A 72,089-nucleotide genomic window follows, 5' to 3' on the forward strand; every position below is an offset into this window, starting at 1 on the left:
CCAGCGCACCAGCACCGCCCTCCCAGCAGCCCCTCAGTCTTCGCTCCATGGCCGCTCAGCCAGGAAGGCGCGCGTCTCCTTCGCCCCAGGCACCTCAGCCCCTGCCTCTGTTACCCCTGCTGCCCTCAGTGCGGAGCTCATTGACCTGGTGAGGACGCTCATTGTTGGGCAGACTACCCTTCTGAATGCCATCCAGGGGGTGGAAAGGGAGGTGCATCGGAGCAATGCCTACCTGGAGGGCATTCATTCGGGTCAGGCTGCCCATCAACGAGCGTTCACTGCTCTGGCCTCAGCACTGACGGCAGCCATTGTCCCTGTCTCCAGTCTCCCTCTTCTATCTGCCTCCACCCTTTCTCTGTCTCCTGTACCTCAACCTATCCCATCCACACCATCAGACCAGCCTGCACACACCTCAACACCCAAGGCCAGCTCATCCAAACATAAGCACCACAGAAAACACAAGCATTCACCCAAGCAACACACAGATGCAGACATATCAACAGTCACTACCACCTCTGTGTCCCCGTCCTCCTCGTCTCCCTCCTCCCTCCCTGTGACGTCTACACTCACACCTGCATGCACCCCAACATCAGCCAGTTCTTCCACCACCAGCAAACCCTCCACTACAGTCCGCACACCTGCAGTCACCACCCCCACTGGCATTTACACGTCCCCTGTGTCCTCTCCCACTGTGTCTGTCACCCCCTCTTCCAAGACACATAAACGCAGGCAGACACCCAAACAACAGCCAACCACCTCACCACAGCCTACGTCCCAGTCACCTGCACCCAAGGACAGCACACCTGGCTCTCATACAACCACATCCTCTTCCTCCACTTCTCTCACCACTACTCCTACCCCTTACCTTGGTCCCAAGAAAAATTACCTCTCCACTTTTGACCTCTTTCCCTCCCCCGACCCACCCCCTCCAACTGGGAAAAGTCCCAAGGGCACCTCAGCCACCACCAGCCCAACTACTACAGTGCAAGTGGTGCATGGCATGTCGAGTCCACCCTTTGGCGGCAGTAACACTTCGGTGAGCAGCAAGGGGACAGCCAGCCCCCCCCCAGGCAAGAGGACCCGGAAATTGAAGGGCCGCCGTGAGCGGACAGAGACGGCTGCCCCCAAGGAGGTGACTCCGGCCACTTCACCGGCCACAGCAGCCAGGGAAGGCAAGGGCCCGAGAGCCCCATCTAAGGAGCGGAAGGACAGCAGGGCGGAGAGGACAACCACCAGGAGCGCGGAGCAGGAGGGCCCCACAAGCCCCATCCCGGCTGCAAGGGACGACACCAAAGGGCCCAGGACTCACTCCCCGAAGGGGCCTGACACAGCACGGTCGGAGGGCGAGTGAGCAGGGTGTCCAGGCCAGGTATGACTCCCTTGACATACTGCAAGAGCACCGCTGAACAGGGCCCCGCCGTGAAGACAGGTACCGCTGAAGAGGGCCCCGCCGTGAAGACAGGTACCGCTGAAGAGGGCCCCGCCGTGAAGACAGGTACCGCTGAACAGGGCCCCGCCATGCAGAAGAGCACCGCTGAAGAGGGCCCCGCCGTGAAGACAGGTACCGCTGAACAGGGCCCCGCCGTGCAGAATAGCACCGCTGAACAGGGCCCCGCCGTGCAGACAGGTACAGCTGAACAGGGCCCCGCCGTGCAGAAGAGCACCGCTGAACAGGGCCCCGCCGTGAAGACAGGTACCGCTGAACAGGGCCCCGCCGTGCAGAAGAGCACCGCTGAACAGGGCCCCGCCGTGAAGACAGGTACCGCTGAACAGGGCCCCGCCGTGAAGACAGGTACCGCTGAAGAGGGCCCCGCCGTGAAGACAGGTACCGCTGAACAGGGCCCCGCCGTGCAGAAGAGCACCGCTGAACAGGGCCCCGCCGTGCAGACAGGTACCGCTGAACAGGGCCCCGCCGTGCAGAAGAGCACCGCTGAAGAGGGCCCCGCCGTGAAGACAGGTACCGCTGAACAGGGCCCCGCCGTGCAGAAGAGCACCGCTGAACAGGGCCCCGCCGTGAAGACAGGTACCGCTGAACAGGGCCCCGCCGTGCAGAAGAGCACCGCTGAACAGGGCCCCGCCGTGCAGACAGGTACCGCTGAACAGGGCCCCGCCGTGCAGAAGAGCACCGCTGAACAGGGCCCCGCCGTGAAGACAGGTACCGCTGAACAGGGCCCCGCCGTGCAGAAGAGCACCGCTGAACAGGGCCCCGCCGTGAAGACAGGTACCGCTGAACAGGGCCCGCCGTGCAGAAGAGCACCGCTGAACAGGGCCCCGCCGTGCAGAAGAGCACCGCTGAACAGGGCCCTGCCGTGAAGACAGGTACCGCTGAACAGGGCCCCGCCGTCTCAAGCACCGCTCCGCTGGGCCCTTCCTGTCAAGCACCGCTCCGCTGGGCCCCGCCGTCTCAAGCACCGCTCCGCTGGGCCCTTCCTGTCAAGCACCGCTCCGCTGGGCCCCGCCGTCTCAAGCACCGCTCCGCTGGGCCCTTCCTGTCAAGCACCGCTCCGCTGGGCCCCCCCGTCTCAAGCACCGCTCCGCTGGGCCCTTCCTGTCAAGCACCGCTCCGCTGGGCCCCGCCGTCTCAAGCACCGCTCCGCTGGGCCCTTCCTGTCAAGCACCGCTCCGCTGGGCCCCGCCGTCTCAAGCACCGCTCCGCTGGGCCCTTCCTGTCAAGCACCGCCCCGCTGGGCCCCGCCGTCTCAAGCAACGCTCCGCTGGGCCCTTCCTGTCAAGCACCGCTCCGCTGGGCCCTTCCTGTCAAGCACCGCTCCGCTGGGCCCCGCCGTCTCAAGCAACGCTCCGCTGGGCTCTTCCTGTCAAGCACCGCTCCGCTGGGCCCCGCCGTCTCAAGCACCGCTCCGCTGGGCCCTTCCTGTCAAGCACCGCTCCGCTGGGCCCTTCCTGTCAAGCACCGCTCCGCTGGGCCCCGCCGTCTCAAGCAACGCTCCGCTGGGCCCTTCCTGTCAAGCACCGCTCCGCTGGGCCCCGCCGTCTCAAGCACCGCTCCGCTGGGCCCCGCCGTCTCAAGCACCGCTCCGCTGGACATCGCCATGTCATGCACCGCTGCGCTGGGTCCCGCCGTCTCAGGCACTGTTTATGGTTCACTGTGCCCACCATGCCTCCTCCTTGACCACTGGACTCTGTAATCCACCTGAGAGACTGTGGCTTTGCACTCCCCAGGATGGTCCAGTGGGCAATCCACCCACTGTAGAGACTTGAGAGACTGTGGCTTTGCACTCCCCAGGATGGTCCAGTGGGCAACCCACCCACTGCAGAGACTTGAGAGACTGTGGCTTTGCACTCCCCAGGATGGCACAGTGGGCTACCCACCCACTGAAGAGACTTGAGAGACTGTGGCTTTGCACTCCCCAGGATGGCACAGTGGGCAACCCACCCACTGCAGAGACTTGAGAGACTGTGGCTTTGCACTCCCCAGGATGGCACAGTGGGCAACCCACCCACTGCAGAGACTTGAGAGACTGTGGCTTTGCACTCCCCAGGATGGTACAGTGGGCATGGTGGCTCCTCGTGGATCTGGCGTCGTGGACTCATGTGGCTGTGGTGGCCCCCCCTTCTCTTCCCCCTGAGGTGCCTGTAGTTTTGACATCGGATGCCCCTGCAGTGTTCTCTCCAAAGGACTCAGGTCTTGTGTGTGGGCTTTGCCCTTGTTTCGCAGAACCTTGGCCCACGGACATGTTAGATTCGTAGGATGTGCAGGACTTGTTACTTCAGTGATACACTGATGTGTATATCTTTTTGGTTTTTGTAAATATTTTTCACGGTTGCTCAATTATTTCCAGGTGCTTTTTTTGTACATGAAAATTTATTCCAAATTTGGTAGTGTCATTGTATTTTTAAAGGGGCTTTGTGTGGTGTCACTGTGACTTCCTGCTCTGCATTGGTGTGTACATATTGGGGGGGTGGGGGGGTCGCATATGTGTATGCCCATAACCTTTCTTCCTCCCCCCTCCCGTGTGTCGTAGGTGCAGTACTCACCGTTGACGTCTGCGCCGGAGTTCGTACTCGTGGTAGATGAGCAGGTAGACGAGAGCAGGTATGATGTTCAATTCGGGTTCCATGCTGTCCGGATTCCGCGTGGAGTGTGTCGAGGTGAGCGTTTTCCATTGAAAATGTCTGTTTCCGCCGTGTTTTTATCGGCGGGGCTCCCGCCCCGGAAAAGGTGGCGGATTGGTGGGTCGTGATAGGGTGGGCGGTACATTGTCTGCCGCCTGGCTGTTGGCGGTGACCGCCGCACTGTTTGTTTGATCCGCCGTGGCGGTCGAAGTGTTAATGCGGCGGGCTGTGTTGGCGGTTCCCGCCAGGGTCAGAATTGCATTTTTTTGACCGCCGGACTGTTGGCGGGTTGGCCGCCGCTTTATCACCGACCGCCAGGGTCAGAATGACCCCCATAATACTTTGTTTTCTGATTCTTTACAGATCATGGCTAACACTAAAGATAATAATAGGGGAAGTAGGCGTTGTAAATGTTTGGGTGTTGGTTTGGGTGTCGTGTGTGTGCTATTCATTATAGTTCTGATTTTGGGAATGCCATTGGTGGATAAGAGTGAAACTAACAATGCTACAATTCCTGAGACCGCTGTTACACTAACAGCTTGGGAGAGTTCGAGCGGGACACAATATATTTGCATGAGGAAACTAAGGTAAAAGGGGAACTATCAACTAATGTTTTCTATCGTTTGCTGAGTGAGTATGTTGACACTATGGATGCGAAAGATTGTTATGTGTGTACACAGATTCCTGTTTCAGTGCAAGAGGGAGTTACCTACCATAGTTTGCCTTTAACATATGGGATAAGCTGTAGGTTGTTACTAAGGCGATTCTATAACCAGGAAGAGATTCAATACTTTTACTCGAATAATGATCTTGTGTTTTCTTATGTGCCTATCATAGAGGATTTAAATAGTGTTAGAGATCCAGAGGCGTGACGGTGAGCCTATCTCAACTGAGGCACCAGGAGGACCGAGTCAGATGAAGGTTCTCCCAGAAGCAGGGGGATACGAACAAGAATTTGAGCCCCTGACAGACCCAGAAGGCGAAGGAGTTGAGGCAGAAGAGAATCAGTGTCCAGACTCCTCCTGAGCAAATTGCAGGTCCATCAAGAGAAAACACCAGAGTCAGAGGAGGGCGACGAGCTGCCACAAGGAAGATCAAAGACCAGAGAGACACTGAAAGGAGATAAGTGGCCAGAACTGCAGGTGACTAAGGAAAAGGTAGTTGTCAAAGATGCAATAGAAGAGTGTTAGACCTGACAGCCTTAGGGTAGTCACCCCTAACTTTTTGCCTGCCTCCCTCCACTTTTTGGACACTGTTTTTGCTGGTTTATAGACTCTGCGCACTTTACCCCTGCTAACCAGGGGTAAAGTGCATATGCTCTCTCCCCTAAAACATGGTAACCTGGAATCATACCTGATTGGACTATTAATTTACTTATAAGTCCCTAGTAAGGTGCACTTTATGTGCATAGGGCTGGTAAATTAAATGCTACTAGTGGGCCAGCAGCACTGGTTGTGCCACCCACTTAAGTAGCCCCTTTTTCTTGTCTGAGGCCTGCCATTGCAAGGCCTGTGTGTGCAGTTTCACTGCCACATCGACTTGGCATTTAAAAGTTCTTGCAAAGCCTAGAACTCCCCTTTTTCTACATTTAAGTCACCCTTAAGGTGTGCCCTAGGTAACCCCTAAGGCAGGGTGCTGTGTAGGTAAAAGGCAGGACATGTACCTGTGTAGTTATATGTCCTGGTAGTGTAAAACTCCTAAATTCGTTTTCACACTACTGTGAGGCCTGCTCCCTTCATAGGCTAACATTGGGGCTGCCCTCATACACTGTTGAAGTGGCAGCTGCTGATCTGAAAGGAGCAGGAAGGTCATATTTAGTATGGCCAGAATGGTAATACAAAGTCCTACTGACTGGTGAAGTCGGATTTAATATTACTATTCTAGAAATGCCACTTTTAGAAACTGAGCATTTCTTTGCACTTAAATCCTTCTGTGCCTTACAATCCACGTCTGGCTGGGCTTGGTTGACAGCCCCTTGTGCATTCACTCAGACACACCCCAAACACAGGGTACTCAGCCTCACTTGCATACATCTGCATTTTGAATGGGTCTTCCTGGGCTGGGAGGGTGTAGGGCCTGCCCTCACACAAAGGACTGCCACACCCCCTACTGGGACCCTGGCAGACAGGATTGAACTGAAGGGGGACCTGGTGCACTTCTTAGCCACTCTTTGAAGTCTCCCCCACTTCAAAGGCACATTTGGGTATAAAACAGGGCCTCTGCCCTACCTCATCAGACACTTGCTGGAGAAGAAACCTGAACCAGAAACTACATCCTGCCAAGAAGAACTACCTGGCTGCTCAAAGGACTCACCTGTCTGCTTTCTACAAAGGACTGCTGCCTTGCTGTTGCCCTGCTGCCTTGCTGAACTCTTGTCTGGCTGTGAAAGTGCTCTCCAAGGGCTTGGATAGAGCTTGCCTCCTGTTCCTTGAAGTCTCAGGACCAAAAAGACTTCTCTCTTTTACTTGGACGCTCCGTGCGCCGAAAATTTCGATGCACAGCTTGTTTCGCGGCGAGAAAAACGCTGCACTCCGACGCTGATTGACGCGACGCTCTTGGGACGATCGAAGATCCGACGCACAGCCTCGCAAGGACAACGCCGCCCGACCTCTAGAGGAGAAATCGACGCGACGCCTGCTGTGAGATCGTAATTTCAACGCGCAGCCCCGCAGATCGAAGTCTAGAGGAGAAATCGCCGCGACGCCTGCCGTGAGATCGTAATTTCGACGCGCAGCCCCGCAGACCGACGCGCAGCCGGAGAACAAGCAGGAAAATCCACGCACAGACCCGGGACATCTGGTAATCCCCGCGATCCACAGAAAGAGACTGTCTGCGCGCCGGAAAACGACGCCCGACTTCCCCGCGTGGAAAATAACGACGCAAGTCCGTGTGTGCTGGGGAGAAATCGACGCACACACCCTTTTTCCATGCACCTCTTCTCTTGTGGCCCTCAGAGGAGATTTTTCCACTCCCAACCAGGTACTTGTGCTTGAAAGAGACTTTGTTTATATTCTAAAGACTTTAAGACACTTTATATCACTTTTCCGTGATATTTCTACAATTTTCCATTGCAACTTTATTCTTTTTGACCTACAATTATCCTGATAAATATTGTATATTTTTCTAAACACTGTGTGGTGTATTTTTGTGGTGCTATATGGTGGTATTGTATGATTTATTGCACAAATACTTTACACATTGCCTTCTAAGTTAAGCCTGACTGCTCGTGCCAAGCTACCAGAGGGTGGGCACAGGATAATCTTGGATTGTGTGTGACTTACCCTGACTAGAACAAGGGCTTTTGCTTGGACAGGGGGTAACCTGACTGCCAACCAAAAACCCCATTTCTAACAAAGAGGAAGTAGATACAACAAGGAGAGAAGATCTGAGTGAAGGAGAGTTGCAGGGTGATCGCAAGTTGAAAAGAAAGAGAGTAGCAAACAGAAGGTACGCAGGTCCTGAATGGGCATATTCAATGTCAGCTGAGTGGCAACAGGAGTTCTTGGCATTCTGTTTTGATCGAGAAGTCCCAGGTCAGTACTTTGGCACCTGATTCTGGCCAGAGAAAGAGAGTGTGTTGATGTGAAAATTGAGCTAAAGAAAACTGAGAAAAGAGACTGATAAATTACCGGATGTGACACTGCTAACCTGAATTGGCTTTTGAGAACTGATTTTGACAAGCTGCTAACCTGAATTGACAAGGATCCTGGGAGTGAATGTGAAAGCTGTAAATAATTGCTGAAGAAAGACTTTCGCTTGCTTAAACTTGTTGGAAAAAAAAAAGGGAGGCTTTAACCATCCTCAGTTGGTTGTTGTTTGAACTTATAATAGTTGTTGTTTGAACTTATAATACTTTGTTTTCTGATTCTTTACAGATCATGGCTAACACTAGAGATGATAATAGGGGAAGTAGGCTTTGTAAATGTTTGGGTGTTGGTTTGGGTGTCGTGTGTGTGCTATTCATTATAGTTCTGATTTTGGGAATGCCATTGATGGATAAGAGTGAAACTAACAATGCTACAATTCCAGAGACCGCTGTTACACTAACAGCTTGGGAGAGGTTCGAGCGGGACACAAGATATTTGCATGAGGGAACTAAGGTAAAAGGGGAACTATCAACTAATGTTTTCTATCGTTTGCTGAGTGAGTATGTTGACACTATGGATGCGAAAGATTGTTATGTGTGTACACAGATTCCTGTTTCAGTGCAAGAGGGAGTTACCTACCATAGTTTGCCTCTAACATATGGGATAAGCTGTAGGTTGTTACTAACACGATTCTATAACCAGGAAGAGATTCAATACTTTTACTCGAATAATGATCTTGTGTTTTCTTATGTGCCTATCATAGAGGATTTAAATAGTGTTAGAGATCCAGAGGCGTGACGGTGAGCCTATCTCAACTGAGGCACCAGGAGGACCGAGTCAGATGAAGGTTCTCCCAGAAGCAGGGGGATACGAACAAGAATTTGAGCCCCTGACAGACCCAGAAGGCGAAGGAGTTGAGGCAGAAGAGAATCAGTGTCCAGACTCCTCCTGAGCAAATTGCAGGTCCATCAAGAGAAAACACTAGAGTCAGAGGAGGGCGACGAGCTGCCACAAGGAAGATCAAAGACCAGAGAGACACTGAAAGGAGATAAGTGGCCAGAACTGCAGGTGACTAAGGAAAAGGTAGTTGTCAAAGATGCAATAGAAGAGTGTTAGACCTGACAGCCTTAGGGTAGTCACCCCTAACTTTTTGCCTGCCTCCCTCCCTCCACTTTTTGGACACTGTTTTTGCTGGTTTATAGACTCTGCGCACTTTACCCCTGCTAACCAGGGGTAAAGTGCATATGCTCTCTCCCCTAAAACATGGTAACCTGGAATCATACCTGATTGGACTATTAATTTACTTATAAGTCCCTAGTAAGGTGCACTTTATGTGCATAGGGCTGGTAAATTAAATGCTACTAGTGGGCCAGCAGCACTGGTTGTGCCACCCACTTAAGTAGTCCCTTTTTCTTGTCTCAGGCCTGCCATTGCAAGGCCTGTGTGTGCAGTGTCACTGCCACATCGACTTGGCATTTAAAAGTTCTTGCCAAGCCTAGAACTCCCCTTTTTCTACATTTAAGTCACCCTTAAGGTGTGCCCTAGGTAACCCCTAAGGCAGGGTGCTGTGTAGGTAAAAGGCAGGACATGTACCTGTGTAGTTATATGTCCTGGTAGTGTAAAACTCCTAAATTCGTTTTCACACTACTGTGAGGCCTGCTCCCTTCATAGGCTAACATTGGGGCTGCCCTCATACACTGTTGAAGTGGCAGCTGCTGATCTGAAAGGAGCAGGAAGGTCATATTTAGTATGGCCAGAATGGTAATACAAAGTCCTACTGACTGGTGAAGTCGGATTTAATATTACTATTCTAGAAATGCCACTTTTAGAAAGTGAGCATTTCTTTGCACTTAAATCCTTCTGTGCCTTACAATCCACGTCTGGCTGGGCTTGGTTGACAGCCCCTTGTGCATTCACTCAGACACACCCCAAACACAGGGTACTCAGCCTCACTTGCATACATCTGCATTTTGAATGGGTCTTCCTGGGCTGGGAGGGTGGAGGGCCTGCCCTCACACAAAGGACTGCCACACCCCCTACTGGGACCCTGGCAGACGGGATTGAACTGAAGGGGGACCTGGTGCACTACTTAGCCACTCTTTGAAGTCTCCCCCACTTCAAAGGCACATTTGGGTATAAAACAGGGCCTCTGCCCTACCTCATCAGACACTTGCTGGAGAAGAAACCTGAACCAGAAACTACATCCTGCCAAGAAGAACTACCTGGCTGCTCAAAGGACTCACCTGTCTGCTTTCTACAAAGGACTGCTGCCTTGCTGTTGCCCTGCTGCCTTGCTGAACTCTTGTCTGGCTGTGAAAGTGCTCTCCAAGGGCTTGGATAGAGCTTGCCTCCTGTTCCTTGAAGTCTCAGGACCAAAAAGACTTCTCTCTTTTACTTGGACGCTCCGTGCGCCGAAGATTTCGACGCACAGCTTGTTTCGCGGCGAGAAAAACGCTGCACTCCGACGCTGATTGACGCGACGCTCTTGGGACGATCGAAGATCCGACACACGGCCTCGCAAGGACAACGCCGCCCGACCTCTAGAGGAGAAATCGACGCGACGCCTGCTGTGAGATCGTAATTTCAACGCGCAGCCCCGCAGATCGAAGTCTAGAGGAGAAATCGCCGCGACGCCTGCCGTGAGATCGTAATTTCGACGCGCAGCCCCGCAGACCGACGCGCAGCCGGAGAACAAGCAGGAAAATCCACGCACAGACCCGGGACATCTGGTAATCCCCGCGATCCACAGAAAGAGACTGACTGCGCGCCGGAAAACGACGCCCGACTTCCCCGCGTGGAAAATAACGACGCAAGTCCGTGTGTGCTGGGGAGAAATCGACGCACACACCCTTTTTCCATGCACCTCTTCTCTTGTGGCCCTCTGAGGAGATTTTTCCACTCCCAACCAGGTACTTGTGCTTTAAAGAGACTTTGTTTATATTCTAAAGACTTTAAGACACTTTATATCACTTTTCCGTGATATTTCTACAATTTTCCATTGCAACTTTATTCTTTTTGACCTACAATTATCCTGATAAATATTGTATATTTTTCTAAACACTGTGTGGTGTATTTTTGTGGTGCTATATGGTGGTATTGTATGATTTATTGCACAAATACTTTACACATTGCCTTCTAAGTTAAGCCTGACTGCTCGTGCCAAGCTACCAGAGGGTGGGCACAGGATAATCTTGGATTGTGTGTGACTTACCCTGACTAGAACGAGGGCTTTTGCTTGGACAGGGGGTAACCTGACTGCCAACCAAAAACCCCATTTCTAACAAAGAGGAAGTAGATACAACAAGGAGAGAAGATCTGAGTGAAGGAGAGTTGCAGGGTGATTGCAAGTTGAAAAGAAAGAGAGTAGCAAACAGAAAGTACGCAGGTCCTGAATGGGCATATTCAATGTCAGCTGAGTGGCAACAGGAGTTCTTGGCATTCTGTTTTGATCGAGAAGTCCCAGGTCAGTACTTTGGCACCTGATTCTGGCCAGAGAAAGAGAGTGTGTTGATGTGAAAATTGAGCTAAAGAAAACTGAGAAAAGAGACTGATAAATTACCGGATGTGACACTGCTAACCTGAATTGGCTTTTGAGAACTGATTTTGACAAGCTGCTAACCTGAATTGACAAGGATCCTGGGAGTGAATGTGAAAGCTGTAAATAATTGCTGAAGAAAGACTTTCGCTTGCTTAAACTTGTTGGAAAAAAAAAAAGGGAGGCTTTAACCATCCTCAGTTGGTTGTTGTTTGAACTTATAATAGTTGTTGTTTGAACTTATAATACTTTGTTTTCTGATTCTTTACAGATCATGGCTAACACTAGAGATGATAATAGGGGAAGTAGGCTTTGTAAATGTTTGGATGTTGGTTTAGGTGTCATGTGTGTGATATTCATTATAGTTCTGATTTTGGGAATACCATTGATGGATAAGAGTGAAACTAACAATGCTACAATTCCAGAGACCGCTGTTACACTAACAGCTTGGGAGAGGTTCGAGCGGGACACAAGATATTTGCATGAGGGAACTAACGTAAAAGGGGAACTATCAACTAATGTTTTCTATCGTTTGCTGAGTGAGTATGTTGACACTATGGATGCAAAAGATTGTTATGTGTGTACACAGATTCCTGTTTCAGTGCAACAGGGAGTTACCTACCATAGTTGGCTTCTAAAATATGGGATAAGCTGTAGTTTGTTACTAACACGATTCTATAACCAGGAAGAGATTCAATACTTTTACTCGAATAATGATCTTGTGTTTTCTTATGTGCCTATCATAGAGGATTTAAATAGTGTTAGAGATCCAGAGGCGTGACGGTGAGCCTATCTCAACTGAGGCGCCAGGAGGACCGAGTCAGATGGAGGTTCTCCCAGAAGCAGGGGGATACGAACAAGAATTTGAGCCCCTGAGAGACCCAGAAGGCAAAGGAGTTGAGGCAGAAGAGAATCAGAGTGTCCAGACTCCTCCTGAGCAAATTGCAGGTCCATCAAGAGAAAACACCATAGAGTCAGAGGAGGGCGACGAGCTGCCACAAGGAAGATCAAAGACCAGAGAGACACTGAAAGGAGATAAGTGGTCAGAACTGCAGGTGACTAATGAAAAGGTAGTTGTCAAAGATGCAATAGAAGAGGAAGTAGATACAACAAGGAGAGAAGATCTGAGTGAAGGAGAGTTGCAGGGTGATCGCAAGTTGAAAAGAAAGAGAGTAGCAAACAGAAGGTACGCAGGTCGTGAATGGGCATATGCAACATCATCTGAGTGGCAACAGGAGTTCTTGGCATTATGTTTTGACCGAGAAGTCCCAGGTTAGTACTTTGGCACCTGACTCTGGCCAGAGAAAGAGAGTGTGTTGATGTGAAAATTGAGCTAAAGAAAACTGAGAAAAGAGACTGATAAATTACCGGATGTGACACTGCTAACCTGAATTGGCTTTTGAGAACTGATTTTGACAAGCTGCTAACCTGAATTGACAAGGATCCTGGGAGTGAATGTGAAAGCTATAAATAATTGCTGAAGAAAGACTTTCGTTTGCTTAAACTTGTTGAAAAAAAAAAAAAGGAGGCGTTAACCATCCTCAGTTGGTTGTTGTTTGAACTTATAATACTTTGTTTTCTGATTCTTTACAGATCATGGCTAACACTAGAGATGATAATAGGGGAAGTAGGCGTTGTAAATGTTTGGGTGTTGGTTTGGGTGTCGTGTGTGTGCTATTCATTATAGTTCTGATTTTGGGAATGCCATTGGTGGATAAGAGTGAAACTAACAATGCTACAATTCCTGAGACCGCTGTTACACTAACAGCTTGGGAGAGTTCGAGCGGGACACAATATATTTGCATGAGGAAACTAAGGTAAAAGGGGAACTATCAACTAATGTTTTCTATCGTTTGCTGAGTGAGTATGTTGACACTATGGATGCGAAAGATTGTTATGTGTGTACACAGATTCCTGTTTCAGTGCAAGAGGGAGTTACCTACCATAGTTTGCCTCTAACATATGGGATAAGCTGTAGGTTGTTACTAACACGATTCTATAACCAGGAAGAGATTCAATACTTTTACTCGAATAATGATCTTGTGTTTTCTTATGTGCCTATCATAGAGGATTTAAATAGTGTTAGAGATCCAGAGGCGTGACGGTGAGCCTATCTCAACTGAGGCACCAGGAGGACCGAGTCAGATGAAGGTTCTCCCAGAAGCAGGGGGATACAAACAAGAATTTGAGCCCCTGACAGACCCAGAAGGCGAAGGAGTTGAGGCAGAAGAGAATCAGTGTCCAGACTCCTCCTGAGCAAATTGCAGGTCCATCAAGAGAAAACACCAGAGTCAGAGGAGGGCGACGAGCTGCCACAAGGAAGATCAAAGACCAGAGAGACACTGAAAGGAGATAAGTGGCCAGAACTGCAGGTGACTAAGGAAAAAGGAGTTGTCAAAGATGCAATAGAAGCGGAAGTAGATACAACAAGGAGAGAAGATCTGAGTGAAGGAGAGTTGCAGGGTGATCGCAAGTTGAAAAGAAAGAGAGTAGCAAACAGAAGGTACACAGGTCCTGAATGGGCATATGCAACGTCAGCTGAGTGGCAACAGGAGTTCTTGGCATTCTGTTTTGATCGAGAAGTCCCAGGTCAGTACTTTGGCACCTGATTCTGGCCAGAGAAAGAGAGTGTGTTGATGTGAAAATTGAGCTAAAGAAAACTGAGAAAAGAGACTGATAAATTACCGGATGTGACACTGCTAACCTGAATTGGCTTTTGAGAACTGATTTTGACAAGCTGCTAACCTGAATTGACAAGGATCCTGGGAGTGAATGTGAAAGCTGTAAATAATTGCTGAAGAAAGACTTTCGCTTGCTTAAACTTGTTGGGAATAAAAAAAAGGGAGGCTTTAACCATCCTCAGTTGGTTGTTGTTTGAACTTATAATAGTTGTTGTTTGAACTTATAATACTTTGTTTTCTGATTCTTTACAGATCATGGCTAACACTAGAGATGATAATAGGGGAAGTAGGCGTTGTAAATGTTTGGATGTTGGTTTAGGTGTCATGTGTGTGATATTCATTATAGTTCTGATTTTGGGAATGCCATTGATGGATAAGAGTGAAACTAACAATGCTACAATTCCAGAGACCGCTGTTACACTAACAGCTTGGGAGAGGTTCGAGCGGGACACAAGATATTTGCATGAGGGAACTAACGTAAAAGGGGAACTATCAACTAATGTTTTCTATCGTTTGCTGAGTGAGTATGTTGACACTATGGATGCAAAAGATTGTTATGTGTGTACACAGATTCCTGTTTCAGGGCAACAGGGAGTTAACTACCATAGTTTGCCTCTAACATATGGGATAAGCTGTAGGTTGTTACTAAGGCGATTCTATAACCAGGAAGAGATTCAATACTTTTACTCGAATAATGATCTTGTGTTTTCTTATGTGCCTATCATAGAGGATTTAAATAGTGTTAGAGATCCAGAGGCGTGACGGTGAGCCTATCTCAACTGAGGCACCAGGAGGACCGAGTCAGATGAAGGTTCTCCCAGAAGCAGGGGGATACGAACAAGAATTTGAGCCCCTGACAGACCCAGAAGGCGAAGGAGTTGAGGCAGAAGAGAATCAGTGTCCAGACTCCTCCTGAGCAAATTGCAGGTCCATCAAGAGAAAACACCAGAGTCAGAGGAGGGCGACGAGCTGCCACAAGGAAGATCAAAGACCAGAGAGACACTGAAAGGAGATAAGTGGCCAGAACTGCAGGTGACTAAGGAAAAGGTAGTTGTCAAAGATGCAATAGAAGAGTGTTAGACCTGACAGCCTTAGGGTAGTCACCCCTAACTTTTTGCGTGCCTCCCTCCCTCCACTTTTTGGACACTGTTTTTGCTGGTTTATAGACTCTGCGCACTTTACCCCTGCTAACCAGGGGTAAAGTGCATATGCTCTCTCCCCTAAAACATGGTAACCTGGAATCATACCTTATTGGACTATTAATTTACTTATAAGTCCCTAGTAAAGTGCACTTTATGTGCATAGGGCTGGTAAATTAAATGCTACTAGTGGGCCAGCAGCACTGGTTGTGCCACCCACTTAAGTAGTCCCTTTTTCTTGTCTCAGGCCTGCCATTGCAAGGCCTGTGTGTGCAGTTTCACTGCCACATCGACTTGGCATTTAAAAGTTCTTGCCAAGCCTAGAACTCCCCTTTTTCTACATTTAAGTCACCCTTAAGGTGTGCCCTAGGTAACCCCTAAGGCAGGGTGCTGTGTAGGTAAAAGGCAGGACATGTACCTGTGTAGTTATATGTCCTGGTAGTGTAAAACTCCTAAATTCGTTTTCACACTACTGTGAGGCCTGCTCCCTTCATAGGCTAACATTGGGGCTGCCCTCATACACTGTTGAAGTGGCAGCTGCTGATCTGAAAGGAGCAGGAAGGTCATATTTAGTATGGCCAGAATGGTAATACAAAGTCCTACTGACTGGTGAAGTCGGATTTAATATTACTATTCTAGAAATGCCACTTTTAGAAAGTGAGCATTTCTTTGCACTTAAATCCTTCTGTGCCTTACAATCCACGTCTGGCTGGGCTTGGTTGACAGCCCCTTGTGCATTCACTCAGACACACCCCAAACACAGGGTACTCAGCCTCACTTGCATACATCTGCATTTTGAATGGGTCTTCCTGGGCTGGGAGGGTGGAGGGCCTGCCCTCACACAAAGGACTGCCACACCCCCTACTGGGACCCTGGCAGACGGGATTGAACTGAAGGGGGACCTGGTGCACTTCTTAGCCACTCTTTGAAGTCTCCCCCACTTCAAAGGCACATTTGGGTATAAAACAGGGCCTCTGCCCTACCTCATCAGACACTTGCTGGAGAAGAAACCTGAACCAGAAACTACATCCTGCCAAGAAGAACTACCTGGCTGCTCAAAGGACTCACCTGTCTGCTTTCTACAAAGGACTGCTGCCTTGCTGTTGCCCTGCTGCCTTGCTGAACTCTTGTCTGGCTGTGAAAGTGCTCTCCAAGGGCTTGGATAGAGCTTGCCTCCTGTTCCTTGAAGTCTCAGGACCAAAAAGACTTCTCTCTTTTACTTGGACGCTCCATGCGCCGAAAATTTCGACGCACAGCTTGTTTCGCGGCGAGAAAAACGCTGCACTCCGACGCTGATTGACGCGACGCTCTTGGGACGATCGAAGATCCGACGCACGGCCTCGCAAGGACAACGCCGCCCGACCTCTAGAGGAGAAATCGACGCGACGCCTGCTGTGAGATCGTAATTTCAACGCGCAGCCCCGCAGATCGAAGTCTAGAGGAGAAATCGCCGCGACGCCTGCCGTGAGATCGTAATTTCGACGCGCAGCCCAGCAGACCGACGCGCAGCCGGAGAACAAGCAGGAAAATCCACGCACAGACCCGGGACATCTGGTAATCCCCGCGATCCACAGAAAGAGACTGACTGCGCGCCGGAAAACGACGCCCGACTTCCCCGCGTGGAAAATAACGACGCAAGTCCGTGTGTGCTGGGGAGAAATCGACGCACACACCCTTTTTCCATGCACCTCTTCTCTTGTGGCCCTCTGAGGAGATTTTTCCACTCCCAACCAGGTACTTGTGCTTTAAAGAGACTTTGTTTATATTCTAAAGACTTTAAGACACTTTATATCACTTTTCCGTGATATTTCTACAATTTTCCATTGCAACTTTATTCTTTTTGACCTACAATTATCCTGATAAATATTGTATATTTTTCTAAACACTGTGTGGTGTATTTTTGTGGTGCTATATGGTGGTATTGTATGATTTATTGCACAAATACTTTACACATTGCCTTCTAAGTTAAGCCTGACTGCTCGTGCCAAGCTACCAGAGGGTGGGCACAGGATAATCTTGGATTGTGTGTGACTTACCCTGACTAGAACGAGGGCTTTTGCTTGGACAGGGGGTAACCTGACTGCCAACCAAAAACCCCATTTCTAACAAAGAGGAAGTAGATACAACAAGGAGAGAAGATCTGAGTGAAGGAGAGTTGCAGGGTGATCGCAAGTTGAAAAGAAAGAGAGTAGCAAACAGAAAGTACGCAGGTCCTGAATGGGCATATTCAATGTCAGCTGAGTGGCAACAGGAGTTCTTGGCATTCTGTTTTGATCGAGAAGTCCCAGGTCAGTACTTTGGCACCTGATTCTGGCCAGAGAAAGAGAGTGTGTTGATGTGAAAATTGAGCTAAAGAAAACTGAGAAAAGAGACTGATAAATTACCGGATGTGACACTGCTAACCTGAATTGGCTTTTGAGAACTGATTTTGACAAGCTGCTAACCTGAATTGACAAGGATCCTGGGAGTGAATGTGAAAGCTGTAAATAATTGCTGAAGAAAGACTTTCGCTTGCTTAAACTTGTTGGAAAAAAAAAAAGGGAGGCTTTAACCATCCTCAGTTGGTTGTTGTTTGAACTTATAATAGTTGTTGTTTGAACTTATAATACTTTGTTTTCTGATTCTTTACAGATCATGGCTAACACTAGAGATGATAATAGGGGAAGTAGGCTTTGTAAATGTTTGGATGTTGGTTTAGGTGTCATGTGTGTGATATTCATTATAGTTCTGATTTTGGGAATGCCATTGATGGATAAGAGTGAAACTAACAATGCTACAATTCCAGAGACCGCTGTTACACTAACAGCTTGGGAGAGGTTCGAGCGGGACACAAGATATTTGCATGAGGGAACTAACGTAAAAGGGGAACTATCAACTAATGTTTTCTATCGTTTGCTGAGTGAGTATGTTGACACTATGGATGCAAAAGATTGTTATGTGTGTACACAGATTCCTGTTTCAGTGCAACAGGGAGTTACCTACCATAGTTGGCTTCTAAAATATGGGATAAGCTGTAGTTTGTTACTAACACGATTCTATAACCAGGAAGAGATTCAATACTTTTACTCGAATAATGATCTTGTGTTTTCTTATGTGCCTATCATAGAGGATTTAAATAGTGTTAGAGATCCAGAGGCGTGACGGTGAGCCTATCTCAACTGAGGCGCCAGGAGGACCGAGTCAGATGGAGGTTCTCCCAGAAGCAGGGGGATACAAACAAGAATTTGAGCCCCTGAGAGACCCAGAAGGCAAAGGAGTTGAGGCAGAAGAGAATCAGAGTGTCCAGACTCCTCCTGAGCAAATTGCAGGTCCATCAAGAGAAAACACCATAGAGTCAGAGGAGGGCGACGAGCTGCCACAAGGAAGATCAAAGACCAGAGAGACACTGAAAGGAGATAAGTGGTCAGAACTGCAGGTGACTAATGAAAAGGTAGTTGTCAAAGATGCAATAGAAGAGGAAGTAGATACAACAAGGAGAGAAGATCTGAGTGAAGGAGAGTTGCAGTGTGATCGCAAGTTGAAAAGAAAGAGAGTAGCAAACAGAAGGTACGCAGGTCGTGAATGGGCATATGCAACATCATCTGAGTGGCAACAGGAGTTCTTGGCATTATGTTTTGACCGAGAAGTCCCAGGTTAGTACTTTGGCACCTGACTCTGGCCAGAGAAAGAGAGTGTGTTGATGTGAAAATTGAGCTAAAGAAAACTGAGAAAAGAGACTGATAAATTACCGGATGTGACACTGCTAACCTGAATTGGCTTTTGAGAACTGATTTTGACAAGCTGCTAACCTGAATTGACAAGGATCCTGGGAGTGAATGTGAAAGCTATAAATAATTGCTGAAGAAAGACTTTCGTTTGCTTAAACTTGTTGAAAAAAAAAAAAAGGAGGCGTTAACCATCCTCAGTTGGTTGTTGTTTGAACTTATAATACTTTGTTTTCTGATTCTTTACAGATCATGGCTAACACTAGAGATGATAATAGGGGAAGTAGGCGTTGTAAATGTTTGGGTGTTGGTTTGGGTGTCGTGTGTGTGCTATTCATTATAGTTCTGATTTTGGGAATGCCATTGGTGGATAAGAGTGAAACTAACAATGCTACAATTCCTGAGACCGCTGTTACACTAACAGCTTGGGAGAGTTCGAGCGGGACACAATATATTTGCATGAGGAAACTAAGGTAAAAGGGGAACTATCAACTAATGTTTTCTATCGTTTGCTGAGTGAGTATGTTGACACTATGGATGCGAAAGATTGTTATGTGTGTACACAGATTCCTGTTTCAGTGCAAGAGGGAGTTACCTACCATAGTTTGCCTCTAACATATGGGATAAGCTGTAGGTTGTTACTAAGGCGATTCTATAACCAGGAAGAGATTCAATACTTTTACTCGAATAATGATCTTGTGTTTTCTTATGTGCCTATCATAGAGGATTTAAATAGTGTTAGAGATCCAGAGGCGTGACGGTGAGCCTATCTCAACTGAGGCACCAGGAGGACCGAGTCAGATGAAGGTTCTCCCAGAAGCAGGGGGATACGAACAAGAATTTGAGCCCCTGACAGACCCAGAAGGCGAAGGAGTTGAGGCAGAAGAGAATCAGTGTCCAGACTCCTCCTGAGCAAATTGCAGGTCCATCAAGAGAAAACACCAGAGTCAGAGGAGGGCGACGAGCTGCCACAAGGAAGATCAAAGACCAGAGAGACACTGAAAGGAGATAAGTGGCCAGAACTGCAGGTGACTAAGGAAAAGGTAGTTGTCAAAGATGCAATAGAAGAGTGTTAGACCTGACAGCCTTAGGGTAGTCACCCCTAACTTTTTGCCTGCCTCCCTCCCTCCACTTTTTGGACACTGTTTTTGCTGGTTTATAGACTCTGCGCACTTTACCCCTGCTAACCAGGGGTAAAGTGCATATGCTCTCTCCCCTAAAACATGGTAACCTGGAATCATACCTGATTGGACTATTAATTTACTTATAAGTCCCTAGTAAAGTGCACTTTATGTGCATAGGGCTGGTAAATTAAATGCTACTAGTGGGCCAGCAGCACTGGTTGTGCCACCCACTTAAGTAGTCCCTTTTTCTTGTCTCAGGCCTGCCATTGCAAGGCCTGTGTGTGCAGTTTCACTGCCACATCGACTTGGCATTTAAAAGTTCTTGCCAAGCCTAGAACTCCCCTTTTTCTACATTTAAGTCACCCTTAAGGTGTGCCCTAGGTAACCCCTAAGGCAGGGTGCTGTGTAGGTAAAAGGCAGGACATGTACCTGTGTAGTTATATGTCCTGGTAGTGTAAAACTCCTAAATTCGTTTTCACACTACTGTGAGGCCTGCTCCCTTCATAGGCTAACATTGGGGCTGCCCTCATACACTGTTGAAGTGGCAGCTGCTGATCTGAAAGGAGCAGGAAGGTCATATTTAGTATGGCCAGAATGGTAATACAAAGTCCTACTGACTGGTGAAGTCGGATTTAATATTACTATTCTAGAAATGCCACTTTTAGAAAGTGAGCATTTCTTTGCACTTAAATCCTTCTGTGCCTTACAATCCACGTCTGGCTGGGCTTGGTTGACAGCCCCTTGTGCATTCACTCAGACACACCCCAAACACAGGGTACTCAGCCTCACTTGCATACATCTGCATTTTGAATGGGTCTTCCTGGGCTGGGAGGGTGGAGGGCCTGCCCTCACACAAAGGACTGCCACACCCCCTACTGGGACCCTGGCAGACGGGATTGAACTGAAGGGGGACCTGGTGCACTTCTTAGCCACTCTTTGAAGTCTCCCCCACTTCAAAGGCACATTTGGGTATAAAACAGGGCCTCTGCCCTACCTCATCAGACACTTGCTGGAGAAGAAACCTGAACCAGAAACTACATCCTGCCAAGAAGAACTACCTGGCTGCTCAAAGGACTCACCTGTCTGCTTTCTACAAAGGACTGCTGCCTTGCTGTTGCCCTGCTGCCTTGCTGAACTCTTGTCTGGCTGTGAAAGTGCTCTCCAAGGGCTTGGATAGAGCTTGCCTCCTGTTCCTTGAAGTCTCAGGACCAAAAAGACTTCTCTCTTTTACTTGGACGCTCCATGCGCCGAAAATTTCGACGCACAGCTTGTTTCGCGGCGAGAAAAACGCTGCACTCCGACGCTGATTGACGCGACGCTCTTGGGACGATCGAAGATCCGACGCACGGCCTCGCAAGGACAACGCCGCCCGACCTCTAGAGGAGAAATCGACGCGACGCCTGCTGTGAGATCGTAATTTCAACGCGCAGCCCCGCAGATCGAAGTCTAGAGGAGAAATCGCCGCGACGCCTGCCGTGAGATCGTAATTTCGACGCGCAGCCCAGCAGACCGACGCGCAGCCGGAGAACAAGCAGGAAAATCCACGCACAGACCCGGGACATCTGGTAATCCCCGCGATCCACTGAAAGAGACTGACTGCGCGCCGGAAAACGACGCCCGACTTCCCCGCGTGGAAAATAACGACGCAAGTCCGTGTGTGCTGGGGAGAAATCGACGCACACACCCTTTTTCCATGCACCTCTTCTCGTGTGGCCCTCTGAGGAGATTTTTCCACTCCCAACCAGGTACTTGTGCTTGAAAGAGACTTTGTTTATATTCTAAAGACTTTAAGACACTTTATATCACTTTTCCGTGATATTTCTACAATTTTCCATTGCAACTTTATTCTTTTTGACCTACAATTATCCTGATAAATATTGTATATTTTTCTAAACACTGTGTGGTGTATTTTTGTGGTGCTATATGGTGGTATTGTATGATTTATTGCACAAATACTTTACACATTGCCTTCTAAGTTAAGCCTGACTGCTCGTGCCAAGCTACCAGAGGGTGGGCACAGGATAATCTTGGATTGTGTGTGACTTACCCTGACTAGAACGAGGGCTTTTGCTTCGACAGGGGGTAACCTGACTGCCAACCAAAAACCCCATTTCTAACAAAGAGGAAGTAGATACAACAAGGAGAGAAGATCTGAGTGAAGGAGAGTTGCAGGGTGATCGCAAGTTGAAAAGAAAGAGAGTAGCAAACAGAAAGTACGCAGGTCCTGAATGGGCATATTCAATGTCAGCTGAGTGGCAACAGGAGTTCTTGGCATTCTGTTTTGATCGAGAAGTCCCAGGTCAGTACTTTGGCACCTGATTCTGGCCAGAGAAAGAGAGTGTGTTGATGTGAAAATTGAGCTAAAGAAAACTGAGAAAAGAGACTGATAAATTACCGGATGTGACACTGCTAACCTGAATTGGCTTTTGAGAACTGATTTTGACAAGCTGCTAACCTGAATTGACAAGGATCCTGGGAGTGAATGTGAAAGCTGTAAATAATTGCTGAAGAAAGACTTTCGCTTGCTTAAACTTGTTGGAAAAAAAAAAAGGGAGGCTTTAACCATCCTCAGTTGGTTGTTGTTTGAACTTATAATAGTTGTTGTTTGAACTTATAATACTTTGTTTTCTGATTCTTTACAGATCATGGCTAACACTAGAGATGATAATAGGGGAAGTAGGCTTTGTAAATGTTTGGACGTTGGTTTAGGTGTCATGTGTGTGATATTCATTATAGTTCTGATTTTGGGAATGCCATTGATGGATAAGAGTGAAACTAACAATGCTACAATTCCAGAGACCGCTGTTACACTAACAGCTTGGGAGAGGTTCGAGCGGGACACAAGATATTTGCATGAGGGAACTAACGTAAAAGGGGAACTATCAACTAATGTTTTCTATCGTTTGCTGAGTGAGTATGTTGACACTATGGATGCAAAAGATTGTTATGTGTGTACACAGATTCCTGTTTCAGTGCAACAGGGAGTTACCTACCATAGTTGGCTTCTAAAATATGGGATAAGCTGTAGTTTGTTACTAACACGATTCTATAACCAGGAAGAGATTCAATACTTTTACTCGAATAATGATCTTGTGTTTTCTTATGTGCCTATCATAGAGGATTTAAATAGTGTTAGAGATCCAGAGGCGTGACGGTGAGCCTATCTCAACTGAGGCGCCAGGAGGACCGAGTCAGATGGAGGTTCTCCTAGAAGCAGGGGGATACGAACAAGAATTTGAGCCCCTGAGAGACCCAGAAGGCAAAGGAGTTGAGGCAGAAGAGAATCAGAGTGTCCAGACTCCTCCTGAGCAAATTGCAGGTCCATCAAGAGAAAACACCATAGAGTCAGAGGAGGGCGACGAGCTGCCACAAGGAAGATCAAAGACCAGAGAGACACTGAAAGGAGATAAGTGGTCAGAACTGCAGGTGACTAATGAAAAGGTAGTTGTCAAAGATGCAATAGAAGAGGAAGTAGATACAACAAGGAGAGAAGATCTGAGTGAAGGAGAGTTGCAGGGTGATCGCAAGTTGAAAAGAAAGAGAGTAGCAAACAGAAGGTACGCAGGTCGTGAATGGGCATATGCAACATCATCTGAGTGGCAACAGGAGTTCTTGGCATTATGTTTTGACCGAGAAGTCCCAGGTTAGTACTTTGGCACCTGACTCTGGCCAGAGAAAGAGAGTGTGTTGATGTGAAAATTGAGCTAAAGAAAACTGAGAAAAGAGACTGATAAATTACCGGATGTGACACTGCTAACCTGAATTGGCTTTTGAGAACTGATTTTGACAAGCTGCTAACCTGAATTGACAAGGATCCTGGGAGTGAATGTGAAAGCTATAAATTTTTTCCCTAAAATAAGACTTTCGTTTGCTTAAACTTGTTGAAAAAAAAAAAAAGGAGGCGTTAACCATCCTCAGTTGGTTGTTGTTTGAACTTATAATACTTTGTTTTCTGATTCTTTACAGATCATGGCTAACACTAGAGATGATAATAGGGGAAGTAGGCGTTGTAAATGTTTGGGTGTTGGTTTGGGTGTCGTGTGTGTGCTATTCATTATAGTTCTGATTTTGGGAATGCCATTGGTGGATAAGAGTGAAACTAACAATGCTACAATTCCTGAGACCGCTGTTACACTAACAGCTTGGGAGAGTTCGAGCGGGACACAATATATTTGCATGAGGAAACTAAGGTAAAAGGGGAACTATCAACTAATGTTTTCTATCGTTTGCTGAGTGAGTATGTTGACACTATGGATGCGAAAGATTGTTATGTGTGTACACAGATTCCTGTTTCAGTGCAAGAGGGAGTTACCTACCATAGTTTGCCTCTAACATATGGGATAAGCTGTAGGTTGTTACTAACACGATTCTATAACCAGGAAGAGATTCAATACTTTTACTCGAATAATGATCTTGTGTTTTCTTATGTGCCTATCATAGAGGATTTAAATAGTGTTAGAGATCCAGAGGCGTGACGGTGAGCCTATCTCAACTGAGGCACCAGGAGGACCGAGTCAGATGAAGGTTCTCCCAGAAGCAGGGGGATACGAACAAGAATTTGAGCCCCTGACAGACCCAGAAGGCGAAGGAGTTGAGGCAGAAGAGAATCAGTGTCCAGACTCCTCCTGAGCAAATTGCAGGTCCATCAAGAGAAAACACCAGAGTCAGAGGAGGGCGACGAGCTGCCACAAGGAAGATCAAAGACCAGAGAGACACTGAAAGGAGATAAGTGGCCAGAACTGCAGGTGACTAAGGAAAAAGGAGTTGTCAAAGATGCAATAGAAGCGGAAGTAGATACAACAAGGAGAAAAGATCTGAGTGAAGGAGAGTTGCAGGGTGATCGCAAGTTGAAAAGAAAGAGAGTAGCAAACAGAAGGTACACAGGTCCTGAATGGGCATATGCAACGTCAGCTGAGTGGCAACAGGAGTTCTTGGCATTCTGTTTTGATCGAGAAGTCCCAGGTCAGTACTTTGGCACCTGATTCTGGCCAGAGAAAGAGAGTGTGTTGATGTGAAAATTGAGCTAAAGAAAACTGAGAAAAGAGACTGATAAATTACCGGATGTGACACTGCTAACCTGAATTGGCTTTTGAGAACTGATTTTGACAAGCTGCTAACCTGAATTGACAAGGATCCTGGGAGTGAATGTGAAAGCTGTAAATAATTGCTGAAGAAAGACTTTCGCTTGCTTAAACTTGTTGGGAAAAAAAAAAAGGGAGGCTTTAACCATCCTCAGTTGGTTGTTGTTTGAACTTATAATAGTTGTTGTTTGAACTTATAATACTTTGTTTTCTGATTCTTTACAGATCATGGCTACCACTAGAGATGATAATAGTGGAAGTAGGCGTTGTAAATGTTTGGGTGTTGGTTTGGGTGTCATGTGAGTGATATTCATTATAGTTCTGATTTTGGGAATGCCATTGGTGGATAAGAGTGAAACTAACAATGCTACAATTCCTGAGACCGCTGTTACACTAACAGCTTGGGAGAGGTTCGAGCGGGACACAAGATATTTGCATGAGGGAACTAATTTAAAAGAGGAACTATCAACTAATGTTTTCTATTGTTTGCTGAGTGAGTATGTTGACACTATGGATGCAAAAGATTGTTATGTGTGTACACAGATTCCTGTTACAGTGCAACAGGGAGTTACCTACAATAGTTGGCTTCTAACATATGGGATAAGCTGTAGTTTGTTACTAACACGATTCTATAACCAGGAAGAGATTCAATACTTTTACTCGAATAATGATCTTGTGTTTTCTTATGTGCCTATCATAGAGGATTTAAATAGTGTTAGAGATCCAGAGGCGTGACGGTGAGCCTATCTCAACTGAGGCGCCAGGAGGACCCAGTCAGATGGAGGTTCTCCCAGAAGCAGGGGGATACGAACAAGAATTTGAGCCCCTGACAGACCCAGAAGGCAAAGGAGTTGAGGCAGAAGAGAATCAGAGTGTCCAGACTCCTCCTGAGCAAATTGCAGGTCCATCAAGAGAAAACACCATAGAGCAAGAGGAGGGCGATGATCTGCCACAAGGAAGATCAAAGACCAGAGAGACACTGAAAGGAGATAAGTGGTCAGAACTGCAGGTGACTAATGAAAAGGTAGTTGTCAAAGATGCAATAGAAGAGGAAGTAGAGACAACAAGGAGAGAAGATCTGAGTGAAGGAGAGTTGCAGGGTGATCGCAAGTTGAAAAGAAAGAGAGTAGCAAACAGAAGGTACGCAGGTCCTGAATGGGCATATGCAACGTCAGCTGAGTGGTAACAGGAGTTCTTGGCATTATGTTTTGATCGAGAAGTCCCAGGTTAGTACTTTGGCACCTGACTCTGGCCAGAGAAAGAGAGTGTGTTGATGTGAAAATTGAGCTAAAGAAAACTGAGAAAAGAGACTGATAAATTACCGGATGTGACGCTACTAACCTGAATTGGCTTTTGAGAACTGATTTTGACAAGCTGCTAACCTGAATTGACAAGGATCCTGGGAGTGAATGTGAAAGCTGTAAATAATTGCTGAAGAAAGACTTTCGCTTGCTTAAACTTGTTGAAAAAAAAAAAGGGAGGCTTTAACCATCCTCAGTTGGTTGTTGTTTGAACTTATAATACTTTGTTTTCTGATTTACAGATCATGGCTAACACTAGAGATGATAATAGGGGAGGTAGGCGTTGTAAATGTTTGGGTGTTGGTTTGGGTGTTGTGTGTGTGCTATTCATTATAGTTCTGATTTTGGGAATGCCATTGGTGGATAAGAGTGAAACTAACAATGCTACAATTCCTGAGACCGATGTTACACTAACAGCTTGGGAGAGTTCGAGCGGGACACAATATATTTGCATGAGGAAACTAAGGTAAAAGGGGAACTATCAACTAATGTTTTCTATCATTTGCTGAGTGAGTATGTTGACGCCATAGATGCGAAAGATTGTTATGTGTGTACACAGATTCCTGTTTCAGTGCAAGAGGGAGTTACCTACCATAGATTGCCTCTAACATATGGGATAAGCTGTAGGTTGTTACTAACACGATTCTATAACCAGGAAGAGATTCAATACTTTTACTCGAATAATGATCTTGTGTTTTCTTATGTGCCTATCATAGAGGATTTAAATAGTGTTAGAGATCCAGAGGCGTGACGGTGAGCCTATCTCAACTGAGGCGCCATGAGGACCCAGTCAGATGGAGGTTCTCCCAGAAGCAGGGGGATACGAACAAGAATTTGAGCCCCTGACAGACCCAGAAGGCAAAGGAGTTGAGGCAGAAGAGAATCAGAGTGTCCAGACTCCTCCTGAGCAAATTGCAGGTCCATCAAGAGAAAACACCATAGAGTCAGAGGAGGGCGACGAGCTGCCACAAGGAAGATCAAAGACCAGAGAGACACTGAAAGGAGATAAGTGGTCAGAACTGCAGATGACTAATGAAAAGGTAGTTGTCAAAGATGCAATAGAAGAGGAAGTAGAGACAACAAGGAGAGAAGATCTGAGTGAAGGAGAGTTGCAGGGTGATCGCAAGTTGAAAAGAAAGAGAGTAGCAAACAGAAGGTACGCAGGTCCTGAATGGGCATATGCAACATCAGCTGAGTGGCAACAGGAGTTCTTGGCATTATGTTTTGATCGAGAAGTCCCAGGTTAGTACTTTGGCACCTGACTCTGGCCAGAGAAAGAGAGTGTGTTGATGTGAAAATTGAGCTAAAGAAAACTGAGAAAAGAGACTGATAAATTACCGGATGTGACACTTCTAACCTGAATTGGCTTTTGAGAACTGATTTTGACAAGCTGCTAACCTGAATTGACAAGGATCCTGGAAGTGAATGTGAAAGCTGTAAATAATTGCTGAAGAAAGACTTTCGCTTGCTTAAACTTGTTGAAAAAATAAAAAAGGGAGGCTTTAACCATCCTCAGTTGGTTGTTGTTTGAACTTAGAATACTTTGTTTTCTGATTCTTTACAGATCATGGCTAACACTAGAGATGATAATAGGGGAGGTAGGCGTTGTAAATGTTTGGGTGTTGGTTTGGGTGTCGTGTGGGTGCTATTCATTATAGGTCTGATTTTGGGAATGCCATTGGTGAATAAGAGTGAAACTAACAATGCTACAATTCCTGAGACCGCTGTTACACTAACAGCTTGGGAGAGTTTGAGCGGGACACAATATATTTGCATGAGGGAACTAAGGTAAAAGGGGAACTATTAACTAATGTTTTCTATCCTTTGCTGAGTGAGTATGTTGACACTATGGATGTGAAAGATTGTTATGTGTGTACACAGATTCCTGTTTCAGTGCAAGAGGGAGTTACCTACCATAGTTTGCCTCTAACATATGGGATAAGCTGTAGGTTGTTACTAACACGATTCTATAACCAGGAAGAGATTCAATACTTTTAATCGAATAATGATCTTGTGTTTTCTTATGTGCCTATCATAGAGGATTTAAATAGTGTTAGAGATCCAGAGGCGTGACGGTGAGCCTATCTCAACTGAGGCACCAGGAGGACCGAGTCAGATGAAGGTTCTCCCAGAAGCAGGGGGATACGAACAAGAATTTGAGCCCCTGACAGACCCAGAAGGCGAAGGAGTTGAGGCAGAAGAGAATCAGTGTCCAGACTCCTCCTGAGCAAATTGCAGGTCCATCAAGAGAAAACACCAGAGTCAGAGGAGGGCGACGAGCTGCCACAAGGAAGATCAAAGACCAGAGAGACACTGAAAGGAGATAAGTGGCCAGAACTGCAGGTGACTAAGGAAAAAGGAGTTGTCAAAGATGCAATAGAAGCGGAAGTAGATACAACAAGGAGAGAAGATCTGAGTGAAGGAGAGTTGCAGGGTGATCGCAAGTTGAAAAGAAAGAGAGTAGCAAACAGAAGGTACACAGGTCCTGAATGGGCATATGCAACGTCAGCTGAGTGGCAACAGGAGTTCTTGGCATTCTGTTTTGATCGAGAAGTCCCAGGTCAGTACTTTGGCACCTGATTCTGGCCAGAGAAAGAGAGTGTGTTGATGTGAAAATTGAGCTAAAGAAAACTGAGAAAAGAGACTGATAAATTACCGGATGTGACACTGCTAACCTGAATTGGCTTTTGAGAACTGATTTTGACAAGCTGCTAACCTGAATTGACAAGGATCCTGGGAGTGAATGTGAAAGCTGTAAATAATTGCTGAAGAAAGACTTTCGCTTGCTTAAACTTGTTGGGAAAAAAAAAAAGGGAGGCTTTAACCATCCTCATGTGGTTGTTGTTTGAACTTATAATACTTTGTTTTCTGATTCTTTACAGATCATGGCTAACACTAGAGATGATAATAGGGGAAGTAGGCGTTGTAAATGTTTGGGTGTTGGTTTGGGTGTTGTGTGTGTGCTGTTCATTATAGTTCTGATTTTGGGAATGCCTTTGGTGGATAAGAGTGAAACTAACAATGCTACAATTCCTGAGACCGCTGTTACACTAACAGCGTGGGAGAGTTCGAGCGGGACACAATATATTTGCATGAGGAAACTAAGGTAAAAGGGGAACTATCAACTAATATTTTCCATCGTTTGCTGAGTGAGTATTTTGACACAATGGATGCGAAAGATTGTTATGTGTGTACACAGATTCCTGTTTCAGTGCAAGAGGGAGTTACCTACCATAGTTTGCCTCTAACATATGGGATAAGCTGTAGGTTGTTACTAACACGATTCTATAACCAGGAAGAGATTCAATACTTTTACTCAAATAATGATCTTGTGTTTTCTTATGTGCCTATCATAGAGGATTTAAATAGTGTTAGAGATCCAGAGGCGTAACGGTGAGCCTATCTCAACTGGGGCACCAGGAGGACCGAGTCAGATGGAGGTGCTCCCAGAAGCAGGGGGATACGAACAAGAATTTGAGCCCCTGACAGACCCAGAAGGCGAAGGAGTTGAGGCAGAAGAGAATCAGAGTGTCCAGACTCCTCCTGAGCAAATTGCAGGTCCATCAAAAGAAAACACCATAGAGTCAGAGGAGGGCGACGAGCTGCCACAAGGAAGATCAAAGACCAGAGAGACACTGAAAGGAGATAAGTGGTCAGAACTGCAGGTGACTAATGAAAAGGTAGTTGTCAAAGATGCAATAGAAGAGGAAGTAGATACAACAAGGAGAGAAGATCTGAGTGAAGGAGAGTTGCAGGGTGATCGCAAGTTGAAAAGAAAGAGAGTAGCAAACAGAAGGTACGCAGGTCCTGAATGGGCATATGCAACGTCAGCTGAGTGGCAACAGGAGTTCTTGGCATTCTGTTTTGATCGAGAAGTCCCAGGTCAGTACTTTGGCACCTGATTCTGGCCAGAGAAAGAGAGTGTGTTGATGTGAAAATTGAGCTAAAGAAAACTGAGAAAAGAGACTGATAAATTACCGGATGTGACACTGCTAACCTGAATTGGCTTTTGAGAACTGATTTTGACAAGCTGCTAACCTGAATTGACAAGGATCCTGGGAGTGAATGTGAAAGCAATAAATAATTGCTGAAGAAAGACTTTCGTTTGCTTAAACTTGTTGAAAAAAAAAAAAAGGAGGCGTTAACCATCCTCAGTTGGTTGTTGTTTGAACTTATAATACTTTGTTTTCTGATTCTTTATAGATCATGGCTAACACTAGAGATGATAATAGGGGAAGTAGGCGTTGTAAATGTTTGGGTGTTGGTTTGGGTGTTGTGTGTGTGCTATTCATTATAGTTCTTATTTTGGGAATGCCATTGGTGGATAAGAGTGAAACTAACAATGCTACAATTCCTGAGACCGCTGTTACACTAACAGCTTGGGAAAGTTCGAGCGGGACACAATATATTTGCATGAGGAAACTAAGGTAAAAGGGGAACTATCAACTAATGTTTTCTATCGTTTGCTGAGTGAGTATGTTGACACTATGGATGCGAAAGATTGTTATGTGTGTACACAGATTCCTGTTTCAGTGCAAGAGGGAGTTACCTTCCATAGTTTGCCTCTAACATATGGGATAAGCTGTAGGTTGTTACTAACACGATTCTATAACCAGGAAGAGATTCAATACTTTTACTCGAATAATGATCTTGTGTTTTCTTATGTGCCTATCATAGAGGATTTAAATAGTGTTAGAGATCCAGAGGCGTGACGGTGAGCCTATCTCAACTGAGGCACCAGGAGGACCGAGTCAGATGAAGGTTCTCCCAGAAGCAGGGGGATACGAACAAGAATTTGAGCCCCTGACAGACCCAGAAGGCGAAGGAGTTGAGGCAGAAGAGAATCAGTGTCCAGACTCCTCCTGAGCAAATTGCAGGTCCATCAAGAGAAAACACCAGAGTCAGAGGAGGGCGACGAGCTGCCACAAGGAAGATCAAAGACCAGAGAGACACTGAAAGGAGATAAGTGGCCAGAACTGCAGGTGACTAAGGAAAAGGTAGTTGTCAAAGATGCAATAGAAGAGTGTTAGACCTGACAGCCTTAGGGTAGTCACCCCTAACTTTTTGCCTGCCTCCCTCCCTCCACTTTTTGGACACTGTTTTTGCTGGTTTATAGACTCTGCGCACTTTACCCCTGCTAACCAGGGCTAAAGTGCATATGCTCTCTCCCCTAAAACATGGTAACCTGGAATCATACCTGATTGGACTATTAATTTACTTATAAGTCCCTAGTAAGGTGCACTTTATGTGCATAGGGCTGGTAAATTAAATGCTACTAGTGGGCCAGCAGCACTGGTTGTGCCACCCACTTAAGTAGCCCCTTTTTCTTGTCTCAGGCCTGCCATTGCAAGGCCTGTGTGTGCAGTTTCACTGCCACATCGACTTGGCATTTAAAAGTTCTTGCCAAGCCTAGAACTCCCCTTTTTCTACATATAAGTCACCCTTAAGGTGTGCCCTAGGTAACCCCTAAGGCAGGGTGCTGTGTAGGTAAAAGGCAGGACATGTACCTGTGTAGTTATATGTCCTGGTAGTGTAAAACTCCTAAATTCGTTTTCACACTACTGTGAGGCCTGCTCCCTTCATAGGCTAACATTGGGGCTGCCCTCATACACTGTTGAAGTGGCAGCTGCTGATCTGAAAGGAGCAGGAAGGTCATATTTAGTATGGCCAGAATGGTAATACAAAGTCCTACTGACTGGTGAAGTCGGATTTAATATTACTATTCTAGAAATGCCACTTTTAGAAAGTGAGCATTTCTTTGCACTTAAATCCTTCTGTGCCTTACAATCCACGTCTGGCTGGGCTTGGTTGACAGCCCCTTGTGCATTCACTCAGACACACCCCAAACACCGGGTACTCAGGCTCACTTGCATACATCTGCATTTTGAATGGGTCTTCCTGGGCTGGGAGGGTGGAGGGCCTTCCCTCATACAAAGGACTGCCACACCCCCTACTGGGACCCTGGCAGACAGGATTGAACTGAAGGGGGACCTGGTGCACTTCTTAGCCACTCTTTGAAGTCTCCCCCACTTCAAAGGCATATTTGGGTATAAAACAGGGCCTCTGCCCTACCTCATCAGACACTTGCTGGAGAAGAAACCTGAACCAGAAACTACATCCTGCCAAGACGAACTACCTGGCTGCTCAAAGGACTCACCTGTCTGCTTTCTACAAAGGACTGCTGCCTTGCTGTTGCCCTGCTGCCTTGCTGAACTCTTGTCTGGCTGTGAAAGTGCTCTCCAAGGGCTTGGATAGAGCTTGCCTCCTGTTCCTTGAAGTCTCAGGACCAAAAAGACTTCTCTCCTTTACTTGGACGCTCCGTGCGCCGAAAATTTCGACGCACAGCTTGTTTCGCAGCGAGAAAAACTCCGCACTCCGACGCTGATCGACGCGACGCTCTTGGGACGATCGAAGATCCGACGCACGGCCTCGCAAGGACAACGCCGCCCGACCTCTAGAGGAGAAATCGACGCGACGCCTGCTGTGAGATCGTAATTTGAACGCGCAGCCCCGCAGATCGAAGTCTAGAGGAGAAATCGCCGCGACGCCTGCCGTGAGATCGTAATTTCGACGCGCAGCCCCGCAGACCGACGCGCAGCCGGAGAACAAGCAGGAAAATCCACGCACAGACCCGGGACATCTGGTAATCCCCGCGATCCACAGAAAGAGACTGTCCGCGCGCCGGAAAACGACGCCCGACTTCCCCGCGTGGAAAATAACGACGCAAGTCCGTGTGTGCTGGGGAGAAATCGACGCACACACCCTTTTTCCATGCACCTCTTCTCTTGTGGCCCTCTGAGGAGATTTTTCCACTCCCAACCAGGTACTTGTGTTTCAAAGAGACTTTGTTTATATTCTAAAGACTTTAAGACACTTTATATCACTTTTCCGTGATATTTCTACAATTTTCCATTGCAACTTTATTCTTTTTGACCTACAATTATCCTGATAAATATTATATATTTTTCTAAACACTGTGTTGTGTATTTTTGTGGTGCTATATGGTGGTATTGTATGATTTATTGCACAAATACTTTACACATTTTTTTTTTTTTTTTTTTTTATATTTTTATTGATTTTATATTTCAATATATAATACAAATTGTCCAATTTGCAACCTCAGGATAAATCAATACAATAACTAATTCTAAATCATGTAACAATCACACCCCCCCCCCAAAATGCACTACACGGGACACTTCTAGTTTTGCATTATCATTTCTGGCTGCACCTTCCATGGGTTTATCCTTTATTGTTTATTTTATAAAGGCATACGCTTGAGACCAGTGTGGGCCTTATTTACATGCATGGGTATGAAGACATCTACCCTAATTCTCCACTCCTCCCATGGCACTGAAGCTATGATGAAGAAGATCTAAGGGCAGCTATTCCTAAAGAGATAGGAAGAATTTAAGTGTACGCACTCTGGTACCTAGGTGCCCTGTGAGTTTATTTCGGATTGGGGGATGCAGGGGAGTTTATGCTGTGTTTATCACGTTAATGTGTGCCCCTTTTCAGGGAGGCTTCTCGTCGTTTTTAGCCTCCAGTTTTGTTACCAAATCCTCCCAAGTAGAGCATCCTGTGTGTTGCAGCCCCTCACGCACCATTCTTTTAAGTACCTGGTATTCAGTGCGAGCCCAGCGGATAATTAAAGGGTACCAGGATTTCAGCTCGGGAGCTTTAGGGGCCTTCCAGTGCATTGCTATTAATCTTTTATACATTAAAAAGGCCAAATCTACAAATTTGTGCAGGTGTCTTTGTTTCTTTGGTCTCTTCCTCAATCCCAGCAGGCAAGACCTGGGTTCTGCCACCAATAGAAGTCCCGTTAGCCCAGATACCTCCCCCACCATCTCCGCCCAGGCCATTTGTATATTGGGGCAATCCCATACCATGTGGTAAAAGGGTGCTGACGGTGTTCTGCATCTAGGGCATGTTGGTGCTGAGTCAGGAAACATGCGCTTTATTCTGGCTGGAGAAAGATATGTTTGGTGCGTGTAATTAAATTGGGTATATCTAAATCTTGGATTCCTTGACACGCCTCTGATATGGGACAAGGCCTTGGACCAGTCCTCCAATGGGATAGGGTTGGGGAGTACTGCATTCCATCTACCCCATGCTTTCCCTGCCTGTGTATCAGGAGCCTTGTTGAGGATTCTATATAAATTGGATATTATTTTTGTTTGATCGCTGTGTTGTAGAAGTTGATGAATTACTGGGGAGATCTCTGGTTCCGAGGAGCCTGTTCCCCATATTGATTGATTTCATGGCATACGGCATGATATGTCAGGAACTGGCCCGGATTTATCTCCGTGAGGGCCTGGAGAGCCTCGAACGTCATTAATTTGCCGTCTTCAAAACAGTCTCCTACTACTTGTATTCCTGCTTCATTCCACAGCTTCCCAACTTGCATGCCAGCAACAGTCCCTGCCAATAGATAATTTAGTGGTACATGTGGGGAGTAGGGGAGCGTATCCGCTCCTTTTTGCACATATTTAACCCAGCACGCGTGTGCAGTTGCAAGTAATGGATTAACCAGAACCAGCTTGGAGGGTTTTGACGTCAGCCAATTTAAAAGAGGGGTCCCGTTCAGCTGGTGCTCTAGGCTCATAGGTTCCGCTTGTTCTGGACTATGGATCCAATATTGGACCCACTGTAGTTGTGCAGCAGCATAATATCTTTCAAAATTCGGGGTTCCTAGGCCACCGTTGTCTAGCGGACATTGCATCGCAGATAGCGCCACTCGCGCTCTACCACCTCCCCATATAAGCCGCACTAATGCTGAGTTTAAGTTGCCAAAGAAGCTTTTGGGAATGGTTATCGGCAAGGCCGCAAAGTAATATAAGAGCCTAGGTAGAATCAACATATTAGCAATCGCCACCATGCCGGGTGGCGAGAGCGGAAGCCTGTTCCAGAATTGTAGTGAGCCTTTTATGGAAGTTAGCGCCTTCCCCAGGTTCCCATCCCTTAAGTCCTCTGTTGCATGATATATGTTTATCCCAAGATATTTAAACGTTGTCGGGCACCACTTTAGGCGCCCTACCTTTGGGGGGTCTTGGTTATTGGGAGCCCTTTCTGCCAGGGGGAACACACAGGACTTCTCCCAGTTTACCACAAGGCCAGATAAGCCTCCGAATTCAGCCAATAGTGATATTACAGGCGGGATAACTGCGCAGCCATTCCTAACATATATCAAAGCATCATCTGCATATAATGAAATCGCATGGTGCCTCCCATTTCTAATAATTCCCCATTCTTTCTCCATAAGGCGTACTTTTGCCGCTAACGGCTCCATTGCTATAGCAAACAGTAGTGGGGATAAAGGACATCCCTGCCGCGTACCCCTGGATATCTGGAAACCATCGGAAATCACCCCACCTGATTTCACCCTTGCACTTGGATTAGAATACAATGTCCGGACCCACCGAATATAGTTAGGGCCTATCCCCATGCGGGCCATCGTGACCATCAAGAAGTCCCATTCCAGCGTGTCAAAAGCCTTCTCTATGTCTAGTGAGAGCACCATTTCCTCCTGTGCATTCTTGGGGGTGTCACCCATTATGCTCAACAATCTGCGAATATTTAGGAAGGTGTTACGCTTTGGAATGAAGCCATTTTGGTCTGCATGAATTAATAAGTGCATGAGGGGGGCTAGCCTGTTAGCCAATATTTTGCCTAATATTTTGCAATCTGTGTTTAATAATGACAGTGGTCTGTAAGATTTAACATCCGTGTGGTCTCGGCCCTGCTTGGGGAGTACCACTATCATAGCTTCCCTTTGAGACATAGGTAAGCTCTCTTTAATCCAGGCCTCCTGGAACACTCCTAGCAAATGGGATTTTAGACTGGGCAAATAGGCTTTATAATACTCCGACGGGAGGCCGTCTGTACCAGGCGCTTTGTTCCTAGGCAGCTGCGCAAGAGCTATCTCTATTTCTTCTGTTGTTATGGGGATTTCCATTCCATCTCTATCATTTTGTGGTAGTTGGGGCAAAGAGTAGTCCGCCAGGAAATCCTCGAGTTGAGTAGCTGTGCACGATGTACGTTTAGTATATAAGTTTAAATAATAATTCCTAAACGCTTCATTTATTTCTAGTTGTGTGGTAGCCATCTTGTGCGTGCCCACCCTAATGGCACCTATCGGAGCTTGCTGTCTATCCTTGCAAAGTAGCCACGCTAGCATTCTACTTGATCTATCTCCTTCCGTTTGCAGCCTGGTTAAGTAATAGTTGTAGTCATGACAGCGGAGCCTGCCATCCACCTCATTATACTTTGAGAGCATTTCTTTGAGGGCAGTACTAGCGAGTTCCCCCCGTGCCACCGCTTTTTCCACATTCCTTAGCTCCTTCTCTAGCTTGCTAATTTCCGCTTGCAAAGAGCGTCTCACTCCCCACGTGGTGGATATGCATACTCCGCGCGTCACTACCTTGTGTGCATCCCACTCTATCGCCCGGGCTGTTGTAGACATAGCATTTGCTTCCCAATATTGGTTTATAGATTCTCTCAGTGATGTGGCAAATGCTTGATCTTGTAGAGCCTCCGCCTGGAATCTCCAAGTGGGAATTGCCTGACGTGTCCTGCCCCAATTCAGTGTTACTCTCAGAGGCGCATGGTCCGAGAGTGTTTTTGCTAAATATTCAGATTCAGTAATCAGCGTCCCTATCTCTCGGGTGCCCCACATTATGTCTATTCTGGTGTGGGTGTTGTGTGGGACCGAATAAAATGAATATTCTTTTTGCTCTGGATGTCCTAATCGCCATACATCATATAGACCCATAACATTTGCCCATCCTTGTAGGGGACTTACGGGCTTCCCACCGGTTGAAGCACCTGGGTGAGCTCTGGATCTGTCCAATGTTGCTGATGGGGTACTATTAAAATCCCCTCCCCAGATGGCTAGGGGCATGAGGTGGGACAACAACGCTGGGGTGAGAGTGGTGAGAAAGCCCGAGATGCCACTGGTGGGGGCGTATACCCCAATCACAGCCATTTGTCTGCCGTCTAGCCTGCCCTCCACAACTACGTACCTCCCTCCCTGATCTATTTTGTGTGCGGACATGAGGAATGGGACACCAGCCGCTATCCAGATCAACACCCCTCTAGCAAAGGCCGAGTATGTTGTGCCTATCAACTGGCCCCCCCACTTCATGCGCAGGTCTCGCAAGTCCCCCTCTAGCATATGCGTCTCTTGTAGAATTGCAATATGCACTCCTAATCTTTTAAGTCGAGCATGCACTCTAGCCCGTTTGCTCAGCTTCCCCAGGCCCCTGATGTTCCATGTTATTATACTATACTGGTTTTTCGTGTTAGTTCGGGAAGGCATCACCTGTGTCGCTGTGGATATATTGCTGTGCTATGACTCTGGGCCTTAGTGTTAGCCCACCTGGTCTCTGCCTTACTGTTGCTGGTATTTGAATATAGCGGGTGCAGGTCTATGTTATGTGCGTTAAGTAATTCCGATTCTTGCATTTCTACTAAACTATAGATCCCTCCCCCCCTAATTAAACCCCCTTTACTACTTACAACTATGGTGAAACTACCAAACTTAAAAGTGTGTAACATAAATCTTATCCTGTTGGATTTGCTTTGTGGGATTCTCATATCGTGCAGATGTGGCTCTTGTAAGGGGCTCACATCTTGCCGCAGACCAAGTCTGCCAGTATCTTCAGGCGCCCCCCTTGGCATAAGTCCGTTCCCCCTGGTCCCGCCCCCCGCCACATACCACCTACTTATGCCTCCAGTCACTTAGCTTAGTGTTTGTAATAAAGATGCATGTTATTTAAGGCAATTTATCCCCACGTCTCGGCAGAGTCGCAGAACATCAGCAAATTATCGTGTTCCAGTCATCGTTCCTGATAGTCTATCTGGGCCTGGATAAATGGATTATAACTCGTCAGCAGTCCTTGGGGTGATCTTCGGCCCACCTAATTCTCCTGTTATCGTGGAGACAGAGCTGGCTGTGTCTGAGTCCGATCCCGGCTCCTCGAGGCCGCTGGCCGTTGTGCTGCAGCTTTGCGTATGCAGCGGTGTCTCTTTTAGCACTTTTGCTCTTTCCTCCGCTGCTTCCCAGACATTGGGCTGGCCTTTGGTGCGCCTTTTGGGTCGCTTCCTTACGACAGATTTTTGCCATTTCCCGTTCTCCTCTGCATCTTCCCGGGGGTGCGCAAGGCCCTTAGCGTGGAGCCACGTCCAGGCATCCTCGGGGTTGGTGAACATGTGGGTTCGGTCCTCCATCACAACCCTTAGCTTGGCTGGGAATAGCAAGGCATATTTTATGTTCTGTTCTCGTAAGCGTTGCTTGACTTTTAAAAAAGAATTACGTTGGTTCTGCACCTCCTGTGTAAAGTCTGGGTAAGCGTTAATATTCGCATCTTCGTATTTGAACGGGCCCTTATTGCGGAATTGTTGCAATATTACGTCTCGGTCTCTATAGTTCAAGAACCTAGCGATCAATGGCCTGGGGGACTGGCCGGGAGCTGGGGGACTGCCCGGGATTCTGTAAGCCCTTTCAACTGAAAAAAACTTAGATGGAGCCCCATTTAACACCTCCTTGATTAACCACTGCTCTAGGGTGATTTCTGATTCCGATTGACGCATACTTTCCGGAAAGCCCAAGAATCTTACATTGTTCCGGCGAGCCCTACTCTCCTTTTCCTCCGATCTTCTCCAAAGTATCTTCAGCTCCTCTTCCATGCGCTGAATCTGTTTTTGATTTCCTTGCGCTATTGGAGTTAGATCAGATATTTCTGCTTCGGCTGTTTTCACTTTTCCAGCTAGGCTCTGGTGATCCACTCGTAAGAGATTCAAATCCTGCGCAACTGCATCAATTCTACCTTCCAAGGATGACTTAGTATCCAATATTGCCTGTAAATCTTTCTCGAACTGAGCGGAATGTGCTAGGAGTGTGCTTTCCAATGACTGTAGGGATGGGCCGGACTGTTGATCTGTAGGTGTTATTGCTTGGGTGGTTCGGTCTGGGTTTTTAGTTGTCTTGACTCTGCCGGCCATTTTGGCTGTTCTGAGATTGCCTTCCAGCCTGCAACGATTACGCACTGTTGATCCTCCTGGTTCGTTTGTTCTGAGCTTTTACTGAGTTGCCTGAGCGTGAAGCGCACATCCGGCGTTGATAGCGCTAAATTATGCAGCAAAGCAAAGGGACTTAGTCTTATTTTGGCTTTTTATAGCATGGATGCTCAACTACAAATGCTGCATACTGCGCCGAGTGCAATACTCTAGCTGCTAGTTCCTGCAGGGCTGACCCCTGGATCTATTGGCGTGTGCGGAGGATGTACGCACTGGAGGAGAACCCTCGTTGCTTTTGGTGTGGCGGGGGGGGCCTGGCGCCAGAGGTTCCCTCAGGAGAAAGGGGAGAAATGCTGGGCAGTCGGAGAAAGGCGTTGGCGCAGGGGAGAAATCACAAGCCGGGGCGATTGCGGTGCGCCACAAACGAAGCACGCGCAGCTAAAGACAGCTGCGGCAGGGGCCCATTACAGGGAAGTCCAAGGCAGGCCGCATATCCACCGTCCAACCTAGCCATCCACTCTTCAACAGTCCGAGCCCCCAGTGGCACACGTTCCCTGTTTATTTTGCCCTTGTGCGTGGAGGGAAAGGTGAGGTGAAGAGGGGGGAGGGTGCTTGCCTTATCAGGGGTTCCCCCCCTCTACTTGATTGTAATGGTCTCCCCCCTCATGGATGCCCTCCTCACCTCGTTTTTTTTTTTTTTTTTCCTTCCTTTTTCTTTTCCTTTCCTTCCTTCCTCTCTTTTGTTTTCAATGGAGAGATTTCTCCTGCTCCGGGGGTCCCTGCCGACTATTGGGCCGCCGCTGCCTCCTCTGCTTGTCTTCCTTGTGCTTCCCTGGAAGCGAGCCACAAAATGGCGCCCCAGCACCTCAGGCCGTCCCCGCTCGGCCCCAGGCGCCGATCACCACCAGTCGCGAGGTCCGCTTTCGCCTAGCGGACGCGCGTGTACGGCCCCCTTGGCCCCAATCAGGCCCAATTTCGGGGGCGGCCGCGCCCGGCGAGAGCGCGGCCGGGACTGCCGTCGCAGGTCCACTCGGTCCGCGCCCCGCACGGCCCGGACACTGCACCGCCCCTCTCCCGATCCGAGGGACGCCCGCGGCACGAGCCGGCCGCCCCGTTCGCCCCCAGCTAAATTGCCACTCCGGCCGCCGCTCCCAGGCCACGGGGGGCGCCTGCCAGGATATTCTGATGGAGCCGGGAGCAGAGCGCACTGATCAAGCGACTGTCCAGGCCGCCATCTTGGCTCCTCCCCCCACAAATACTTTACACATTGCCTTCTAAGTTAAGCCTGACTGCTCGTGCCAAGCTACCAGAGGGTGGGCACAGGATAATCTTGGATTGTGTGTGACTTACCCTGACTAGAGTGAGGGCTTTTGCTTGGACAGGGGGTAACCTGACTGCCAACCAAAAAACCCATTTCTAACATTGGTGATCAGCGGTGAGCATAGGACTTGTATTTGTGCAGTGACATACAGTAGCTAAGTATTTCACTACCTACCCACAGTTGAAGGTCAACTTGGTTTTTATCTTTTTTTGAAAAACCCGATTTTTTTCCTGACAATTTTCAAAAACTAAATCCTCACTCAACATGTCTCTGACTGGGTCTCAGACAGGGGACTTTGACCTAGTCCAGTTGGATGCATGTACGGTCAAACAACTAAGAGGATTCTGCAGGGCATTGAGGGTACCCACCCAAGGGGCCTCCAGAAAGGAGGACTTTCAAGTGGCGCTGAGGGCCTGGGCAGAAGCCCATTTAGAGGATGATGAGGAAGAGGAGCCAGAACATGGCCCCTCAGAGGAATTTTCACTATCGGTGGATGGTGTTACCACTGCAATTGTGCCCCCTTCCAGACCAGGGAGCAGTGTCTCTATGCAAAGCCTGACCGCAGAGGAAAGGAGAGAGGAAAGGGAGTTCCAATTGCAAATGGCAAAACTGAAAATTGAGGCTCAACAGGAGGAGAGGAGGGCAGAGAGAGAAGCCAAACAAGCTGAGGCTGAAAGAGCAGCCAAACAGATTGAAGCTGAAAGAACAGCCAAACAGATTCAAGCAGAAGCTGAAAGGGCAGCCAAACAAGCGGAAGATGAAAGAGCAGCCAAACAGGTGGAAGCTGAAAGAGCTTTGGCTGAAAAGAAACTATTGTTGGCTCATGAACTGAGTCTCAAGGAGCTGGAGATCAAGGCAAGACAGTCTGAATCCAGCAATAATGGTGGCAGCATACAGACAGGACCTGCTGGAGAAAAGAAGGTTCATATACCCAAAAATGTGGCGCCCAGTTTTGTGGTGGAGATGACATAGATAAATGGTTAGCTGCTTATGAAGTTGCACTAAGGGCTCATGAGGTTCCTGAAGGGCAATGGGGGGTAGCTATGTGGGGTTATGTGCCGCCATTGGGGAGGGACACACTTCTCACATTGGACCAACCTGATCAAAACACATACCCACTTCAGAAAGCCACTTTACTTGCCAAGTTTGGGCTGACCCCTGAGGGATACCGTCAGAGGTTCAGGGACAGCACCAAACAAACCACACAAACATGGGTAGATTTCTTTGATTTCTCCAGTAAGGCACTGAATGGATGGGTGCGAGGCAACAAAGTAGCAGATTATAAAGGTTTATATGACTTGATTCTGAGAGAGCATATGCTTAATACTACTTATACAGAGTTGCGCCAGCACCTAGTGGATAGTAAGCTGACTGATCCCAGGAAGCTTGCTGAGGAGGCGGACCTCTGGGTTAGCACCAGAGTGTCCAAGAAGGTACCTGGGGGGGACTCCCACAAAGGTGGTCAGGGTTCCCAACAGAAGAAAGAGGGGGGAGATAAACTTGCAGATAAGGAACTCTCCAAAGGCCCCCAAAAGAATTCCCAGGGAGGGGGTGGCCACCCTTCCTTTTCCAAATTTGGGAAAAAGCCAGGGACATATGACAAGTCAGGGAGATCTAGCCCCAAATGCATGGAGTGTTACCAGTATGGTCACTACAAAGGCGATCCACAGTGCCCCAAGAGGGCACCGTCCACTACCGGAGAGGCACCTGGGTTGACTAGTGTAGCGCTCGGGGGGGAGATGGACCCAAGTAGCTTTGGGGAGCAGGTAGAGATTTCCCTAGTGTCCCTGGGAGAAGGAGAAATGGTGCCCAAGGCCCACATGCCCAAAAATACTTCCAAGTACCGGCAGTGGGTCACCATTGAAGGGCAGAAGGTGGAGGCTCTGCGTGACACAGGAGCCAGTATGACTACTATCAAGAGTCATCTGGTGTCAACAGAGCAGATAGTCCCTAATACATTCCACCAGGTCATTGTCGCTGACAATCGCGAGAGTCACCTACCGGTGGCTCTGGTTCCTTTTGAGTGGGGGGGGGGGTCTCTGGTACTCTGAAAGTAGCTGTGAGTCCTGCCATGCCTGTAGATTGTCTGTTAGGCAATGATCTTGAGCACACTGCTTGGAAAGAAGTGGAGCTCAGGTCTCACCTGGAGATGTTAGGGTTACCTGAGTGGGTCTGCATGACCACACGGTCCATGGCTGACCGAGAGGGAAGTCAAGGGCATCTGGAGCCTGGAACGATGGCCCAGAGAGCTGCCAGGAGGAGGGACCAGGGGTGCGGGAAACCGGCCCCAGAAGTTCCCGCAGTGGCTGACGGGGCTCCTGAGGAGGAGGCTCCCGAGCCAACTGGGGAAGACATTGCCACCCTAGGTGACTTACCTGAGATTGCTGGCTGGCAAGTTGAGGGTGGACCCACCAGGGAGGAATTCTGCAAGGCGCAGAAAGAATGTCCCACTCTGGAAGGTTTGAGGAAACAAGCCTCAAACCAGGCAGCAGGTGACGCCTCTGGCAATCACCACCTATATTGGGAGAATGATCTCCTCTACAGTGAGCCTAAGGTTCCGGCCTTTGGGGCAGCACGTATGCTGGTGGTCCCCCAATGTTACCAAACCTTCCTACTGGGTCTGGCTCACGACATTCCTCTGGCAGGACATTTGGGGCAGGGCAAGACCTTTAACAGGCTTGTCACCCACTTTTATTGGCCCAAAATGAGGACACACTCAGATAAGTTCTGCAGATCTTGTCCTACCTGCCAGGCCAGTGGTAAAGCAGGAAAAAGGGTTAAAACCCCCCTGATTCCACTTCCTGTCGTTGGCACCCCCTTTGAAAGGGTGGGCATCGACATTGTTGGTCCCTTGGACCCCAAAACTGCCTTAGGCAACAGGTTCATCCTGGTTTTGGTGGACCATGCCACCCGTTACCCAGAGGCAATCCCTCTGAGGACCGTAACCGCACCGGTGGTGACCAGAACTCTGATGGAGATATTTACCCGTGTGGGGTTCCCCAAGGAGATAGTGTCTGACAGAGGCACTAACTTCATGTCTGCATACATGAATTCTCTATGGGATGCGTGTGGTGTAACCTACAAGTTCACCACACCCTATCACCCCCAGTCTAATGGTCTTGTGGAGAGATTCAACAAGACCCTGAAAGGCATGATTGGTGGCCTCCCTGAGGCCATGAGGCGTAGGTGGGACGTCCTCTTACCATGCCTTCTCTTTGCCTACAGAGAGGTCCCCCAGAGGGGGGTAGGGTTCAGTCCCTTTGAGCTTCTCTACGGGTACCCTGTCAGGGGACCCTTAAGCATTGTCAAGGAGGGATTGGAGAAAGCTCCAAAGACACCCCCTCAGGATGTGGTCAGCTACATGTTGGCCCTCCGCAACCATATGACCCGCTTCTGGAAAGAGGCCCAAAGTAACCTTGAGGCCAGTCAAGAGGTAATGAAACACTGGTATGACCAGAAGGCCACCCTGGTAGAGTTTCAACCTGGAGACAAAGTGTGGGTAATGGAGCCAGTAGAGCCCAGAGCTCTCCAGGACCGCTGGTCTGGCCCATTTGAAATAAATGAGCGGAAAGGGGAGGCCACTTACCTAGTGGACCTCCAAACCCCTAGGAATCCCCTAAGGGTGCTCCATGTGAACCGACTAAAAGCTCATTTTGAGAGGTCGGAGATCAACATGCTTCTGGTCACAGATGAAGGAATGGAAGAGGAGAGTGAACCTCTCCCCGACCTCCTCTCTGCCCAAGAAGGTGATGGGTCAGTAAGCGGGGTCATTCTGTCTGACTCCCTGACTCTAAACCAGAAAGGAGACTGCTATGAGCTGTTGGAGCAGTTCTCCCCCCTGTTCTCCTTTACTCCTGGACTGACCCACCTCTGTGTTCATGATATTGACTCTGGTGACAGTCTCCCTGTGAAGAACAAAATTTACAGGTTGTCGGATAAGGTGAAGGCCAGCATCAAGGAGGAGGTCTCCAAGATGTTGACTCTAGGGGTTATCGAGAAATCCAGTAGTCCCTGGGCCAGCCCAGTGGTGTTGGTCCCTAAGGCTACTGCCCCAGGTGCGAAGCCAGAACTCCGGTTCTGTGTGGACTACCGGGGTCTCAACTCAGTCACACGGACTGATGCTCACCCCATCCCCCGAGCTGATGAGCTCGTGGACAGGCTAGGCGCTGCCAAGTTCCTGAGTACGTTTGATCTTACTTCAGGGTACTGGCAGATCGCCCTGACTGAAGGGGCTAAGGAAAGATCCGCATTTTCAACCCCTGATGGCCATTACCAGTTCCGGGTGATGCCGTTTGGGTTGAAAAATGCCCCCGCTACCTTCCAACGGTTGGTTAACAGGGTCCTAGCTGGCAAGGATGCCTTCTGTGCAGCCTACCTGGATGACATAGCTGTCTACAGTTCCAGCTGGGAGGAACACCTGCTTCACCTCAAGGAGGTGCTTCAGGCCCTGCAACAGGCAGGCCTGACCATCAAGGCTAGTAAGTGCCAGATTGGGCAGGGTTCCGTGGTGTACTTGGGACACCTAGTGGGTGGTGGCAAGGTGCAGCCACTCCAGGCCAAGATTGAAACTATCAAGGCCTGGCAACCACCGCGAACGCAGACTGAGGTGAGAGCCTTTCTGGGCCTCACAGGATACTACCGCAGATTTGTCAAGGGCTATGGTACCATTGTAACACCCTTGACAGAACTCACATCCAAGAAACAACCTAGGTTGGTGAATTGGACAGAGGCTTGTCAGAAAGCCTTTGACGCCCTAAAGGAAGCCATGTGTACGGCCCCCGTGCTCATGGCCCCTGACTACTCCAAGGCATTTATCGTGCAAACAGACGCTTCAGAGCATGGCATAGGGGCAGTCCTAGCACAGCTGAATGAGGAGGGCAGAGATCAACCAGTAGTCTTTATTAGCAGAAGGCTATTACCACGGGAACAGAGGTGGAGTGCTATTGAGAGAGAAGCTTTTGCTGTGGTCTGGGCACTGAAGAAGCTAAGACCCTACCTGTTTGGGACTCACTTCCGGGTTCAGACAGACCACAGGCCCCTCAGATGGCTCATGCAGATGAGGGGTGAGAATCCAAAACTCTTGAGGTGGTCCATTTCCCTACAGGGGATGGACTTTACGGTGGAACATCGCCCAGGGGTTGACCACGCCAATGCTGATGGTCTCTCCAGGTACTTCCGCCTTAGCGATGAGAGCTCCCAGGAGGTCGGGTAGCTCTCCCCACTTTCAGCTGGGGGGGACACATGTTAGACCTGACAGACTTAGGGTAGTCACCCCTAACTTTTTGCCTGCCTCCCTCCACTTTTTGGACACTGTTTTTGCTGGTTTATAGACTCTGCGCACTTTACCCCTGCTAACCAGGGGTAAAGTGCATATGCTCTCTCCCCTAAAACATGGTAACCTGGAATCATACCTGATTGGACTATTAATTTACTTATAAGTCCCTAGTAAGGTGCACTTTATGTGCATAGGGCTGGTAAATTAAATGCTACTAGTGGGCCAGCAGCACTGGTTGTGCCACCCACTTAAGTAGCCCCTTTTTCTTGTCTCAGGCCTGCCATTGCAAGGCCTGTGTGTGCAGTTTCACTGCCACATCGACTTGGCATTTAAAAGTTCTTGCCAAGCCTAGAACTCCCCTTTTTCTACATCTAAGTCACCCTTAAGGTGTGCCCTAGGTAACCCCTAAGGCAGGGTGCTGTGTAGGTAAAAGGCAGGACATGTACCTGTGTAGTTATATGTCCTGGTAGTGTAAAACTCCTAAATTCGTTTTCACACTACTGTGAGGCCTGCTCCCTTCATAGGCTAACATTTGGGCTGCCCTCATACACTGTTGAAGTGGCAGCTGTTGATCTGAAAGGAGCAGGAAGGTCATATTTAGTATGGCCAGAATGGTAATACAAAGTCCTACTGACTGGTGAAGTCGGATTTAATATTACTATTCTAGAAATGCCACTTTTAGAAAGTGAGCATTTCTTTGCACTTAAATCCTTCTGTGCCTTACAATCCACGTCTGGCTGGGCTTGGTTGACAGCCCCTTGTGCATTCACTCAGACACACCCCAAACACAGGGTACTCAGCCTCACTTGCATACATCTGCATTTTGAATGGGTCTTCCTGGGCTGGGAGGGTGGAGGGCCTGCCCTCACACAAAGGACTGCCACACCCCCTACTGGGACCCTGGCAGACAGGATTGAACTGAAGGGGGACCTGGTGCACTTCTAAGCCACTCTTTGAAGTCTGCCCCACTTCAAAGGCACATTTGGGTATAAAACAGGGCCTCTGCCCTACCAAATCAGACACTTGCTGGAGAAGAAACCTGAAGCAGAAACTACATCCTGCCAAGAAGAACTACCTGGCTGCTCAAAGGACTCACCTGTCTGCTTTCTACAAAGGACTGCTGCCTTGCTGTTGCCCTGCTGCCTTGCTGAACTCTTGTCTGGCTGTGAAAGTGCTCTCCAAGGGCTTGGATAGAGCTTGCCTCCTGTTCCTTGAAGTCTCAGAACCAAAAAGACTTCTCTCCTTTACTTGGACGCTCCGTGCGCCGAAAATTTCGACGCACAGCTTGTTTCGCGGCGAGAAAAACGCCGCACTCCGACGCTGATCGACGCGACGCTCTTGGGACGATCGAAGATCCGACGCACGGCCTCGCAAGGACAACGCCGCCCGACCTCTAGAGGAGAAATCGACGCGACGCCTGCTGTGAGATCGTAATTTGAACGCGCAGCCCCGCAGATCGAAGTCTAGAGGAGAAATCGCTGCGACGCCTGCCGTGAGATCGTAATTTCGACGCGCAGCCCCGCAGACCGACGCGCAGCCGGAGAACAAGCAGGAAAATCCACGCACAGACCCGGGACATCTGGTAATCCCCGCGATCCACAGAAAGAGACAGTCCGCGCGCCGGAAAACGACGCCCGACTTCCCCGCGTGGAAAATAACGACGCAAGTCCGTGTGTGCTGGGGAGAAATCGACGCACACATCCTTTTTCCATGCACCTCTTCTCTTGTGGCCCTCTGAGGAGATTTTTCCACTCCCAACCAGGTACTTGTGCTTGAAAGAGACTTTGTTTATATTCTAAAGACTTTAAGACACTTTATATCACTTTTCCGTGATATTTCTACAATTTTCCATTGCAACTTTATTCTTTTTGACCTACAATTATCCTGATAAATATTATATATTTTTCTAAACACTGTGTGGTGTATTTTTGTGGTGCTATATGGTGGTATTGTATGATTTATTGCACAAATACTTTACACATTGCCTTCTAAGTTAAGCCTGACTGCTCGTGCCAAGCTACCAGAGGGTGGGCACAGGATAATCTTGGATTGTGTGTGACTTACCCTGACTAGAGTGAGGGCTTTTGCTTGGACAGGGGGTAACCTGACTACCAACCAAAAACCCCATTTCTAACAAAGAGGAAGTAGATACAACAAGGAGAGAAGATCTGAGTGAAGGAGAGTTGCAGGGTGATCGCAAGTTGAAAAGAAAGAGAGTAGCAAACAGAAGGTACGCAGGTCCTGAATGGGCATATTCAACGTCAGCTGAGTGGCAACAGGAGTTCTTGGCATTCTGTTTTGATCGAGAAGTCCCAGGTCAGTACTTTGGCACCTGATTCTGGCCAGAGAAAGAGAGTGTGTTGATGTGAAAATTGAGCTAAAGAAAACTGAGAAAAGAGACTGATAAATTACCGGATGTGACACTGCTAACCTGAATTGGCTTTTGAGAACTGATTTTGACAAGCTGCTAACCTGAATTGACAAGGATCCTGGGAGTGAATGTGAAAGCTGTAAATAATTGCTGAAGAAAGACTTTCGCTTGCTTAAACTTGTTGGAAAAAAAAAAGGGAGGCTTTAACCATCCTCAGTTGGTTGTTGTTTGAACTTATAATAGTTGTTGTTTGAACTTATAATACTTTGTTTTCTGATTCTTTACAGATCATGGCTAACACTAGAGATGATAATAGGGGAAGTAGGCTTTGTAAATGTTTGGGTGTTGGTTTAGGTGTCATGTGTGTGATATTCATTATAGTTCTGATTTTGGGAATGCCATTGATGGATAAGAGTGAAACTAACAATGCTACAATTCCTGAGACCGCTGTTACACTAACAGCTTGGGAGAGGTTCGAGCGGGACACAAGATATTTGCATGAGGGAACTAACGTAAAAGGGGAACTATCAACTAATGTTTTCTATCGTTTGCTGAGTGAGTATGTTGACACTATGGATGCAAAAGATTGTTATGTGTGTACACAGATTCCTGTTTCAGTGCAACAGGGAGTTACCTACCATAGTTGGCTTCTAACATATGGGATAAGCTGTAGTTTGTTACTAACACAATTCTATAACCAGGAAGAGATTCAATACTTTTACTCGAATAATGATCTTGTGTTTTCTTATGTGCCTATCATAGAGGATTTAAATAGTGTTAGAGATCCAGAGGCGTGACGGTGAGCCTATCTCAACTGAGGCGCCAGGAGGACCGAGTCAGATGGAGGTTCTCCCAGAAGCAGGGGGATACGAACAAGAATTTGAGCCCCTGAGAGACCCAGAAGGCAAAGGAGTTGAGGCAGAAGAGAATCAGAGTGTCCAGACTCCTCCTGAGCAAATTGCAGGTCCATCAAGAGAAAACACCATAGAGTCAGAGGAGGGCGACGAGCTGCCACAAGGAAGATCAAAGACCAGAGAGACACTGAAAGGAGATAAGTGGTCAGAACTGCAGGTGACTAATGAAAAGGTAGTTGTCAAAGATGCAATAGAAGAGGAAGTAGATACAACAAGGAGAGAAGATCTGAGTGAAGGAGAGTTGCAGGGTGATCGCAAGTTGAAAAGAAAGAGAGTAGCAAACAGAAGGTACGCAGGTCGTGAATGGACATATGCAACATCAGCTGAGTGGCAACAGGAGTTCTTGGCCTTATGTTTTGAACGAGAAGTCCCAGGTTAGTACTTTGGCACCTGACTCTGGCCAGAGAAAGAGAGTGTGTTGATGTGAAAATTGAGCTAAAGAAAACTGAGAAAAGAGACTGATAAATTACCGGATGTGACGCTGCTAACCTGAATTGGCTTTTGAGAACTGATTTTGACAAGCTGCTAACCTGAATTGACAAGGATCCTGGGAGTGAATGTGAAAGCTATAAATAATTGCTGAAGAAAGACTTTTGTTTGCTTAAACTTGTTGAAAAAAAAAAAAGGAGGCGTTAACCATCCTCAGTTGGTTGTTGTTTGAACTTATAATACTTTGTTTTCTGATTCTTTACAGATCATGGCTAACACTAGAGATGATAATAGGGGAAGTAGGCGTTGTAAATGTTTGGGTGTTGGTTTGGGTGTCGTGTGTGTGCTATTCATTATAGTTCTGATTTTGGGAATGCCATTGGTGGATAAGAGTGAAACTAACAATGCTACAATTCCTGAGACCGCTGTTACACTAACAGCTTGGGAGAGGTTCGAGCGGGACACAAGATATTTGCATGAGGGAACTAACGTAAAAGGGGAACTATCAACTAATGTTTTCTATCGTTTGCTGAGTGAGTATGTTGACACTATGGATGCAAAAGATTGTTATGTGTGTACACAGATTCCTGTTTCAGTGCAACAGGGAGTTACCTACCATAGTTGGCTTCTAACATATGGGATAAGCTGTAGTTTGTTACTAACACAATTCTATAACCAGGAAGAGATTCAATACTTTTACTCGAATAATGATCTTGTGTTTTCTTATGTGCCTATCATAGAGGATTTAAATAGTGTTAGAGATCCAGAGGCGTGACGGTGAGCCTATCTCAACTGAGGCGCCAGGAGGACCGAGTCAGATGGAGGTTCTCCCAGAAGCAGGGGGATACGAACAAGAATTTGAGCCCCTGAGAGACCCAGAAGGCAAAGGAGTTGAGGCAGAAGAGAATCAGAGTGTCCAGACTCCTCCTGAGCAAATTGCAGGTCCATCAAGAGAAAACACCATAGAGTCAGAGGAGGGCGACGAGCTGCCACAAGGAAGATCAAAGACCAGAGAGACACTGAAAGGAGATAAGTGGTCAGAACTGCAGGTGACTAATGAAAAGGTAGTTGTCAAAGATGCAATAGAAGAGGAAGTAGATACAACAAGGAGAGAAGATCTGAGTGAAGGAGAGTTGCAGGGTGATCGCAAGTTGAAAAGAAAGAGAGTAGCAAACAGAAGGTACGCAGGTCGTGAATGGACATATGCAACATCAGCTGAGTGGCAACAGGAGTTCTTGGCATTATGTTTTGACCGAGAAGTCCCAGGTTAGTACTTTGGCACCTGACTCTGGCCAGAGAAAGAGAGTGTGTTGATGTGAAAATTGAGCTAAAGAAAACTGAGAAAAGAGACTGATAAATTACCGGATGTGACGCTGCTAACCTGAATTGGCTTTTGAAAACTGATTTTGACAAGCTGCTAACCTGAATTGACAAGGATCCTGGGAGTGAATGTGAAAGCTATAAATAATTGCTGAAGAAAGACTTTTGTTTGCTTAAACTTGTTGAAAAAAAAAAAAGGAGGCGTTAACCATCCTCAGTTGGTTGTTGTTTGAACTTATAATACTTTGTTTTCTGATTCTTTACAGATCATGGCTAACACTAGAGATGATAATAGGGGAAGTAGGCGTTGTAAATGTTTGGGTGTTGGTTTGGGTGTCGTGTGTGTGCTATTCATTATAGTTCTGATTTTGGGAATGCCATTGGTGGATAAGAGTGAAACTAACAATGCTACAATTCCTGAGACCGCTGTTACACTAACAGCTTGGGAGAGTTCGAGCGGGACACAATATATTTGCATGAGGAAACTAAGGTAAAAGGGGAACTATCAACTAATGTTTTCTATCGTTTGCTGAGTGAGTATGTTCACACTATGGATGCGAAAGATTGTTATGTGTGTACACAGATTCCTGTTTCAGTGCAAGAGGGAGTTACCTACCATAGTTTGCCTCTAACATATGGGATAAGCTGTAGGTTGTTCCTAACACGATTCTATAACCAGGAAGGGATTCAATACTTTTACTCGAATAACGATCTTGTGTTTTCTTATGTGCCTATCATAGAGGATTTAAATAGTGTTAGAGATCCAGAGGCGTGACGGTGAGCCTATCTCAACTGAGGCGCCAGGAGGACCGAGTCAGATGGAGGTTCTCCCAGAAGCAGGGGGATACGAACAAGAATTTGAGCCCCTGACAGACCCAGAAGGCGAAGGAGTTGAGGCAGAAGAGAATCAGAGTGTCCAGACTCCTCCTGAGCAAATTGCAGGTCCAGCAAGAGAAAACACCATAGAGTCAGAGGAGGGCGACGAGCTGCCACAAGGAAGATCAAAGACCAGAGAGACACTGTAAGGAGATAAGTGGCCAGAAATGCAGGTGACTAAGGAAAAGGTAGTTGTCAAAGATGCAATAGAAGGGGAAGTAGATACAACAAGGAGAGAAGATCTGAGTGAAGGAGAGTTGCAGGGTGATCGCAAGTTGAAAAGAAAGAGAGTAGCAAACAGAAGGTACGCAGGTCCTGAATGGGCATATGCAACATCAGCTGAGTGGCAACAGGAGTTCTTGGCATTATGTTTTGATCGAGAAGTCCCAGGTTAGTACTTTGGCACCTGACTCTGGCCAGAGAAAGAGAGTGTGTTGATGTGAAAATTTAGCTAAAGAAAACTGAGAAAAGAGACTGATAAATTACCGGATGTGACACTGCTAATCTGAATTGGCTTTTGAGAACTGATTTTGACAAGCTGCTAACCTGAATTGACAAGGATCCTGGGAGTGAATGTGAAAGCTATATATAATTGCTGAAGAAAGACTTTCGTTTGCTTAAACTTGTTGAAAAAAAAAAAAAAGGAGCCGTTAACCATCCTCAGTTGGTTGTTGTTTGAACTTATAATACTTTGTTTTCTGATTCTTTACAGATCATGGCTAACACTATAGATGATAATAGGGGAAGTAGGCGTTGTAAATGTTTGGGTGTTGGTTTGGGTGTTGTGTGTGTGATATTCATTATAGTTCTGATTTTGGGAATGCCATCGTGGATAAGAGTGAAACTCACAATGCTACAATTCCTGAGACTGCTGTTACACTAACAGCTTGGGAGAGGTTCGAGCGGGACACAATATATTTGCATGAGGAAACTAACGTAAAAGGGGAACTATCAACTAATGTTTTCTATCGTTTGCTGAGTGAGTATGTTGACACTATGGATGCAAAAGATTGTTATGTGTGTACACAGATTCCTGTTTCAGTGCAAGAGGGAGTTACCTACCATAGTTTGCCTCTAACATATGGGATAAGCTGTAGGTTGTTACTAACACAATTCTATAACCAGGAAGAGATTTAATACTTTTACTCGAATAATGATCTTGTGTTTTCTTATGTGCCTATCATAGAGGATTTAAATAGTGTTAGAGATCCAGAGGCGTGATGGTGAGCCTATCTCAACTGAGGTGCCAGGAGGACCGAGTCAGATGGAGGTTCTCCCAGAAGCAGGGGGATACGAACAAGAATTTGAGCCCCTGACAGACCCAGAAGGCGAAGGAGTTGAGGCAGAAGAGAATCAGAGTGTCCAGACTCCTCCTGAGCAAATTGCAGGTCCATCAAGAGAAAACACCATAGAGTCAGAGGAGGGCGACGAGCTGCCACAAGGAAGATCAAAGACCAGAGAGACACTGAAAGGAGATAAGTGGCCAGAAATGCAGGTGACTAAGGAAAAGGTAGTTGTCAAAGATGCAATAGAAGAGGAAGTAGATACAACAAGGAGAGAAGATCTGAGTGAAGGAGAGTTGCAGGGTGATCGCAAGTTGAAAAGAAAGAGAGTAGCAAACAGAAGGTACGCAGGTCCTGAATGGGCATATGCAACATCAGCTGAGTGGCAACAGGAGTTCTTGGCATTATGTTTTGATCGAGAAGTCCCAGGTTAGTACTTTGGCACCTGACTCTGGCCAGAGAAAGAGAGTGTGTTGATGTGAAAATTGAGCTAAAGAAAACTGAGAAAAGAGACTGATAAATTACCGGATGTGACACTGCTAACCTGAATTGGCTTTTGAGAACTGATTTTGACAAGCTGCTAACCTGAATTGACAAGGATCCTGGGAGTGAATGTGAAAGCTATAAATAATTGCTGAAGAAAGACTTTCGCTTCCTTAAACTTGTTGAAAAAAAAAAAAAAGGAGGCGTTAACCATCCTCAGTTGGTTGTTGTTTGAACTGATAATACTTTGTTTTCTGATTCTTTACAGATCATGGCTAACACTAGAGATGATAATAGGGGAAGTAGGCGTTGTAAATGTTTGGGTGTTGGTTTGGGTGTTGTGTGTGTGATATTCATTATAGTTCTGATTTTGGGAATGCCATCGGTGGATAAGAGTGAAACTAACAATGCTACAATTCCTGAGACTGCTGTTACACTAACAGCTTGGGAGAGGTTCGAGCGGGACACAATATATTTGCATGAGGAAACTAACGTAAAAGGGCAACTATCAACTAATGTTTTCTATCGTTTGCTGAGTGAGTATGTTGACACTATGGTTGCAAAAGATTGTTATGTGTGTACACAGATTCCTGTTTCAGTGCAAGAGGGAGTTACCTACCATAGTTTACCTCTAACATATAGGATAGGCTGTAGTTTGTCACTAACACGATTCTATAACCAGGAAGAGATTCAATACTTTTACTCGAATAATGATCTTGTGTTTTCTTATGTGCCTAACATAGAGGATTTAAATAGTGTAGCTATATACTATAGCATAAACTTAGTTAAGGGGTTCTTTGAAGCAACATTAACAATTAGTACATCTTATGCACACCACAATAATTTGACATGTTTGCCTGCATCTGTAGAGAGAAGCTTTCTAGATCACACAGCAGATAGAAGGAGGGCATTGAAGGGGAAATTGGAGAAAGGATTGCAGCAGCGAGCTTTTATTAATAGTGAGAGCTATAGTGCAGTTAGGGAACAAGGAAAATTAGCTTTAGATGCACTACACGTAGGCAAGCTTTGCATAATGCGACCAAAGTCATATTATGACAATGTGTTTGTGGGAATGAGTGAATGTAAGCATGTGTTTTTGTTTCAGAGTAAATGGACGTTCATGTTAAATGGACAGGATCCAGCGATCCCTGGGATCTATTATATTTGTGGACTTAATGCTTATTACCGTCTTCCAAAGGGATGGTATGGGACATGTTATTTGGGGATAGTTTTCCCAAAAATATATCAATTAGAGGACTTGAAGAAGTTTCCGAAGTTGTCTGAATTACATCGTACTAGACAAAGGAGAGAGACTGCTGCTGGTGTAGTAGGAGACATATTTGTGGCAATAATTCCTTCAGTGGGAATTATTTTGAATTCCATAAAGATTCAAAAGTTGTCTACTATTGTGGATAACATGCTGACAAATTTTACAGGGGCTATACTCCTGATGGATACTGAACTTGCTGCGGAGAGAGCAATGACTCTTCAAAACAGGCTTGCTTTAGACATTCTTTTAGCGAAAAATGGCGGAGTTTGTAAAATGCTTAATGAGCGTCATTGTTGTGCCTACATACCTGATAAAAGTAATGAGATTAGAAGTATGCTTACTAACCGAACAAGAGATAGTACAGATTTGAAGGAGCTGAAAGAACCTGGACTTTGAGAAAAGGTAGGAAAGGGACTTGCTAAATTGGGAAATTGGTTTAGTAATATTTGGCATTGGATATTGGAGAAAAAAAATGCAGGGAATATTGATTGTTTTCGCTTGCTTATTTGGATTATGGCTGTCATGCAAAATTAGTAAAAGAATGAAATTAAAAATGGCGAAAAATAATAAGAGGAGGGAAGAAAAGAAAAGGGAGAAAATGTTCAGAGCAAAATTAGAAGGGGGAAAGTTGAGGGAAGAAATTGAGAAGAGAGAATTCTAAGATGCAAATTGTAAAAGAAAAGGTTTGCGTGATGACAAGAGTCATCAGAGGAGGGATTGTTGCAGTGTGACTTTTAGAATTAATATTAACATGAAAAGCTTGCAATATAATGTCTAATGAAGCCGCATAGAAAATGTGTTAATGTAGTACTAATGTACGCATTTGAAATGTGCCCACGGGGAGTGGCCAAAAAAATATAGGGGATGACTAATGAAACTGACTAATAATGAATTAACAATGTACTAATGTATGATTTTGTATTAGCATTAAGGATTATGTATTAGGGTTTTGCTAAATTAATCTCTAGGCCTTAGTTAGCAAGGGTCTGGGCCTAGCTGCCTGGCCTCATATTAATTGTGTTTTTCTAACGTGCAATGTGCTGCTTTCCTGAAGGACACAAAGCTGTACTTTTCCAGAAGCTAGAGATATGTGTGTAGCCGTAGTAAATTCTTTCTCATGGGACCCGACTCGCTCAAGGAGACATTCTTGCCGAATGCAACAGAGTAATTCGCAACAGGTGCAAGGTCACCTGGACTAGGAGAAGACAATGGAACTACTGACTGGAGCGACAAGTGTAACTTTTCCTACCTGACATTCCACCCGTTGAAGACGTCAATCACAGGAGCCAATCAATTGCATGAGAACTGTGTTAGGTGACAATTCTAGTAAGGTGTGTCACGGATTATTGGACAGAGATAACGATGCACCAAATATTGCCCAATGGGAAATTAGAGACTTGTTCGACAACTTTGATATAATGGCCTGACCCGAAGAGAAATCAGCCATTCTTCCTCACCATTACGGAGCCATTACTTTGCTACTCTTGAAGCCATCCTGGTCACCCTTTGCCATTCTGAGAGACTTTGGCGGTCATTCTGACCGTGGCGGGCGGCGGTCGCCGCCCGCCAAGCGGTTCCCGCAGAAAGCCTGCGGCAGCCATTCCGGCTTTCCCACTGGGCCGGCGGGCGACCGCCAGAAGACCGCCGGCCGGCCCAGCGGGACAGCCCCTTCAACAATGAAGCCGGCTCGGAATGGAGCCGGCGGAGTTGAAGGGGTGCGACGGGTGCAGTGGCACCTGTCGCGATTTTCACTGTCTGCACAGCAGACAGTGAAAATCTTTGTGGGGCCCTGTTAGGGGGCCCCTGCACTGCCCATGCCAGTGGCATGGGCAGTGCAGGGGCCCCCAGGGGCCCCATGGCACCTGTTCCCGCCATCCTGGTTCTGGCGGTGGACACCGCCAGAAACAGGCTGGCGGGAAGGCGGTCGGAATCCCCATGGCGGTGCTGCAAGCAGCGCCGCCATGGCGGATTCCCTGGGCCAGCGGGAAACCGGCGGTAAACTGCCGGCTCCCCTTTTCTGACCGCGGCGGTCAGAATCGCCCAGGAAGCACCACCAGCCTGTTGGCGGTGCTTCCGCCGCCCTCCGCCATGGCGGTCATGGACCGCCAAGGTCAGAATGACCCCCTTTGTCTTTGGCAGTCTAATACCTTAAACCATCCTCACTTTATCCCTTGTCTAATATGCACTTCTCCTCTTTATGAGGGAAGAGCCTTTTCTTACTATGCCCTACTGAGACTTACCTGTCTATCCTGGCTGATGGCGAATCGACTGAGGTCCTGAGGACGAAGACTGACCCTGCATGCTGACTCATTCGGATGGGTAACTATCTGATGATAAATAGTTATTGTCTGTTTGCCTTTTCTTTCGAGGTACCAACTGCTCTTTTGATAGAGACCATAGTTAGATGTTTTCCAAATTCGTGTTGCTAAATTATTTTGCATGAAGCCCAACACGCTGATGCTAATTCGAGGTTAGTTAAGGAGTTCACTAACATCGGATGCAAATAGACAAATGACTGAATTCTTGCTTTGTTGAATAATGTACTAATGATACTCTGCTAAAGCTGACTCATGTTAACGTCGTGCTTTGTTCTAATGTTCATGACTTATGCTTTGATAAAGTCTTATTCAAGTTGCCAAGTTATAGTGGTATTGATGTGCTTATTGATATTGCGACTAATAAATATGATACTAGAGTTTAACTAATAGGGAATAAATATCCTAATTCTTACTAGATTTGTGTGGTTATTCCTGGCTGAAGGGTCATGGTGTGTTTTATTCTTATTAAATGTTATTGATTAGTTTGCTTGATTAGTTATTGTGAATATTGATGAGATTATTGATCTATTGATTGCAATGCTAAACAGATATCTTGTTCTGGGAAGTCCCCAAACGTGGTCAAAAGATTCATTGGCCTAAAACGTGTCTCCTTGTAAGATAAATTATCAAGGTTGTGACACGTTATCACTCCCAATGTAAAGACTGCAATAGAGTAACTCCCAAGGTTATGGATTCCAATGCAATGACACACAATCCCCACATCTTGTGCACACGTGCACAAAACTACATTTGTCTTTGGGACATTTTATGAAAACGGAAAATCAGTACCTCCTTCAATTCATTTTGAAATGTAACGTCTGGGTTCTCTCCCGTATTAGGAGTCCACGCTATCGGGCTAATTTGACCATCCCCTGATCATCTGTAGGCTGCTGTTGGTTAGTCTCTAAATCATGTTGTTGCAGTACAGATTAAACAGTGTTTTTTGCCCAGTGTGGCCATTACAGATTCATTATAGATCATGGCATGTTTTAAGTTCTCCAGACACCCTTTAAGAGGGATAACTTTGTCTTAACCCTGCTAGTGTCCTCGGTACCAACTCCAACCTTTCTATCAGGTCGATTCCCCAGTGGAGAGCAGTGTTCCCACACTGTCAGCATAATTAAAGTTTTCTTTCACCAACCCCCTACTATTTGGGTAGCCATGTGAAAGAGAAAGCCTCACTGTGACCTTTAGATTGTTTTCCTCCAGAGTCGTCCCCAGAGGATATGTATTATACACACCAACATTACCCAAAGCTCCACAGAGTTCTGAGGTAGCAAAATCGCACAATTCCACAGTTTCTTACTGTCATGTTGATCCGTTCTAATAAAGCAGGTGGGTCAACTACTCCTGGCAGCCACGGGTCCGAATTATGGATGCCAACTCTTCCCAAGGATAAAGTCTTCCCATATGCCCAGATGCCATTACCGCAGTGTTGCAGCTGGGGATTTAACCCAGCCTCTATTCACTGGGGTGCCAGCGAATGTATGATGGAACAACTAATGCGCAAACCACGCATGCCTGAACAACGCGGTCAGAACAATGACCGCGTTGTTAGCACGCATGCCTTTACCACGCATGCCTTTACAACGATTTTTTGTTGTAAAAGCATGCCTAGTAAAGCCATGTGTGGGAACGGCATGTGTGATTCTAGCATTCCACCCCGCACACGCTCTAAGGCCCAAAAGTATCCCACCACCTGAAACTAAAATTACCCCACCACCCCCACACCTAAAAACAAAAGTAATCAAACACCCCCACCCACCCCGAGCCCTTCCCCGATACCCCCTCCCACCCCTAATATAAAACTAACCCGACCCCCCACCACCCCTACAAACAAAACTACCCTAACCCCCCACCCTGCTCCTAAAAACAAAACTAACCCGACCCCCCAACCCACCCCTAAAAACAAAACTACCTTGCAACCCCTAACCCCTCCCTAAAAACAAAACTACTCCACCCCCCTACCCTGCCCCTAAAAACAAAACTGCCCGACCCCCACCCCTAAAAACAAAACTATCCTGATACCACCCACCTTAAGCCCTAAAACCCTCTCCGACCCCCCTACCCACCCCAAAAACAACCAACTCCCCACCCCTGCCCCCAGAAAACAAACTACCCCGACCCCCCACTCCTAAAAACAAGACTACCCCAACCTCCCCACCCCTGCCCCTAAAAGCAAAACTACCCCAACACTCCCCACCCACCCTGAGCCCTAAAACTTTCCCCAACCGCCCTAAAAACAACCAACCACCCACCCTTGCCCCTAAACACAAAACTATCCTGATCCCCTCACCCCGCCCCTAAAAAATCAAACTACCCTGAACCCCTCACCCCACCCATAAAAAATCAAACTAGCCCGATCCCCCAGACCTGCCCCTAAAAACCAAACTACCCCAACCCTCCCCCCCACCCCAAGCCCTTAATGCAGCTCCTGACCCCTAAAACTACCCCCAACCCTGCCCCAACCCCACTCACTTGCCCAAGCTACCCCAATCCTACCACCCTTCCCATAAAAACCAAACTACCCTGATCGCCACACCCCCACCCCTAAAAACGAAACTACCACAACCCTCCCACCCCGCCCCAAGCCCTTATTCCACCCCAACCCTAAAAACTACACCCAACCCCACTCACCTGACCAAACTACCCCGATCCCCCACCCTGCCCCTAAAAACCAAACTACCCCGATCCCCCACCCCTGCCCCTAAAAACCATACTACCCTGACCCCTGCCTCAAGCCCTTAATCCACCCCACCCCTAAAAACTACCCCCAACACTGCCCCAACCCCACTTACCTGACTAAACTACCCCGAACCCCACCCCGTCCTTAAAAAACAAACTACCCCAATCCCCTACCCCTAAAAACAAAACTACCCTGATCCCCACCCTAAAAACCAAACTACCCCGATCCCCCTCCCCAACCCTAAACACCAAACTACCCCGACCCCCACCCCTAAAAACAAAACTACCCCGATTCCCCGCAGCCACCCTGAGCCCTAAAACCTTCTCTGACCCCCCACCCGCCTTAAAAACAATCGAACCCGCCCCTAAAAACCAAACTACCCGACCCCTCCACCCTTGCCCCTAGAAGCAAAACTATCTGACCCCTCTACCCCACCCCTAAAAACAAAACCACCCTGACACCCCCACCCACCCTGAGCCCTGAAACCTTCTCCAACCCCCACCCGCCCTAAAAATAACCAACCACCCACCCCACCCCTAAAAACCAAACTAGCCCGATCCCCCCATCCCCCCTAAAAACCAAACTACCCCGATCCCCCACCCCAACCCTAAAAAAAAACTACCCTACCCCCACCCAAGCCTTTTATCCACCCCACCCCTAAAAACTATCCTCCAACCCTGCCCTAATCCCACTTACCTAACCAAACTACCCCGATCGCCCCACCCTGCCTCTGAAAACCAAACTACCCCGTTCCCCCACCCTGCCTCTAAAAAACAAACTATCTCGATCCCCCACCCCACCCCACCCCTGAAAACCAAACTACCCCGATCTCTCCACCCCTAAAAACCAAACTAGCCTGACCCCCCATCACCGCCCCAAACCCTTAATCCACCCCTCACCCCTAAAAACTACCCCCAACCCCACTTACCTGATCAAACTACCCCGAGCCCCCACCCCACCCCTATAAACCAAACTACCACGATCCCCCCACCTTGCCCCTAAAAACCGAACTACCTCGACCCCCTCACCCCACGCCAAGCCCTTAATCCACCCCCACCCCTGAAAACTACCCCAACCCTGCCCCAACCCCACTTACATGATCAAACTACCCTGATCCCCCACACTGCCCCTAAAAACCAATTTACCCCGATCCCCCTACCCCGTCCCTAATAACCAAACTACCCCAACGCCTCTGCCACAAGCTCTTAATTCCCTGACTCCCCCCTCTCCCCCCCACCCCTGGCTTCGGTGCTAAAAGAGTATCCCTGTATCACACATATGGGACTGCAGTCCAGGGAGGTGCAAACCAGTGTCACTGCACAGGGTTCACTAGGGAATCCACTGCTTCTTGCACCTGTGCGCTCGGATTGAGGGGTAAATCCATTTTCGGAGGAAGTCCTCGGCGTCCGGAAGGAGTTGGAAGGAGTTTGGAGCTTGAAAGCCCTTCTTCGTGGAGACCGCCATCCCTACTTCTCAGGATTGACCCCTGCCCGGTCACAACCCCCTCCAGATCGTCACCTACTGCCCTACAGCTTTGAAAAGAAAGTTTGCCGGGCGCTCGCTGAGATGGCATATTTTCTGGTTCGCAGTCAGTTCTATCCTCTGGCTGGGATGGAGCCAAGATTATGTGTTTCTGAATGAATTAGATGTGAAGATTATTTATTAGTTTGAATTTCGAAGCGCCATTATGATTACAATTGTAAGATCTATCCTGCCTCAATTAAAGCAGCCTTTTATCAAACCAAATCGGAACAACGAGTCACAGGCATGTCCACGATTCTTTCATCTGCTCTTTCCCAGTTCAAGCATCTTCTAAGTCCTTCAACCGAACGGGTATCGTTAGTAAGGAGCAGTGAAAGGGGAACGATGTCAAGACACAGGAACGTACTGCAAGAAAGGCCTAGGGGGCATGGTAGAAAAGACGGAAGAGAGAGCTCACTCCTCCGGTGGGGAGCAAAGAAGGAAGAGAGCGCTCACTGTTCCAGTATTACAAACATTTTCTCATTAGCCATCTGTTTTCTGCAATCCACATATTTATGATCGAGATGAGTATAATTAACATAATTCAAAGCAGGCAAATTACAGCCAACTCGGCTGTGTTTTATTTAACTCCAGGGAAAACATGTAATAATGGAATTTGTTTCCTCGTATAATTGCCATATCAGTCAGCCCTGCTGAGCACTTCTGAACTTTGCCATGATTTAATTCCCAAAATATGCTCCAGGTACTGAGAACTGCATCCTGGAGGAGTGAGAATGCCGACTGCCATTGAGAAAGAAGCGACGTGTAAAAGCGCAACGAGAGAGAAGAGCAGTTGCACAGTTTCGTAGCTTCAGGGGAGGGACTGGGGAACCAAAAACAACCCTCGCCAAAATGCTCAAAGCACCCCCGCTCCTTTCGTCTCCGCGGGCAAAGTCTCTCTCTCTCGCTCAATAAAACTCTGGGAGCTGGTGAAAGTGAGAGGCACAAAGAGTGGCCCTGGGCTTTCAAAGCCTCCAAGGGCACCAGCCCACCTGGGAAATGCCCAGTGGAATAAAAGGCCTGTCTGGTTCTGTTCAGAGACAGCGTCATTACTATGAGTTTGGCTGTGGATTGGTTGGATGGCTTATTGATCCACCTGAAAATTTGTATAAGCCATACTTTTTACATGGAAACAGTTTCAGTCTGAGGGGCATATTTAAGAGCTAAGAGCCCTAGCACCATTCTAACGCCACATTAGTGTTATTTTTTATGCTTAGAAGGCCGAAATTGCTGTGCCATATTTACAAAGTGACGCAATACATGCATTGTGCCACTCTGTAACCCTTTGCGCTACATTATGCCTGCGCTAGGCATAATGAATGCTCAGAACAGACGTTAAAATTGGGCACACCATTGAATACAATGTATTCAATGTACTCTGCAGGAGTAGCGTCAAAATTTTGGCATTACTCCTGCAAAGTATATCAATAACGTAAAAATAAATGAAGCTATTGCCCCTACCCTGCGCCATGGTGCACCGTATTTTAAATACCACGCACACATGGTGGCGGTAGGGGAGGCGCTAAAGGGCCCGAGGAAGGAGGCGCTGCTCTGTGTGCAGCTCCACTTTTCTTAAATATGCCACTGAGGTTTCCAGCTCCAGTGCATGAAACTTGCTTCAAATGGTATCCCTCATTCTGAACTGAAAAGCTTGGAATCGAGAAGCCAACCTGTTCTATGAAAATAAATGCATTAATCATTAAGGGCATTTCCCCAGGTAGCTTACTATGTCTGTTCTTCATGCAACTGAGGCATCTCAGTCCCTTTTCAGAAGTCATCTAAAAATGTTCTACATTTTCACCGGAACGAACAGAAAGGTAGCAGAGAGGCAGCTGCAAATCTGTGAGCACTTTACTCACATGATCTCCCCACTGAACATAAAAAGAACATGTTAGCAGGGGCAGCCTCTCCATTATGGCGGAGGAGGGTTGCCCCACTGCTGAAAGGCAGCAGAAAGCAGAAAAATAAAATGATAATAAAACTATTTTATTTTATTTTTTGCTTTCTCAGCCAGTCTGCAGAGTGTAGGGCTGGGTACGGCCATCCTCTGCATCAGCAGCAGGGAGGAGGAGTGGTAGATGCACTCTAAGTGTGCATGTTGGTTAGCCGGCCGTCTTAGGCCGGCCAGACCGACATGCGCACTTAGAACTCTCCACCCGAGCTCTGTTGCACAGCCAGATGGAGAACCAGCGCAGGCTCCCAATCCCTAACTGAGCGACATTTCAGCCAGCAAAGACCAATCCCATTGCTTCTCTCATGCTGGGTAACAAAGGTCCAAAAGGGTAGATGCCCTTCCTTGTTGGTTCTTTTAGTTCCTGGAAGGGAATGGATCTGGACCAGTAAGACTACCTGTCACCTCATCCTCGTTAAACCAGATGGAAACACAAATATGTAACACATGAGAGTACAAAGTGTTTGCCTTTGTTTTCATAAAAAAATACTCTAAAAAATAGTCTATAAAAGTGGTTCTTAACCTGTAGTCCAAGAAACCTAAAGGCTCCGCAAAGGCTACTCAGTGGGTCCATAAATGTTTTACAAAATTAAATGATTACAAATTAAAAATAAAATAATAATAATAATAAAGATACAATCATTAAATAATGAAAACTGATAAATTAAAAAAATAAAGTATATTCAGCTAAAGAAGCAAAAAGGAGAATATGAAAACCTCTTTTATAGTTGATAGTGAATGAAACAAAATATTTGAGTATTTGTTTGGTGTGACTCAGTGGGGGTCCCCAGATTCCATTAATGATTCATCGGAGTCCACAGAAGTCAAAAGGTTAAGAGCTGCTGGTCTAGAATCAGTGGCAGCTGCTGGCAACAGAAACTGGTGGGGCAAATTTGGGGGTGGAACAATAATTTAAAAGAAGCACTTACCTGCCTCTGTCTCTCCTGGTTCTGCTGCTGGCCACCTTGGTTCTCCTCTGCTCCTGGTGGCCACACAGCACAGACTCCCAGACACTCCACCTAATCCAGACACAGCTCTCATGCTATTACCCTGCATGAAAGCAGTGCCAGGATCTGTTCGCTCAGGGACAGGGAGCCTGTGCCTTTTCTCCACCCAGCTGTACAACACAGCTGGGTTGGAGAAATGTAAATGCGGATGTTTGATTGGCCGTCCTAAGACGGCTGGCCAAACCAACATGCACACTTACAGTTCCCACCACTCCTACTCCCTGCCATGGCCCGGCCCCGCCCCTCCCCACAGTTGCATGGCTCAGTCAGGGAATTAAAAATAAAATGATAATAAAATTGTTTTATTATCACTTCATTTTTCATTTGCTGGCGCTGAGCAGTGGGGCGATGCCCATCAGCCATTAGGGAGGAGCCGCCCCTGTGTAAAGTACTTCTCTACTCCTAACCTGACCCACCTCCAGATATTGTTAACACATGCATCCTCCCTACAAGGATAAATGTAAACTAGAGAGCAGAATTTTATAATAAATAAAACAAAGTCCTCGGGGCGCCCTTGGGCTCCTTGGGGCCTTTGTTTACAGCTGTTGCTATGAACAAAGAACATTGGAATGTTGACACTCTGGGCTTTATACCAGCCAGTAAAAACCCAGAGCACTCCATTGTCTCCAATGGAACTCCCAACATTCCAATGTTCTAATATCATCATAACATTTCTTCATGTTATGAACGTTTGTATTTTTTCGATATTTTTATTATGTTCAGATCATTTTTTGATATATTGATGTTGATGCTTTGTTTTCCAATAGCGTGTATATGCCGCATGGAAAACACAGTTTTCATTCACACTGAATTACATATTTTAGCTTTGACCTAGAGAATATAATCTCTATGGGATGTTATTCTGAGGCACAAGGTATATGTCTTGAATATTGACTAAGATATTGTATTTGATATCGTTTTTTGGATAGTATGTAGTTCAGTAATATTTATAGTATTAATTAAAACTTTTAACATAAACATATAACTTTCAATAGTTTTTTGGGGTTTATTGGCACATTGGGTGGATAGTATTTTATAAAAATGCTTTATTTTAAACATATTTGATGTTTTATTTAATTAGTTATGTCAATTATTTAGTAGTATAGTTAATTATTGTATTCTTTTGTATTTATTGGTTAATTTACAACGTTGTGGGTTTTATTGAGGAATAGGGTAGGTAGTGTTTTATGAAAAATATATATATATATAAATATATATGCACACATATAGGTGTGTGTGTATCAATATATGTATCTATATATCTATAGCTATATATCTATCTATATCTATATATATCTATATATGTGTATATATATATATATATATATATATATATATATATATATATATATATATATATATATATATATATATAAAACCAACAAGTGGATGCAGTACCAGGTGGATCATCAAAAATGACAGGGGCCAGAAGGATGAGGATTATCCAAACCAAGAAAACTAAGAGTTTCAGATCTAGGGGAACCAGGATGACCAGATGGAGAAGGACCCAGTAGACTAGTGGGATCAGGGTAGGGAGGGTCAGTAGGAGCAGGTCAAAGGGGACCAGGAGGTTCAGGAACGGCCAATACAAGGAATAGTAAGGAGCAGGAGGTGTCAGCAAGGAGCAGGACTAGGAAGAACCAGGACTAGACTAGAACTTGGAGCACCAGATTGAGGCTACCAGTACCAGGGTGACCAGGAGGATTGAAAAAATCCAGAAAAGGAGGACTTGGAATAGGACCAGGAGGAGGACCATGATCAGGTGGCATAGAAGGACCAGGAGGAGAAAGAAGATGACCAGGAGGAGGAGGAGACCTATGTGATTATAGTTAATATGTATTAGGATGTCTGTCTTGTAAATGATTCTGATTCCTGCTTCTTTTGCTGTCAGCACTTAGGACCCCCCACGTTTTCAGCGCACTTGTAGAACTGATGGTAAGTATTTGCTATCCATGCAAATTGAATACAAATCCAGGATTCCTAAACTCTGATTGATAGCATATACTGCCGATTGTACGACGGAACACCGACTTTAAAAACAACTACTGCCTTAACAACGAGGTCGGAACACCGACCTCGTTCTTACTACTAATGATTTTACCACGAATGCCTTAACAACGATATTTCGTTGTAAAGGCATTCCTGATAAAAGCATTAGTAATAGGCACCATTCAACCTACATCCCTCACCCCACCCCCCAACCCCACCCCAAAACCTAAAACCCCCTGACCCCCCACCCCCTCCCCAAAACCCAAAACGCCCCACCCCCCAGCCCTACCCCAAAACCTAAAGCCCCCTGACCCCCCACCCCTCCCCAAAACCAAAAACGCCCCACCCCCCAACCCCACCCCAAAACCTAAAACCCCCTGACCCCCCAGCCCCTCCCCAAAACCAAAAACGCCCCACCCCCCCAACCCCACCCCAAAACCTAAAACCCCCTGACCCCCTCCCCAAAACCAAAAACGCCCCACCCCCCAACCCCACCCCAAAACCTAAAACCCCCTGACCCCCTCCCCAAAACCAAAAACGCCCCACCCCCAACCCCACCCCAAAACCTAAAACCCCCTGAGCCCCCACCCCCTCCCCAAAACCAAAAACGCCCCACCCCAAAACCTAAAACCCCCTAACCCCCCACCCCTTCCCCAAAACCAAAAACGCCCCACCCCCCCAACCCCACCCCAAAACCTAAAACCCCCACCCCCTCCCCAAAACCTAAACCCACCACTTACCTTAGTCGACCCCTTCTCACCTGCGTAGTCCTCCTTCTCCAACTCCCTTCTTTGTACCTTAACCACGCATGTTCGTTGTTCAGAACATACGTAGTTAAGGCACAAAATAACGGAGTCGTGGTTAAAAAAAGCGTTGTTGCGCTTTCGTTAACCACGACTTTCGTAAAAAGAAAGTCGTAAAAAAGGATGTTTCCATATACGGCCTGATTCTGGCACACTGGTCCGAGGGTGCATCAGAGTGCTGAGGGACTCAAACTTGGCAGAGGTGTCTAAAGGTGCATGAATGAAAAAGATTGTGGTCTGTGAAGGATGGTGGATAGGGTTTGAGGGAACTCAGGTGGCCGATGTCAGAAAAAAATAGTTAATGGCTACTCGGTCAACCCGAGACACTGGACACTTTCTAATTACTTGCTGCTACTATTGTTACTAAGGCACAAGACACTTTATTTAATACTGCTGCTAGTATTGTTATAATTTTATGCTGCTAACGATCTTAGTGCATTTTTAAAAATATCAAACCTCATCAGTTACAAAAAGGGGAAAAAAAATCCAATTTTAATATTGGCGCTTTCTATTAAATGAATAGTTTAGTGGGGCTTTTTAAGAAACATTGAGGGAATCACTACTGCAGTCGGCAGTGGTAAATTAAACCACGCCAACCAGGAAGTACTGTTCGGACTGCCATTTCAGGCTTAGCGGTCTAGTGATCATGTAAAAACAAAGGCACTGTATGGCGTGAAGTATTGGCACTTGTTCAACCCTGAGACACTGGCCACTTTATAATTACTTGCTGCTAATATTGTTACTAAGGCATGTGGCACTTTATTTAGCACTGCTGCTCATATTGTTATAATTTCATGCAGCTAACGATCTCAGAGCATTTTTTTAAATCAAACCTTATCAGTTACAAAAGGGGAAAAACTAATTCCTAATATTAATATCGGCACTTTCTTTTAAGTGAATTGTTTAGTGGAGCTTTTTTAAGAAACATTAGGGGCATCAATATTGCTTTATTTTATTTGTTTTCATCTAATTGTTTTTTAAGACCGTAGAATTCAGTCAGCAGTGGTGAGTTAAACCGCGCCGACCAGGAGGTGTTGTTCAGACCTCCATTTTAGGGCAAGTGGTCTAGCATTCATGCAAGCTGGGAAAACAAACAAGGGCGCTTCACTGCCTGAAGGATTGCTAGTTGTTCAACCCTAAGACACTGGGCGCTTATAATTTCTTGCTGCTAATATTCTTACTAAGGCACAAGGTTCTTTATTTAGTACTCCTGCTAATATTGTTATAATGTCATGCTGCTAACGATCTGAGAGCATTTTTTAAATCAAACCTTGTCAGTTACAAAAAAGGGAAAAGTAAATTCCTAATTTTAACAGCGTTTTCTATTAAGTGAACCGTTTAGTCAGGCTTTATTAAGAAACATTGGCGACATCACTATTGCTTGATTTTAATTGTTTTATGTTAAATGTATTTTTAGATGGTAGAATTCAGTCAGCAATGGTGAGTTAAACCACGCCAGGCAGAAAGTGCTGTTCTGACTGCCATTTTAGGGTTAGCGGCCTTGCGTGCATGCAAGCTACGAATTACAAGCATTTGCAATGCAGTGGGTCTCGCATTTGCTCGAGTTAGAGCTATTAGAGTTATAAACTCCTAATCCGACTTTTCTTGCCACATAAATTGAAAATTAAAAGTAAAACAGTTTCACACTAGCAAGCCGAGTCACAGCGCCACGGCCGCCATGAGCATCAGCGTGAAGAGACACACAAAAGTAAAAAGAAGTTTGCTCGCAGTCAAACTTATCGGCAAAAGTGCAATTGTCCATGTAACAGGGGCGATTGCCAAGACGGTAACAAAACCTTCCCAAGGAGGGACAAAGGTAAACCATTTCCTAATATCATCTAAGGATTTTTGAAGGGCAAGCCCACGAAGGAGTGGTAGTGATGGCGTGAGGAGGGCTTGGTTAAAAGCACAGATACACACCAACACGTAAAAGCAGCTCTTGCTCGCTGCTATGCTTGACCTAAAAAGGGCCCAGGCAGGGAAACGAATAAACTGAGTGGGTCATTACCCATGAAATGCATATAGAGGTTGGGCTTTCATCTGTTACATTCTGGATTGCTAAAAGCTGTGTGCTGTGACCAAAATAACAAAAAGAGTATGACCCAGCCTGGGATAGGGTTAGTCAAACTGCACGCCACACCTTGCCGCACAATGGTTACGCAATGTTTGTATTTAATGCATAGTCCTGGCAATGTGAAATAAAGATACCACAGCGATCACACACTCAAGCTGAAAAACAAACAAACTGAAATATTTAACAATGATATCTATTTCATGCGTAATTCAATTCTGCATTGAAGAGGTCACTCAGCACCTACCCCAGCGATATAAACTTCACTGCTCTGTGAATAGCTAGTACATAAGGAAAGCGCTCCTCTCCATTAACAGATTGTTTGGGGCTTGGCAGGTCGCTGAAGAGGTCACAGGAGTGGTCCTAAACTGACCTTGGCGAAAAACAGACGTGTCTGGGACACAGAAGGTAGCTATTTGCAAAAATCACAACCACACCCACACTACCCCCATTTCAAAATCCTAGTGAGCAACCACTCGGAAAATTCTGTCTGCATAGTTTTATTATTTTATTATACAGTTTTAAGAAATAAAGCCGAAAAGTCCGAAATTAAAACTTGTTTTCTCTCCCTGGGCGTGCCTTTCTGGAATTTTGAAATAACTGGAGAAGGCTGCACTGTTCTGTCAACAAACAGCAGCAGGTGCTTTGCTTTGTAATGCCGTTGAACTCCCTCCCTGTACTGCTGTGATGGATTTGTTTAACGTTTAACAATATTTGTTTTCTGCCCAACGAATAAAAGAATCTTCCTTGGGCCAACACTCCTGAATCCTGTGACCCAGCTCACCCGCTGATGGTGCGTAACCTCATAACAACTTTCCCATAAAAGCAATGCCTGCCAGCTTCCCTGCTATGGTGACTCTGGACAAACCTCTCCCCACCATATCCATGATAAACTTCACTACGTCCTCCAATCTGTCCCTGTCATATTCCCGTTTCCGAGCTCCCTACCGCAAAAACTCGTGCCACACCCGAACATACGCTTGTTGAGTGGAATGAGCCTATGAATTCACCACTAGCCGCAACATCCGTCGTCTCCTACGGTCCACAGAGCTGTTGGCTTAGTCGTCCTGCACAGGGCCTCGTCCGCAACCAACCCATGAAACCTCTCCCACTGCGAACGAGACAACGCATCTGCAATGTCATTGTTCACATCCAGGACATGTCGTGCCCTAAAATAGATGTCGCGGCACAAGCACTCCAAAACAAAACAAAAACACGCAGCAGCTGCAACATCTGTACATCTCGAGCCGACTGCCTATTGACCACCTGCACAACTGCCAGGTTGTCAACCCTGAACGGCACTCCTTTATGTATCAAGAGGTGACCCCATACGCACACCGCCACCATCAGTGGAAACAATTCAAGGAACGCGATACTGCGACCCCGGGTCGCCACACCGCCGGCCATTCTTCTGCATAGTATTTGCCCTGCCAATACAGCCCAAAGCCTGATGCCCGACGCATCCGAAACTATTTGCACATCCCAGTCACAGACCGGCTATGTCTGTAAGGGTATACCATTGAAAGATCCCAAAAATACACACCACATCCTCAAATCCTCTCTCACCCCTTCGCTGAGCCACACATGATGATGTGGTAGTCGATACCCTGACAGAGCCATGCCCAGTCTCCTACTAAATGTCCTCCATGCTCTTACCACCCGACACGCAAAGTTAAGGTGTCCAAGCAGTACCTGGATGTCCCTGACTGTCACCTTATTCCGTCGCACCATGTCCCGTCTCAATCATAGCTGTCTGTTTGTCTACTGGTAGCTGGGCCACCATTACTTCTGTATCCAATTCCACGCCCAAAAAAGCCAAGGCTGTACAGGGCCCAACTGTTTGCTCGGGGCCAGAGGTACACCCAGGTCCCCAATGATTTCCTGAAACTGGCGAAGCACCAGGAGCCCTTCGGACCAGCAAAGAAAAAATCGCCCCAGTAGTGTGTAACTTCCCTGTGCCCTGTTATTGACTCAAACATCCATTGCAAGAATGTGCTAAAGCACTCAAATAATGAACAAGAAATTGAACAGCCCATATGGAGCACTTTGTCCATGTACCAGCACACCCGAAACTGGATGCCCAAAAGCTCAAAATCATAAGGACTCACTGGCAGGAGCCTAAAAGCAGATTGTATATCTGTCTTTGCCATTAAGGCACCCGGAGCCTAGGGACTCCACCATAGCCATGTTAGAGCTATTAGCGTTATAAACTTCTAATCCGACTTTTCTTGCCAAATAAATTGAAAATTAAAAGTAAAACAGTTTCACACTAGCAAGCCGAGTCACACAGCGCCACGGCCGCCATGAGCATCAGCGTGAAGAGACACACAAAAGTAAAAAGAAGTTTGCTCGCAGTCAAACTTATCGGCAAAAGTGCAATTGTCCATGTAACAGGGGCGATTGCCAAGGCGGTAACAAAACCTTCCCAAGGAACATCCATTGCAAGAATGTGCTAAAGCACTCAAATAATGAACAAGAAATTGAACAGCCCATAGGGAGCACTTTGTCCATGTACCAGCACACCCGAAACTGGATGCCCAAAAGCTCAAAATCATGAGGACTCACTGGCAGGAGCCTAAAAGCAGATTTTATATCTGTCTTTGCCATTAAGGTGCCGGAGCCTAGGGACTCCACAATAGCCATGGCCACGTCAACGGAAGCATACGACACCTTAGTTATATCCTGCGGAATGAAATCATTAACAGAAGAGCCCTCCGGCCAAATTAAGTGATGAATCAGTCGGTATTGCCTTGGTTCCTTCTAGGGGACCACCCCAATCGGGGAAACAATGAGGTTTTTTAAGGGCCAGTCTGAAAAAGGACCGTCCATGCGTCCATTGGCCACCGACCTTACGTTTTCGTCCCAACGTCGCTGCCTAGGTCCTGTGTATCCGAATTCGAAACCTTGCAAAAAAAACCACAACAAAACCTGTCCTGCTCTTCTGTCACCATAGCG

Source organism: Pleurodeles waltl, chromosome 10 (genome assembly GCF_031143425.1).
Source record: "Pleurodeles waltl isolate 20211129_DDA chromosome 10, aPleWal1.hap1.20221129, whole genome shotgun sequence".
Classification (NCBI taxonomy): Eukaryota; Metazoa; Chordata; class Amphibia; order Caudata; family Salamandridae; genus Pleurodeles; species Pleurodeles waltl.